The 71,851-nt window shown below is 47.7% G+C and overlaps 2 protein-coding genes across 4 annotated transcripts; one reads left to right on the forward strand and one right to left on the reverse strand.

Annotated features, from left to right (window-relative positions):
- Positions 1-20,986: 20,986 nt before the first annotated feature.
- Positions 20,987-22,433, forward strand: LOC115328394 (piggyBac transposable element-derived protein 2-like). Its single transcript, XM_040215668.2, has one exon. The coding sequence runs from the start codon at positions 20,987-20,989 to the stop codon at positions 22,286-22,288; it is 1,302 nt and encodes a 433-aa protein (XP_040071602.1). The 3' UTR covers positions 22,289-22,433.
- A 1,270-nt stretch (positions 22,434-23,703) lies between these two features.
- On the reverse strand, positions 23,704-38,373 carry LOC120844090. Of its 3 annotated transcripts, none has more exons than XM_040215696.3 (4): positions 38,159-38,373; positions 36,809-36,907; positions 33,976-34,085; positions 23,704-23,938 (listed from the first exon to the last, which is right to left on the reverse strand). In XM_040215696.3, exons 1-4 carry the CDS (start codon positions 38,184-38,186, stop codon positions 23,804-23,806), a joined length of 372 nt encoding a protein of 123 aa, XP_040071630.1. In that variant the 5' UTR covers positions 38,187-38,373; the 3' UTR covers positions 23,704-23,803. The 3 variants fall into 3 exon arrangements, 2 of the variants coding, with proteins under 2 accessions (XP_040071630.1, XP_040071631.1); XM_040215697.3 differs by having other exon boundaries at positions 33,965-34,085; XR_005716322.3 differs by lacking the exon at positions 36,809-36,907 and having other exon boundaries at positions 33,965-34,085.
- Between the last annotated feature and the right edge of the window lie 33,478 nt (positions 38,374-71,851).

Consider the following 71,851-nt stretch of genomic DNA (forward strand, 5'->3'; position numbering starts at 1 on the left):
CCGGGCTCTATGAGTTTAACGCTGTTCCCTCTGGATTGTGTAACGCGCCCGCAACCTTCCAAAGGATGATTAATAAGATCCTCAGTGGCCTCCTGTGGAAGATATGTCTTGCCTATCTTGACGACATTGTAATATTTTCCAAAACACTTTCTCACGTAGATGACCTTACCAGGGTTTTTGAGACCCTGCACAATGCCAACTTGAGGCTAAATCCTAAGAAGTGTATGTTCGCCAGCGCCGAGACAAAGTACCTTGGACCAGTGTTGCGGAGTTGCCACTCCGGAGTTGGAATGATTCCGGAATCATTCCGCATTTTCGCGACCCCGGAATGGAATGGGAATGGAATGGCGGCAACGTTCAGGGGAATGGAATGGGAATGGAATTAGATGCCTTTTGCCCGAAATGGAATGGGAATGGAATGGGCCAGGTTCTTTATATTTTATTTATTTATTTATTACGTTCAGCTATACCAGCCAGTCAGAGAGTCGGTTGTTCAGAAATAAAATGAGCGGGAAACTGTGAACCCGCGTAAGGCCCTAGCAGACTTATGAGCAAAAGAAAAAAATGTAAAACAAAAAACAAGCGTCAAAGCAAAGAGCAGAGGGGGGAGGGAGGGGAGGGGGGGGGGGCGGTGGCGCCTTTCACCGATGAAGTTCAACACACATCCGAATGCGTCTGCGCCTGTAATATTGCACGGCTGGTACGTCATCAGCCGACGTGAACGGGACCTGCTGCTCTGGTGATCCGATACCCAGGAAGGAGGCCAGACGTGGCCTCGCTGTGCGGACCCAGACTTCGTACATTTTCGAGTCGTCTCGAACGCGCTGTTTCTCGAAGAGCTCGCACCCGTGCCGGCAATCTCAGATCGCAATCCACGAGACGTTTGTTTGAATGATGCTAGGCGAAACTTGAAGACTGCCATTCATGCGTTGGAGGCAGAGAGTCGGCAGGAAGGACCGTCACAACAAGGATGCCAACGTATCGATTTTTCACTGCCGTAACAGAAGATAATACATGTATGTAGTTCAGGATGCTTCAGGTGGTCCACTTTTCTCGAAAATTCCAAATGCAACTGCCTGCATGGTCTTCAACGAGGTCAGCTACAACGAAAGTATGTATTGTCCATTCATACAGCAGCGTGGGTAAAGTTTCATGTTCAAGGCAACACCTACAGATTCAAGAATACTAGTTCATCCCACGGTGACGTCATGTGATCAGTGCTGACAGGGGCGCCCTTATTGGACAGGGAAGTGGTGATGTTTTGATGGAGTTTATTTTAGAGGTCGAAGTCTTTTCGCATCACTGGTCAGTAAGACAGGATGCTAGGGAAGGGACTGCAGTCAATCCTTGATGGAATGTTTTTTTAAATCCATTGAGGACTCTTCGTTTGGAAACACTACCTTCAAGGCGAAGTGCCAAGCCTGCAAAAAAGTAATTTCGGGACCTAAAAAAAAAAAGAAGACTTCCATTTCAAACTTAAAGCCTCATCTCAGTTGGCGTCTCAAAGAAATTTGAAAAATGTATTTTCAGTATTCATATTTCTGCCCTCCCAAAAATGTATTCTTGTATTTGTATTTCCAAAGACTTTTTGCCTCTTTTTAAAATGTATACGTATCACGATACATTTTTATAGATATATTTGAGACTTGAGTATCAGTATCTCAGCAACTATTTTCATCTATCCCAGTATTTGTATTTCCAATTACATTTCTGAACATTTCTGCCCAACCCTGCAACGTATAGCAGCTGTCAAGTGACACTTTTAACGTTTAGGAATTGGAGGAATGGAATGGAGCGACTCAGCCATTCCAGGAGTGGGAATGGGCACAGTGTCCCCATTCCTAGGAGTTGAAAGGAATGGAATCATCGAAAACTCTAATTCCCCGGAATGGGAATGGAATGGAATGGGGGTGCCCATTCCGCAACACTGCCTTGGACACATGCTTACTGGCTCTGACATACGGCCAGACAAACGAAAAAGTAGCCGCAGTTCACAATTTTCCGGCACCTCAGAGCGAAAAACAAGTTCAAAGCTTTCTGGGCATTTGTAACAATTACCGCGGGGTCGGCGCGGTGCTCGTTCAGAAGGATGGCTCACAGGAGAGAGTCGTGGCCTAATCAAGCCGACATCTCAACAAGGTGGAAATGAACTATAGCACAACGGAAAAAGAATGTCTTGCTGTAGTATACGCATGTCACCAATTTTGACCATACATTATTGGTGGCTTGTTCACCGATGTAACTGATTGTAGGGTTCTGGTATGGTCAGACCACCAAATAAGGCATTGAGACACACTGTCGATGTATCAAAAGAAAGTATATTAAATAAAGACTAGCCCTACTATTTACAAATGTACAGTTGCAATAAAGAGGTTCATCTCACAATCAGTCCCGTTGATGGTAGGTTTGAAGTCGACCTCAGCCTTCGGGTTCTTCGTCGATCATCGAAGATCGTCACTTCCGGACTTGGTCAGCTCACCGTCGAAGTCCGTCGCTTCGGGAATCGGTCAGCTCACTGTAGTAATCTTGATTAGCGATAGATGGCGCCAGTCGCCATCTTCTTGTGCTATTTTGTTTGTTTAAAAGATGGCGCCATGTTTCCTTTTATTTCTTATTACTGGCGCCACCTGGGTTTTCCTGTCAATAAACTGGGGCTCACGAGTTTTCGTGAGCAGTCGTTACCAGCCCACGCCCGGGATCAGACGTGTCTTTCTTTTGTCTGGCTCTTCTGGAACCTCCTGTCTCTGATGGCCACGCCGGCCCAGAGTCCAGCGACGATGGGGACAGCCGGGTCCTCCAAACCGTAAGCCGCTCGTCGGCGCGTCGGCCATCACGTCTTTCTTTGTAGTTTAGTTATAGCGCGGGCAGTTAATACTTTGCACTCGTTCCACCCAGCGTTCCACCTTCTGCGCTGTCTCGGGACTGGACCCCCGAGCACGCAGGAGGCTGTAGTCAGTATTCGTATTGAGCGTCCAAGTCAAGTCTTCTCTCTTTGTAAAATATTAAATGGCGACGAGGTAAACGTTTTTTGTTTTGTTTTTTCCTTTCTTCTTCGCTCTCGGGCGATGGTATGACTCCGCGTCCCGGTGCATTGGTCTGGAGCACCGGCGCGTTCCATCCTTTTCGTTTTGTTCCGTTCGATTTGGGCCTCGTCGAAATGCGCGGTTAGCTCGGCGGCGATGTAGCCGAGGTCTGTATTTTTCTTGTGCACGAACAGCTTTACCGGGAGTGGGGCCCCGGTGAGCATTAATTTTTTTATGAACTTTGTTCGTTGCATTGCTTTTTCCGCAAACGTAACCATACTTTTCTGTTTGAGTATGCTTCGTCGGTGACGTGTCACCGTGTCCCTCGTGCTCGAACGTTGGGTTGGGGCCCTAACGTTCGATTTCCGTTTCCTTTTGAAGCTTTTTGAGCCAACGTGCTACAATTCCTGGTTTTCGCGTGTTCCAACCACACCGTTGGTTCCGCATGTCTTAAACATAGTCCCTCTTGTAAAAATAACTTGTTCGTTGTCATAGTCACATCAATGTATTGGTGTCCCACATCTTGTTTCATAGATTCACACTGCTGTAGGGGTGTGCGGCCAAAAGCTCTAAGTTATGGAAACAAACAACAGCTCACGCTGTTAGAGTTTTGAGGCCGCAACCCGTGTTTTCGGGGACACCGTCATGTCGCAAACGAGTTCCGCCGTGGGTGTAGTGGGTCTGACGCACCCGCCTGCATTTTTGGCTGTCCCTGGGGAGCCGTATCAAGCTTGGTCAGCACGGAAAAAGTCATTTTTAGCATTCCTTGGTGCTACTGGTTTGGATACTGTCTCTGCCACTCGTAAGAAGCAGATTCTTTTCACGATGCTTGGGGTCGAGGCACAACGAATTGTCGATTTTTTCGTCTTGACGAGATGCCGGTTCCCGAAGGAGCCGACGAGTTTTCAGCGTTTCTCACTACTCTCGAGAAACATTTTGAATTCTCCGGGTCTGTTATGCTCGAACGTAAGAAGCTGTTCGACAAGGTTCAGCAACCGGGTGAATCGGTGACAGAGTTTCTCACGGCGTTACGCCGACAAGGTTCTCTTTGCGCGTTCGGGGACGCACTCGACGCGATCCTTTGCGACGTTTTCCTGAGAGGATTGACTTCGAAGCGAGTACATGAGCGTATGCTCCGCGACTCCGTGGATGGGCAGCTGCCCACATTAGACAGAGCTTTCCAGCTCGCGCGGCAGTATGAGCACCTCGGTGCAGCGTCGCGCGAGTATCACCAGGAGAACCCTGGAACTTCAACCCTCGGCGATGCCGGCAGAGGCCCGGCAGACATACGGAGAGTCCTGGCGTTCGAGCGCCGCAGACCCAAGAAGGCGGTCCCTGGCCACCATCCACCTCGAGCCCCGGCCAAGATGGCCACCCCGGCCTCCCGCCCGGGCCTGACCATGGCCCTTACCCATTGCTGCTCGACCCCGGTTCGTGGACACCGAGGTCTTCTGGCCACATGCCCAGATACCCGGCACGCATGCGCCACCCCACGAGTCGGGACCCTCCTCCTTCTCAGAGGGCCGAGAGAGCCAACGACGAGCCGCCGACGTGCTGGTTCTGCGGCAGGCGGAGCCACCCCCGTGAGCTGTGCCCTGCACGGCAGGGTTCGTGCTTCCTCTTCGGGAAGCCGGGCCACTTCGCGGTGGTCTGCCGCAGCCGTCGGCTTCGTTCGTTCGTGACCAGCGGCAAGCGGCGTTCCCGGTGCGCGGCCATGGAGCGCAGGGGATCGGGCGCTACCAGCGCCGAGCGTCCCGAGGCGGCGCAACGGTGGGCGCTGTCCAGCCAGAGACGTGGCCTGACGCCACCCTGAACCCCGATGACGTGGTGCCTGTCCAGGCTACAGGCCACACTACCGGCGACAGAGATCGCCGCTGCTCCTTCACGGCCGACGTCCAGGTGAATGGACACCCTTTAAGACTCCTTGTAGATACTGGGTCGTACGTTTGCGTTGTAAATGAAGCCACCTTTAACCAACTAAACAAGGATGGCAAGATACGGCTGTACAAGCCACGGAAGACTCTCGTACACTATCTACAAGAACCGATCCCTGTGCTTGGATGTTTCCTTGGCTAGGTGCATTTCAAAGATTGGCATACTTCACTAAAATTCTATGTAACCCGAAATGGACGTTCGCTGTTGGGAACAGATGCAGTCAAAAACCTCAGTATGACACTGTCAGGGGCTAACTATGAGTGCTCTACTGTACATCCACCTGACGGAGGAGCCCCTCCTCGAGGCCTGGGGACGGCTGGCAGCCAACAACGACGGCCATTCACTGTGTCGTCGCACCAGCCGGGCCAATGTCGCTATCCTGATGGTCTGGGCAGCCGGTTCCCTCCAGCCACTTTACCCACCTGCCTGTCCTCACAGTCCTCTGACTGCTGCGAGAAGACTATGCCAAAGGTCATCGAGAGGTCGGACTGCGAGGAGACCTTTCCAAAGGTCGTCGAAAGATCTGACTCCAGGTCGACCCCTGTTCCATAACGTCATCATGATACACAAGGTAACATCCACACAAGTATTTATATCAAAGACACATCCAAGTTGCCACCAGGCTTTGAAGATTTTGAACACCTATTTAGTCCTGGACTGGGTCTGGTTAGGAACCACACCCACAAAGTAAAGTTAAAGGAGCTGTGCAACAATTTTTGTACTGTGCACAAATACCGCTTAAAACGGATCCCTAACGTTAATGACCTATGAAACACACGTTCGTTTCTCACCCCACGCAATAGAAGTCTCAGAAAAATATTTAAGAAAAACGAGCAGCGTTCACCCCCTCAACTCGCAGCCAGAACAAGCGGCCACGTGATCTGGAGCAGATTATATGCCGCCAGTGTTGATCATAGCCACGCGCTGGGGTTGGCAAAGCGCAGGACACGCGCTGAGTTCCAGATATTGTTATGGCTCGGCTGTTGTCGTCGTTGCAGCGATTGGACACGGGTCACAACCCGAATGCTTCTCGAGCTAGCAATTGTCACGAGCCCTAGTCGAGTGCCCACGCAATGCTCGGGTCCAATCTATGAACCGCATTCAAATATCGTCACTTGGGTGTACTGCGATCCCCGAGTTACGTCATCAAATTTTGCAAAGGAGAGATTGAATGAAAATGATCGCTTTTGTCCTTGAAATTACACCGCAACAAAGGAGTTTCTTGGCCAATGGCGTTGCGTGTGAGTATCCTTGAGTCCCAGGTGTGCCAATAAGCTCGTGTAGAGAGAAAAACATTCCAATTGAATACCGTTGCACAGCTCCTTTAAGACACAACACGTCCCCTGTACATGCAAGGCTGCGTCGACTCCTGATGACCCTCAGAGACCAGGTTTCCGAGGATATTTTCAAGTTAGAGCGAGAGGGAGTCATTGAGCGTGTGGATGCGTCAGAATGGGTGTCACCCATCGTTGTCGTTAAGAAGCAAGACAGCAACATCCGGATGTGTATCGACCTTCGGGCACCAAACCAGGCCATGGTCATCGACTCCTTTCCTCTTCCACACATCGATGAGCTCTTAAACTCCTTGCGAGGTTCCTCCTACTTTTCCAAACTTGACTTGGCGTCCGTGTATCATCAAGTTCGCCTCGACCCGGTGAGCCGCGACCTCACCGCTTTCATTACCCATGAGGGGTTGTTCCGATTCAAGAGGGTTTACTTCGGGGTGGCTTCGGCACCCGCTGCATTTCAACAAATCATGTCCAAAATCCTGAAGGATTGTACAGGTGTTCAGTTTTATCTCGACGATGTCATTGTGTATGGGTCATCCCTACAGGAACATGATGCCAATCTCCGTCGAGTTTTGTCGCGTATTTCCCAGGCGGGAAGGAAGCTGAACTGTAAAGGTGTTTTTCAGGTCCAAGAGCTCTCATTTTTGGGACACCATCTCTCCATGAAAGAACTAGCACCCCTCTCATCCAAGGTAGATGCCGTCCTGAATTTCGAGACCCCTTCCGATTCTCACAAACTAAAGGCGTTTTTACGACTCGTTGAATATTATAGTAAGTTCATTCCTCAGTGCTCCACTCTCGTGGAACCCATGCGTCATCTCCTGAGAAAAGGAGTTCATTTCAACTGGTCCCCGGAAATCGAGGCCTGTTTCCAGGGAGTTAAGACTTCCTTGAAAAAAGCTCCAATTTTGTCCATGTTCAACCCAACGTTCCCCATTGTAGTAGCTACTGACGCGTCTCAGTACGGTCTGGGAGCTGTCTTGCAACAGCAGTACGGAAATCAGCTCTGTCCAGTAGCTTTTGCGTCTCGCTCGTTGACAAACATTGAGCGCAGATACTCCACTGGAGAAAAGGAAGCCTTGGCGTGCCTCTGGGCGTGCGAGAAGTGGGACGTTTACCTGTAGGGCCGTTCCTTTGTGATCCGCACAGACCACCAGGCGTTGGTTACTCTTCTTTCTAACAAAGGATCCCGGATTCGTCCGCTTAGAATCACCTGGTGGACATCAAGACTCCCCAACTACAACTTCAAGATGGAATTCCAGAGAGGCGCCACCAACGTCGTTGCCGACGCCTTTTCCAGACTGCCAGTGCCAGACACTGAAGAAGGCATGAAGTTTGATGAAAAGGTTGTCTCCGTGGTAACGGTCCCCTTGTCGAAGGGAGAGTTCCAAGAGGCGACAGCCAATGACACTTGTTACCGTCTGTCATCCGTTATACAACGTTGACCTGGCCAGAAGACATCTCCCCGGATCTGCGGCCCTACTTCCATGTGAGAGAGCAGCTCTCCATTTTCCAGGGCATGTTATACAAGGCTGAGAAGCTCGTCGTCCCTGCGCAGCTTCGGGACAACATACATATTGCACACGAGGTCCACCAGGGGATCTCCAGAACCACAAGTGTCATCCGGGAACACTACTGGTGGCCCCTGATGAACCAGGAGATCAAGATGAAGGTGGAGAACTGCGCAGTATGCCAGTCTACCGACAGGCCCGTGAAGACTGCACCTGCACCGTTGCAGCCTGTCAAGTTCCTGAGCAGCCCTGGGAGAAGCTGGGACTGGACATTGTGGGTCCAGTCGAACGTGCTCCACCAAGTCAAAAGTTTTTTATAGTTCTCCTGGACTATCACTCCAAGTGGCCCGAGGTCCAAGCAACGTCTTCAGTTACATCTACAACGGTGATAACCTTCTTGAAGAACATTTTTTCCCGAGAAGGTCTCCCCTGCGAGATAGTCACCGACAACGGTGTCCAGTTTGTTTCAAGAGAATTCCAGGAATTCCTGCGCCAGCAAGGAATCAAGCACCGGAGAACGGCGCTGTACCACCCCCAGAGCAATGGACAGGTTGAGCGATTCAACCGGGTACTGAAGTCCTGCCTCCAGCTGGCTGTGGTGCAGGGTCGCCCTCTTCCGGACGCTGTCCGAGACCACCTTGAAGCTTACCGTCGGACGGTGCATCCCGCAACAGGTTTCGCACCATCTCTTTTACTGCATGGACGTATTCACCGGTCCAGGCTTGACGTACAATACATGCCGACGAGAGAAGCCCCTGCCAATTTCTCGGAGCAGCGTGCTCAACTTCCAGAGAGGGTACAGGTGTACCAAGACAAAATGAAAAATTATTCTGATAGACGCAGGGCTGTGAGACGGCCACAGTTCCAGTCTGGTCAAGCCGTCCGAGTTTTCAAGCCTATACACCAGGACAAGCTGCACAGCAAATATACAGAACCACAGAGGATACAGACACAAATAGGACCTGCAACATATAGAATGGAAGATGGCAGGAGATGGAACGCAGCCAAGCTGACCAAGACTTCACAACCGCCTTTTGACCGATCTTCAGTATCTGACTGGGACGATGACGACGACCTGTCGACAGGCACAACTCGTGTGCCTTCTCAGGTCTTCGACCCAAGGATGGTTGCACCTTTTCCAACCGTAGTTGGACCTCCGACACATGGCTATTCGGTGAGTCTGACAGCACCTTGCCTGGCAGCGTCTGGCCCACCTGTGGAACCTGGTCTTCCTGCTGCACCGGCGCCTGCAGCGCTGGGTTCCCCTGTGGAGCCGGATCTTGCAGCTGCAACAACTTTTCCCGCTGTTGGCCCTGGTCCATCCGTGGATACAGGCCAGGCAGCAGATCCTGGCCACGCTGATGAGCCCGGGGTTACTGTTACTTCCGCTCGCCCTGGTCCATCCTTGGACCCAGGGCAGTCTACAGACCCTGGCCGCCCTGCCGTGCCCGGGTCCTCTTCTGTCGCTGGCCCCTCTGAGAGGCCTGTTGGAGAACTTCCAGCTCCTCCCCTGGCTAGGGAGCAGGCAGGGACACGAAACAACTTCGACTCGCCCGTGACGAGCACTCCGTTGGGGTCTCGCCCAAGTACGCCGTCTTCGATGCCCCCACCCGAAGACTCCGCAGACGAGACCCCAGGTGATCTTCAGGTGACCCCAGGTGAACTTCAGGTCCCACCTGCAGTGCCTGAGCCACAGGCTCCAAGTGGTCAAGCCCGCCGGAAGAAGGGACTTCCAGCTAGATTCAAAGACTATGTAATGTCTATGCTAGATAGTAGCCATGAATCGGACTAAAGTGAATAGACATACAAGTTAAACTCACCACATTTGATTTTGGAACTTTGGTAAATAATGTGTCGTTCATGAGTATACTTTTTTTTAAGTGCACAGGTGTCTTGAAACGCGAAACTGTTTTTGTTACTTGTTGGCAGCCCATGGTTGACACTGTTGGGCAGCCTCGAAGGCAGCAGTCAAAGTGACTCATGCTTATAGTTCTGATGCATCATCATATCTTCATAGTAAAAATCCTTGGCCAAGGTACTTAAAAAGACATGTCCATGACAAGTACAAGACACAAAACAACACTACTAACAAACTAATCAATACACTACAAGGGTGTCATGGACATGGACTTTTGCATAACACATAAATGCTCTTGATAAAATATGCTTTGAATTTCGTCTTGTCGCCGGCTTCCGACGAAACGTGCTAGTTGGCCAAGTTCCAAAATGAACTCTGGTGTCCGTGCAGACAGTTTTGCGACGTTTCGTTCTCCCTACCGAAGGGGGAAAAAGTATTGTGTTGATGTTGAACTTTCCACTGAGTATTTGGACAGTTGTTAAGTATAATGTGGCAGAGTTTTAAAATATTATTGTTATCCAGTATTTGATCATTGTTAAGAGTAGGCATGTCTTCCAGTACTTCCCTCCGTTTTTCTCCCAATTTCCATCCACTGGGTTGTGCTTTTTACGAAAGTCGCTGTCCGTGTGGACAGTCACATTTCGGCCGCCCTGTTCTCTCACTTGATACAGCACTCGAGTGGCAGCTTGGATCTCGGCACGGTTGTTGGTTTGACGCCCAGGCAGCGGCTCACTGACATTCATCGGATGGTTGGGGCCCCAGTAGACCCCGATGCCGGCCCAGGGGGTCCCGTTGTAGCCCCCGTTGTTGGAGCGTGCTCCGTCCGTATACACGTGGTATTCGCCTCAGCACCCCTACGAGCCATCTTAATACAGAAACCGGCCACTTCGAAGAGCGCGGGGTCAGCGTCAGAGCAGCCAGAGTTCGTGATTGTTTTTCTTAATTTTCTTAAGGAGGGAAGAATGTAGTAATCTTGATTAGCGATAGATGGCGCCAGTCCCCATCTTCTTGTGCTATTTTGTTTGTTTAAAAGATGGCACCATGTTTCCTTTTATTTCTTATTACTGGCGCCACCTGGGTTTTCCTGTCAATAAACTGGGGCTCACGAGTTTTCGTGAGCAGTCGTTAACAGCCCACGCCCCGGATCAGACGTGTCTTTCTTTCGTCTGGCTCTTCTGGAACCTCCTGTCTCTGATGGCCACGCCGGCCCAGAGTCCAGCGACGATGGGGACAGCCGGGTCCTCCGAACCGTAAGCCGCTCGCCGGTGCGTCGGCCATCATGTCTTTCTTTGTAGTTTAGTTATAGCGCAGGCAGTTAATACTCGGCACTCATTCCACCCAGCGTTCCACCTTCTGCGCTGTCTCGGGACTGGGCCCCCGAGCACGCAGGAGGCTGTAGTCAGTATTCGTACCCAGCGTCCAAGTAAAGTCTTCTCTCTTTGTAAAATATTAAACTCACCATCGAAGTCCGTTGCTTCGGGAAGTGGTCAGCTCACCGCTGAAACTGTGGTTCAGCCCGTCGGTGCCTACTCGGAGCATCGCCTAGCACAGCCGGTCGCTTGTTCGGATCGCAGTCGAATAGTGCTTGCCACGAGCTCTTCCCAGCCCGAGCCTCGCCGCTCTTCTTCCACCTCTTTTTCTTGAAGAGCTTACAGCATGACACCGATCAAGCCAGCCTTGCTTGGCTGATGAATGTACAAAGACTGAATGGACGTCTGATCTGCTGGTCGCTTTTGCTGCAGGAGTTCGACATCAGCCTCAGACATCGCCCTCGACTTAAGAACGGCAATGCAGACACGCTCTTGCGTTTGCCTCATGACCCGGCACCAGCTAGTGAAGAAACCTTCCTACCGCTACTGCTGTCGGATCGAGTAGATATCCGGAGGGAACAGAGGAATGATCGTTTTTGAGCGGAATAGTGCAGCATCTGGAATGCCCGGACGGTCTTGTAGTAAGAAAAATGAGAAGAACAGCACAGGTGTTTCAGATGGTAGCAGGGTGTTGTACCGTCGAGCGAGAGGGACAGAGGGACAAATTGCAAAGCAATTTGTTTATTAGATTTTGTGGCTGCTGCATGTACGTTTACAGAGTTATATGAACGTGCCATTTACAGCTGCCTTCATTTTTAGAAAACATGTTAGGAAAGGCACTACCACGAGATCCGGAAAACAGACCTGGTCCTACTTTGCCATACACAGGTTCATGGGATTGCTGTTGCTGAACAACAGCAGCCTGGTCGAAGAGAGCTGCTCGGACCGTGCTACGCCTGCAGTAGTGCAGGTCGGCTGGTGATATTAATCTTTCACAACAGAAAATTTGGTTCCTATCAAATTTTGCTACGCTTTGTTCGCTGTGATCTCTTGCCTCCTTGACTCGCAGCATCAATCGCCCCCCCCCCTCCCCTCAAAAGAAAATTAATACTTGTCAAAGTCTAGTCATAGATAACTTGATAATATCTGTTATTGTTTCAACCCACTATACGAAGAAAAAACATAGCATTCGGACATGCCAGACACCTTTCTAGAAGCTTTTTCTACAGTACAGCATTGTCAAGTGTCGACCAAAGATTACTTTTTAGACAAACTGGGTTGTTGAGGTCTTTCCAGTTATCAAAATTCTCACATTGCAGCTAACCAACTTTGGAGTGTCTAGCATTACAGTGCAATCCACTTATAACGATAATGAGAAAACCTGAAAATTCAATTGTTATAACCGATTATCATTTTGTCTGTACTATAGTCGGTGGCAGGTCAAGAATGAAGTGAAAGCTCCTCCCACCCCTTTCCACTTCAGCGGAGCGAACAGTGGGGAGGAAGTCGCCTTCTCTCCAGCGTTCGCACTACTAAAGTACAAAGAGGTGGGAGGAGCTTCCGCTTTGTTCTTGACCTGCCGCCGACTATAGAAACTTATCGTTTCTAGTCAAGAAACTCTAGAAACTGATTGCTTTAAGAGTACATCGTTATATCTGGTATTGTTGTAAGTAGATTGCATGGCACATCCAATGAAGTTTTTCCTTCCTTGGGCTTATGAAGAGAGAAAAGGAGGGAGGAGGATATTTAAATCGGAGGAGAGAGGAGCGAAGCAGGAGGATATTTTGGTTCAGGGAGACAGAAGAGGGAGGGAGGAGGCTATTTAGGATAATGTGTTTGGGTATTCTGTCAACACATATCACAAGCCACAGCAAACATACTGTCTTGCTCATCACACTAGCAAAACTAAACGGCCAGACACACACAAAAGACGTCTCACTAAATGCCAGAAAACCCTACTTTCCTGGTGTGCACTGCTATACACCGAGGTCACGATCCCACCTAACATCATTCAGATGCAACATAGAATGGTTTGGTTGTTTAGTGTCCCGCGAGATACCGCGAGAGTGGGAAGCAGTAAACGAAACATCTCGTATCAGATGAGGGCTGGAGTACTCTACCGCCCTTACAAAGATCGTAAAGGAAGGGTCCTCGACAAATTGGTCGTGCCTCAGAAATACCGCTCGGATCTCTTGGAGTTGTGTCATGGGAGCTCTTGGTCGGGCCACCTTGGCACAAAGAAAACCAAGGACAGGCTGCTTCAGGAATACTACTGGCCAGGATGTTTTCGCAATACCAAAAACTTTGCAAGATCATGCAACACGTGCCAGTGGGTGGGGAAGCCACACAATAAGAAAAAAGCACTGATAAGGCTTGTCCCGCTGATCACTGGGCCTTCTCACCGCCTGGTCATAGACACGGTCGGTCCACTGCCCATGAGCAAGTCGGGGTACAGGTATGTGGAGCGTGGGCTCGGACCTCCGCTCCATGCTACAAAGCAAAGCGTCGTTGCCACCACGACCCAAAGCGAGGAGGAGGTGAGGAGCGGGAGAGAAGGGCGCCGGCGCGGGAAGAAAACGGTTTCTTCCCCGACTCACCAATCACCCTCTGCTCGAGCGCCACCAAGTTTTCCGAGAGAGGGTACACATCCAGAAAGCAACATCACACCGGACTCAGATTTTTGGTATTTCAAAAAGAGGGGCCGTAGTGTGTTTGCAATTGCATTAAAAAACATGTTTTACGATTCCCGTTATAAAATGTTATAGAAATGTCGCCTGTCAAGCTCCTGAATTGCATGATTTTTGACGTCACAAATCAAAAGAAGCAAGGAGGTAAACAGCGGGGGAAAAAAACGCCAAAAAAAAAAAAGGCGGTGCGCGCGCTAAAAATTTTTTTTTTTGCGCTGCGGTTCTTTTTTTGTGTTTATGACTACAACTTGCATCATTTTAAACAATAAAAAAAATACAAACTTTGGGGTGTCAGTGCCCCTTCAAGAACGCCCCATTTTGTTTTCTGAAACATGGTAGGAACACATTGCGCACTTACATCAAGTGTTTTGTAGGCTACACGACACGGGCCTTACGGTAAAAGCCGAAAAATGTCAGCTGGGGCGTGCAGAGGTGACCAACCTAGGTCACGTCATTGGACAAGGATGTCGACGACCCTCAGAGACGAAGGTAGCGGTCGTTGAAGGTTTCCCGAAACCCGAAACGAAAATGCAGATCCGCTCGTTTTTAGGCCTGACGGGATACTACCAGCGATATAGCGCAAATTATTCTCAGACAGCTACCCCCTCACGGATGCTCTCAGAAAGCATGAGCCCAACAAGGTCATCTGGGACAAGAAAATGAAGCAGGCTCTCCGGAGCCTGCTCCATCTCGCGGCAGCCGGTGCTAGGAGCACCTGACTATGCTCAGCCATTTTTCGTGCAGTGCAACACGAGCGACCGGGGACTGGGTGTGGTTCTGTGCCAGAAAATAAAGGACGAGGAACACCCCATCCTCAACGCGAGCCGCAGGCTAACCACACGGGAAGAGGCATATAGTGCCTCTGAAAAGGAGTGTGCTTGTTCGGTCTGGGCCGTGCAAAAGTTGTCATGTTACCTGGCAGGTGCTATGTTCACGTTCGAAACGGACCACTGTCCTCTGACATAGCTCCAGCAGATGTCACCCGAAAACAGACAGCTGCTGCAGTGGAGTTTAGCGTTGCAGGAGTTTAACTTGCACGTAACTTACAAACGAGGAAAGCTGAATTCACATGTACTAAAAGCGTTCTTAAAAGAGCTTGTACAGAGACAGTAAAGTTTATATCAGTTATAATATGTAAGATGTGTTTGGCTTTTTTTTTTCTAGGTAGCACCATTTTGTACAGCTTTAGAGCATTTTGTGTGCAAGTCAAGCTTTTTTGTAACACGGCTGCTGTTTTTCTTTTTTTTTCTTTTAATAGTTCATTTTAGGAGATTGCACTCAAGTTGAGAAATGGTACACTGAATACTCTGTTATTTTAGTAACGGTAGGTAGCTTTATTTTCACATGAGTTCGGTTTTATTATGTTTTGTTGTGCCTTAACGTGATATTTTATGGAGGCTGATTTCTCGTAATGAAGTTATAGTTCAGTACTGTCCTTCTTCGATTGTGACGCGCTCACATTTAAGAAATATATTATTTAGTGGCAATGTCTTTTTTTTACTTGCCAAATTTCCGGGCGAGGTGGAGGCTTGCTTGCTTCCCGTGTTTGGTGTTTTGTGATTCAGGGAGCCTCGAGCTAACCACATGGTGGAGAAGTGACCCAAGTTGCAGCGCAAAAGCTGGGATCTCAGGAGGCGGCACCAGATTTTCAGCTTTCGGCAGAGCAGTTGCAGACACGCTCAACCTTTAAACAGTCTCCCCATCGGTGGAGAGCTGTTATGAATGGCCCAGGACCATTTTCTGAAATGTCTGCACTTGGCCATTTGTTTTTGTCGAGCGCCTCTTGCAGGTTTAAGCTCGACTGACTCAGCAAGCCTGGCGCCATCATCACTTCGGAGGCATGTTTGCCCAGCGAACGCACCAGACGGGCACCGTGATATACCATCCGAACAATGAAAACAACGGCTAAAGTTTCACGACCCAAACACCAAGGCACTATCCAGGGCAATGAGATCATCCGGCTGCCTTCATTTTACGTCCAGACATGGACGGTCGGATGTCAGCACATCACGTCTACACCCCGGGTGATGCCTTGACACGCTGCATGGATTCCAACGAGCCGGTGTTTTGGTGGGAGTCTCGGTGCCATCTGGAACAGCAGTTTAGGGCGGCTGAACGTGCATGAGAATGGAATGTGGGCGATGTCTGAACGGGGCACCTTACTGGGATTGGCCGACTATCGGTCCCTACCTAGAGACCTAGGGAGAACGAAGAGTTTAAAAACAACGAACTTCGACATGCAAAGCGTTCTCTGATTTTGTACCATACTATTGTAAATATGTATTAAACAGTATACATATCGGGGCAACCCTCGCCTTTCCTTCGAGTTTCCCGACTCTGTCCTGCCCGAGCATAGGTCCGACGGACGGCTTCGCTACCGAGACAGGCTCCTGTACACAACAGTGTCCGAGATCTTCACCTGCTCGGGCAGATCTCACGGCCCTAGCCCCAGCAACGTCAGCATCCGAAAGTGCATTGTTTTGCGACGCGGACATGCTCACAACATTTGATCAGAAGGTTAGTTTTTTTGAGGCAGGAGAAAGTGGCGGGAGCGAGGAAGATGCCCAGGGAGCTTTACGGTGACAATGCAGCTGGCTACAGTTTGTTGGATCTGTCTTGTGTGCAAAGCCTGGTCGAAGGGCTTCTCTGTCCAACTTGTCGCGCTGGCGGTCTTTAAGAGCTCGTCTGAAGGTTTCTGTCGAGTGCTCTACATGCAGGGTCGTCATTTCGGTCCCACTCTCGTCGACCGTTGATGGCACGCCACAAACCGAACTCGCAGCACACCTCGGAATTGTTTTCCGGAACTGTGGCATTGATTTCACGAAACTAACAAACTTTTTTACCGGACTAAGTGCTCCGCCACCGATGCACCTCAAGACCTATCAAAACATTGCAACGAAAATGCACGAAGCGGCCATGCGAGTAGCTTGAATGTGATGTAGGAGGCCGTACGGATGGTGCGGAAGGCACAAGGGAACTAACCCCGACGGTGATGAAGCACTGCAAGATGTGTCCATCAGTTATGACAGAACCTGGAACAAGCGAGGCCACACATCACATTTCGGCGTTGGCGTCGCCATAGAGCTGGAAACAGGCCTCATTCTCGACTATGCTGCTGTCAGCAACTATTGCCATGGTTGCAGCATTAGGCCCCAAAGAGGGATCAAAAGGCTACAAAGAGTGGCTGGAAAAATGCCAATCTAGGTGGTAGAAAAACTGTGCTGTTCCAGTACTGTTCCAAGCCTCCTTGAACATTTTGGGACTTCCAGTGTTCAGTGCAAATGCTGAGCGGGCATTCTCAAAATTGGCGTCTACAGCTACCAGCCTGACCAACCAGAAATGCTATGACCATGCGAGGGAATTCCGCTAAGGATTCCCTTTTAAAAGCAGGAGGGAAAATGCGGTGTCTAATATGTAACCGAGATGGTGCCACATGCCCGCTCTCTCCCTACTGCGATCCCCAAAGGCAGGGGGCAAGACTGGGAATGAGGAAGAAGAGAAATGGCGAACATGCTACACAGACGTGAACCTCCTGCATTATAACAAATGAAATTATACAGTTCTCGTTGCACCTTTCTCAGCATTACTAAACGAGGCTAATATCAGTTCGAACACAGGTAAACATTGTCTGAGCAATAAGAAAAGCGAGTGTGATGACCTTGATGAGCTATAAATGTGATTACTATTATTATCTGTAAATGTGCGTACCGTGATTAGCTGTATATGTGATAAGCGGTGTGGGTGTGTACACCGCTGACGCAGCGGTTTCGGTGCCGCCGCAGTTTGGTGGAGACAATAAGGGCCCCGCCAGGCCCATCGCGGGGAGTTGTGGGCAACAGTAGCTGGTCTTTCTAATAGCTGTGGTTGTTGCAGTAGTTGTTGGACAAGGCATCTAGGAGTAAGATGGTAGTAAAGCCTTGTTACTTGAGCGCCTACTGGTCCGGCTGATACGTCGAGGCGGACGGCAGAAGCTGAATGCCACACAGTGATAACCTGTGATTCTGATGACCGTGACAAGAGGGTGAGTGTAAGTACTGTGATGACCTGTCAGTGTGATGACCGTGATAAGAGGGTGAGTGAGTCTTGGCTTCAGGTTTGATCGTGATGGTGAGCGTGTTTGATCTCCTTGTTCTGATCAATCGTGATTATGTGCTTAACTGTGAGGTGAGTATGTGTGATAACCCTGTTTTGAATAAATCGTGGCTACGAGCAGTAGCGAGTTTTGGTTTCGGGTTGCATCGTGATGTTGAGTATGTGTGATGAACCTGTTTTGAATAAATTGTGAGTGTGTTCTAATGAAGGAAACTGGGGTGACCGTAAGTGTGAATGAGGTTGGCTCAAAATGATGACCTATGCAGGTTGGCAACCTCGAATTTATGCATGTAACATAGGAAACCCCCGCACCACAGGCATGGACCAGAGGGAATCTTCAGCAGGACCTTCTAGCTGGAGGTTTGGCACCCATCTGAAGTCCTCTGAACGGGCTCCTTCTTCCTTCTCGTTTCCCTTTGTTTGTTGCCTAGGCACAGGCCCTTTCTGCGAGATCTCTTTGGGGCCTTTATCCCTCCCTACGCAGTCGGGGTTGTTTCATAGTGTAATAAACAACTCTTTTAATGGGGGCCCCTTTCGAGTCGCACGCATATACCGTATTTACTCGCGTAATGAACCCACTCGCATAATGAACCCACCCCCCACTTTTGTCCTTGAGGAAATACTTTTTTTTTTGTGTGTGCGTGTGGAGGGAGCACCCCAATTAAAAAGTTGGAGTGTAATATCTGTTCACTTTATTTTGGTGCAATTGTCAGTGCCGTAGACGACTGCAATAACATAACAGCACACCGTTATATATCAAGCACCGATGCTAAAAAGTCTAAGAACCATGCTAAACAGTCTCCCGCGACGCGAACAATGTAAGTAACAGTTTAAAAATCGCGCCTTTTTGTGGCGGAGCGCCGTCTGTCGATTGTTACAGAAAGCTCCTTGCTTATAGCGCCATGCAAGCACGGCGGTAGTAAAGAAAGTACCGTAACAAACAACATAAAATCGCCGCCATTTCATCGCTGCTTCTGTTTTTGTGTGGATTGTGTTTTGCGGAGAACTTGGACACCTGCTGCGAAAGCTACGATGAGCCGGTAGGCTAGCTATACGGCCGGTTTTAAGCTCAAAGCCGTTGAGCATGCGTTGGAGCATGGGAACCGCATGGCTGGACGGCATTTCAGCGTCGATCCGGTGCGTGTACGCTACTGGCGAAAACAAGAGGAAGAGCTTTGCGCTACAAAAAAGGATCACCGCGCATTTCGAGGGCCAAAACAAGGCAGGTTTCCTCTCGTGGAGAACGAAGTTCTGTATTACGTGAAGAGGCTCCGCAATGGAGGCTGTGCAGTGTCCCGCAAGCCGATTCAAAACCACGTGCGGGCCACAGCCAGAAATCACGGCATTCCTGCTTGCGATTTTAAAGCCAGCAGCGGTTGGATGTGATTCATGCGCCGAAATGGGCTGTGCCTTAGAAGGCGCACGACGTCATGCCAACGAGTGCCGGCGGACTGTGGAATCAAAATACAAGATTTCCATCGATTTGTCATTCGGATACGGCAGGAAAAGGAGTTCCTTCTCTCCCAGACTGGGAACACCGATCACTCTTCTCAACTTCGACATGCCGTGAAGCAGCACGGTGGAAGTGCGAGGTGCGAAAAGTGTGCTCGTGAAGACGACGGGCGCTGAAAAACAATGGTGCACAGTGATGTTGGCAATAACAGCTGATAGCAGGAAGCTGCCGCCGTTTGTCGTTTTCAAGAGGAAGACGCTTCCCAAGAACTCTCATCCCGCCGGCATTCATGTCCGTGCTCAGGAGAAGGGCTGGATGTCGGCGGAGCTGATGGTGGACTGGTTAAAGACAGTTTGGGAACAGCGCCCGGGGGCTCTTCTTTTGCCGTCGCTGCTTGTTGTCGACAGTTTCTGCGGCCATCTGGAGAAAGGTGTCTGGCGCCGAATGGGAGAAATGCGCACAGACATCGCCGTGATCCCGGGTGGCCTGACATCTGTGCTGCAGCCCCTTGATGTCTCTATAAACAAACCTTTCAAGGACAATGTGCGGCGGCTGTACACGGAATGGGTGGCTGACGGGAACCACAACCTTACTCCAACAGGGAAAATAAGGAGGTCATCCATTAATATGCTCTGCGGATGGATTCTGGAGGCGTGGAGCAAAATTCCCGGCGATATGATCATCCGCAGCTTCAAAAAGACTGGCATTTCAAACAGCCTAGACGGTACAGAAGAAGATGCACTGTGGGCCGACGATGACGACGAAGCAGCAAGCGACGTCAGGGAAGAGAGCGACAGTAGTTGCGAGTAGGAGCACCAACAAATGGCCGGCTAGTGACATAAATAAAAAAAATGGTTACATATATGTTGTGTATGCGCTATTACTTTTTGTAAAAGGTAAGGTTTTATTTAACCCTTTCGGCCCTAGCGGTGTCAATTGACGCCACAAGTTAAAATTCGTCCTGGCACTTTAAAAACGAAACCAGAACTGTCAATTTTTTTCCCGAGCCAGTCTTTAGGAATGCCTCCTGCCATCGCCATCAGTACTCACGTGATGGTATCGCGCTGGCGGCAAGAAAGAAAAAGAATCTCCATCGAAAGCATGGCGAGCCGCGCGCCAGGTGAGCTTGTTTTTTTATTTATTATAACTAAATAAATCCTAGAATAGATGCGTTCCAATTTATATATAGCACTTTTCATGTTTACCTGAGCGTACCAGCGCTTGAACTGGTGTGATGTTGCGCATAGTTTTTTCCTAGTGCCTTTTTTTCACCATGTGCGATTTTGACGCCATCAGGGCTCAGTGGTTGCAGATGGCTGCCACTAAGTTCACAACGGGCGCGGAGTTTCTGGTTAGCTGTTTCTTTTTTCTCGCAGGTGCGCCCATACCAACGCCGTTGTTTTACTCGCACCAGCGGCTCTAAGCAGCCACAGACGCGCTTTTTGAGGACCTTGATAATGGAAATTTGTCCGATGTAGAGGGCGAATGCGATGAAGAAGGCGATGCTGTCGAGCTTCATGGGACCGATCCAGCACAACCAGACAGTGAGAGCGAGAGCTCTGATGATGAGTGCGGACTCGGAACATCCGGTGGATGGAAAAGGAGACCATTTCAGAAACCAGACTCAACATTTCAAGGAGGCTTCCATGAAGTGCCCGAATTGGAAGAGGAAATACCGTCCCCGTATCAATATTTTAGACGTTATGTTCCAAAAAGTGTGTTCCTTGAACTCGTGGATAAAACAAACCAGTACTCGGTGCTACAGGAGGGAAGCTCAGTCAAAACCGATGAAGAAGAAATAAGGCGTCTTGTAGCACTTCACCTCACCATGGGTGTTCTGCGCTATCCGAGGATGAGACTGTACTGGAGGCCAAGCATGAAATCGGCTCTTGTAGCGTCAACTGGACTGTCACGCAACCGCTTTGAGAAGCTGCGGAACAACCTGCACATCGTTGATGTCAATAACCCCAGCACGACTGACCGCCTTTGGAAGGTTAGGCCGCTAATGGATGCTTTTCAAAAACGGTGCAATGAGCTCGATGTAGAGGAGCGCCTTTCCCTTGATGAGCAGATTGTGCCATTCAAAGGCCGTCTTGACATCAAACAATACATCAGGGGAAAGCCAAACCCATGGGGAGTGAAAATATTTATGCTTTGTGGCGAATCTGGCCTTATCTACGACTTTCTTCCATACCAAGGATCGACAACTAGCTTAGCTGAGGACCTAAAGTGCAACTTTGGTATCACAGGTGCAATAGTTCTGCAACTGGCTCAGCGCATACCATCTGGTTTGGGACATAAGCTGTTCTTTGACAACTATTTTACGTCTGTGCCTTTGCTTCGTGAAATGCTGAAGAAGAAAATATTTGCTGCCGGAACAGTAAGGTCCAACCGATGTGAAAAATGTCCCTTGATGAGCGAAAAGGACCTCAAGAAGAAAGGACGTGGCTCATCTGATTGCCTCGTGAGTGGGGATGGACAGGTGGTCGTGACGAGGTGGATGGACAACAGGGTGGTGACCTTGGCATCCAACTTTGTTGCTGTGGAGAACGAAGACACCGCTCGCCGGTGGAGCAAAGCAGACAAGTGTTTTCTCGACATCAAACGACCAGCTGTAGTCGGTGCATACAACCGCAGCATGGGTGGCGTCGACAAAGTGGATTTTCTTGTAGCTCTTTATCGCACGACCATCCGATCGAGGAAGTGGACACTCAGGATGATATTTCATTTCATGAACCTGGCAGTTGTGAACGCCTGGCTCGAGTACAGGAAAGACGCTGACAAGCAGCTTATCTTGCCCACTAAACAGCTCGACCTACTTGACTTTACCTTAGGTGTCATTGAGGCACTTTCAGCAGCTGAGAGCAAACCTGTGTCGCGGAAGAGAGGGAGGCCCTCGGATTCTCCTCTGCAGCCTTCCAAGCAACTGAGGTTCGCAGAAAACAGGCCTGTTCAAGATGTCAGGTTCGATCAAATGGGTCATTGGCCTGTTCACAAAGACTCAAGGGAGCAACGATGCAAGATGGAGCGCTGCACTGGGAAAACTCGAGTCATGTGTGACAAATGCAACGTTCACTTGTGCTTGACCAAGTCCAGAAACTGCTTTAAGGCGTTTCACCTGCGGAACTAAGACAATTTCTGCCTCGTTAGCTCTCCTGCGGACTTTGTAAATAAAGCACCGACAACTTTCATTTTACAACCCTTGAGCCCTGATGTCCTGTTTTGACGCCATATCGCTAACTCGGTTATTAGATCGACTACAAGGCTCAAATTTTGGGTGGGTATTATTCAACCCATAAAAACATAATAAAACACACTAACAAAAATCTGCACTCAAAATAAAAAATTCAGGGCCGAAAGGGTTAATAGCGAGTTTCCTATCTGCATCACGATATGAAATTTCATTTCTTATAAATCTGTGACAACTTTTTTTTTTTCCCTCATCCCGCGTATAAAGACAAGGAGTCCCTTCAGTAGTTTTCTGTGAAATTACCGAGACCCTTGAATGAATACGCTCATACACTAACGCATCTCAAAATAAAACACAATAAGGTCGTGTTTCAAAATTTACTCCATCTCACTTTAAGGTAAAGGTTCTGTATCTTGGCGTTCAAAAACCTACCTACATCCAGCACTGCTTTATCTGTGTTGTCACATGACATGCTCCGCCGGAGTAACTCGGTAAGATTTGGAACACGGCCGATGATTTGACTCGATATGTGAACTTGCATGCTTCTACCACCTTTCAGAATTTTTTCTACTTCGTCTTTATCATACTTCTTAACAAATGTGTATATATGCAGTGACACAAAATGTGTATCCATATTTCACTACACAATAAACAAACTGTTTACATGCCCACCCGTACGCAAATTTACTTCATTGCTTATTATTATTGCGCAGGGTCCCACACTGCAGTGTCTCCTCGATCAATAATCTGATTAGCCAGCCTTGCTGCAGATAGAATGCAACAAGACCATTACTCTAAGAGGCAGCAAAGTAGAAAAATAAAATGCAGCAACGAGGACCCACTTCGTACCCTGTTCCGTCCCACAAAGGTTCCAGCAATGTCCAAATGAGATATTCGTTCGCAGGAGGACAGGGTAATCTGGTATCCCCTTGTAAAATTCCTCATCATGTTCCTTAGAGCTACTAAATAGGTTAAAAAGCTTCAGAGTATCGACACTACGTCCCCCGAATGTCTCGTGCACACTGCCATTTTGTTGCCTAGTAGCTCAGAAGGTGTGATGCGCAACTGGCGGTACTTACAATTATAAAATGTGACTTCCCCAGCTATACATTCTGTGTTGAGAAATTCAAGCAATGTCGTTTCACACAGTCACTGGCCTTTAAAATGTTTCTGTAAGACGGGAAAACTTCCTCTGGCAACAGTGATCTTCAGCAACAAGACGGCTGAAGTGTCGTTACTCTTAATTACAGCTTATCTAGCGACTCCAGCATTCCTCTTAGGGGACCGACGCGACGGCCCTGCGGGAGAACAACCGCCGACAGCGGTTGTTACCAAAAAGTGGGTACTCACCAACTGCTCCCTCCACCGCTTACCACTGACGTAGCCGACGATGAAGCCATGGTTTATTCCCACAAAGCAGACTCCCGAAGAAAACGGGTTGCAGTGGCAAGAATCCTATCCACCAGTACGACGTCGGTCGGAGCACAATGGAACTCTTCTTGATGTACTTTGCAGAGTTGCTCGTAACGGTTGGCACACCACATCTGATTCACGAGCACTGCACACCGCTATTCGTGCTGGATGCAAAACCTGCAGAAAAATGAATGAATGAATACGGGGGTTTATGGCACAGCAGCAACATGGGCCACAGTGCACCAAACACAAGATTGATGAATAGGCTTTGGGTATGAGGTTAAAATCAGGATTAATCGAGCTTCTCCAATAGAATTGCTGTCTACAGGCAGTGTAAAACATCTCTGCTTTCTAGAAAGTTAAAACCTGTCTGTAAGAGACAAGAGGTTCATCGCTGAGCAAAAGTGTTGCAATGTGAAATGGTATATGCTCATTAGAAAACTTGGGGAAGTGGATGCGGCGTTGTTCATGCAACTTCAAAGCACTCAAACATGCTGTGGTGAGTCCGAAAGCAACTTCAACTCAAAATGTTTGAACATTCGCGCTGAAGATTACGACGTTCTTTTTCGCGACAGAGTCAGCATTTACAAGTGCAGTGCATGCACTAGGCGCCCGTGCTCGAAGGTAAGCCCCGTCAACGAAAAAGCGGTGCCAACGTGTTGGACTACGCCTACTGTTCTCGATTCGAATGAAGAGTCATTAGATATGGCTATCCCTCTAAATAAACTACTATTGAAAGTTGACCGACTAGAAGCTGAAGTGGCCTCCCTCAAGGTCAAAAATGCTACGATGAAGCTGGCATTTGAAAAGAACCATGCGTTGGGGCTAAAACGCTTGGACTTCGTGAATGTCAACGTTGCAAAGGTGCTCGACACTCTAAGAACGATTCCACCAACCGGGCCAAGTTGTGCCAACACGACGAGGAGTGTAGCGAAAAAAGCAGTTGAAGAAGCACCCCCGGTTCTCCTGACGAACTCAAGAAACAAACGGCAACCAACAAGGCCCAAACAACTTCCGGTGAGCCCGCTTTGGCAGCTCCCTTGAGCTTGGACAATGCGAGTCTGAGTTCTGCTGCCCAAACTGCGTCCGAAGATGGCTGGACTACAGTTTGTAAACAACGAAGTTTGCACTGGTGCCAGCAAGTCAACGTCACTGACCACCATTCCTCGGGGCCCTGCGCAGTAAGCACTCTTCGTCACAAGGTGGCACCCCGTTACATCCACAGGAGATATCGTAAAATTTGTGTCCGACGTGGCGATGGACGATGCGCTCGTCTCTACAAGGCTCAAAAGCAAGTTTCCTTCATATTCATTGTTTCATGTCTTAGTGAGTGCAAACAAGTTTGATCTTATTAACGACACATTAGTTTGGCCTGAGGGTTGTCTTTTTCGTCGATTTCGGGGCGCACTAAAAACTGACGAACTCGAAAATGCGGCCACGTGAATCACACAAAACATTATCGGTTTACTATCAAAATGTGAAAGGTCTCCCCACAAAAGCCGACAAGTTTTTCGAAGGGGCTGTGCTTTCAGATCACGATGTGTTTTGCATTTCGGAAACCTGGCTCACGTGCGATATCTCACCATCAGAATACTTTTCTCACAACTACTGCACATTTCATAGCGATCGGAACTATAGAACTACCGGTCAGAAATACGATGGAGGAGTACTGATAGCTATACGCAAAAATATTACGGCATTTCGACGTTCGGATTTTGAAAATTACGAAGAATGCGTATGGCATGAGTTAAGAACAGGAGGGCCAAAAAATCTTTTAATCGGAAATTATTATTTACCACCGTTTCTCAATTTTCAAGAATTCAGGCAAGTTTTGGATACCTTATCGGACAAACTAGACCCTACAGAGTGTAATATTGTTCTTTTCGGCGATTCCAACGTGCCTGGCAACTGGTGGAGCAGCAATTCCTTAACCGCCAGCTGTCAAAAAGGCAATCAGCTTTTAAATTTTTTTTAATTACAACGATCTATATTGTGGTGAAGTTCCTCTAGACGAATGTGGTAATGATTCAGACGTCTTTTTCACTAATCTTGAAACTTATAATATTGCTGGCATCAGCAGTCCAGACGTTCCAGTTGATCTGTGGTATGTCCCATTTTCTCTTAATCTTGAAGTGCAAGTTGTACCTGTCAACAACATAAACATTTCTAGGCTTGATTATGCCAATGGCTCTTATCTCGACCTGCACCGTTTTTATGCTACGCACGCTTGGGTTGACGTGCTTCGCCTAGATTCCGTCGACAAAGCCATCGCTGCTTTAACGGAGATAGTGCTGAACGGAATGAAAAGCTTTATAACAAAAAAACAAACTCATTGATCCAACAGATACCCCTTTTGGTTTTCTTGCGAAATGAAATGTTTCATGCACAAGAAATTGTACTTGCATCGTCTATACTGATCTACGAATAACGACAAAGTTTTTATGACAGGTTCAAGATGTGCAGAGCTATTGTTAAGACTCTGTACAACCGTGATAAAAAAATCTTATTGAAACCACGTTGAGACAATGTTTCTAAGCCTCCCCAGGATTTCTGGCATTTAGTTAAAAAGCGCATGTCCAATAGGCAGGTACTGACGTCGCTGAAGATAGATGGAAGATATTCCACCGACCCTAAAACTGTGTACAACTTTGCTGATTCTTTTTCTTCTACCTACTCATCGGCCACTGTTGATAGCTCAGACGCCTAACATGCTGTTCAAGACCACGTTCTACTTCCTCTTATCAATCTTGACAACGTTATAAGGGAAATTCGTCAGCTCCCATCTAAAAAGTCATGCAGCCTTGATGGCATACCCAACTTTATTGTTAAGGGGTGCGTCGACATTCTAGCTCCGGTACTTCAACACATATTTAATTTGTCACTGAAGCAATCAGTTTTCCTGCTTGCCTGGAAAAACGGCTTAGTAATTCCACTTTTCAAATCTGGTAGCACAACAAATGTTCAGAACTACAGGGGGGATATCTTTGCAATCCGTTTTTTCGAAAGTGTTCGAAAAGATAATTCATAAGGATTTGACACATTATTTCATGCGCGTAATACCTGACACGCAACACGGTTTCATGAGTGGTCGCTCTATTGAGACGAACCTTGAGTGTTTCTTAAATGATATTGCACCCACTGTTTTTTTCTCGAGGACAAAGTGATGCAGCGTACTTTGAATGTAGTAAGGCATTCTATCGCGTGAATAAAACTATTGTTATATAAACTTTCTGTGTACGGTCTCAGTGATGATTATTGTTCTTGGTTTGACAGTCATCTTTCTGGAAGAGCGAATAGTGTCAGCTATGCTCGTGCAAAGTCACGCTTCTTTTCTGTGCCATCTGAAGGGCTCCAACCTTGGATCTCTTCTTTTTAACGTATTCGTCAAGGACATCTAAGACGTTGTTCATCAATCATGTCTCTTGCAGTCTGCGGACAATCTCAAAATCTACAAAGACTTATTGACATTAAGTGACTGTATTCTACTTCAAAAAGACGTTAACGCCATGTCAGTGGTGTCTAAACATTGGTCTTACACTCAACTTTGAGGGAAAAAAAGGTTATACCTTTCACGCACAAGACTAATCCTACTTTTTTTGTGTACCGCTCAGAAAGAGCATCCATTAACCGTGTCCTGTGTGTAAAAGACCTTGGAGTATTGCTCGACTCCAAACTTATTTTCAACTCGCAAGGGTCGCATGTTGTGAGCTCTTGTTTTAGACTTCTCGGTGTAATCTCACGATTTAGCTAAAGTTTTTCGAGTGTATATCTTTTATTTGTGCTTTACCGGAGCATAGTTCTCCCAAAACATGATTTTTGTTCAGGAATCTGGAACAGTCTTAGTATGACTGCTTCGAAAAATTTAGAACGCATACAGAAAAGGTTTGCTAGAATTTATCATTTTACATGTTCACATGACTCATACGTATACCATATTTTCCGGACTATAAGTCGCACATCCGTATATTGAGCCGTTTTCGTGGAAAAGTTGGTATATAAGTCGCACCTCTGTGTAAGTCGCACCTCTTTGCATGGATCACGTGGTGAGTTCTTTGGTTTACGAGCATTGGTATCACGAAATCGGAGTTTTGCACTATTTCTAGATCGCACATACAGTTTGACGTGCATTTCGACTCGCAAGAAATGCCCTGGTATGGTGCTGTCTGGCGGGGGAAATACAGTGTTTCGCAGCAAAAGGACGTACCTAAAATGTGCAAAATGAGAGGGTGGTCAACTTTATTCGAGCGAAAGCATTCCGAGCGAATGAAAGTTTAAAGATCTAGACACTTGCGAATCAAGCTTTGAAGCACTAGGCCTAGCCTAGGCCAAGTCCCGGAGACGGTGCAAGCATCGATGCGCAGGCAAAAATATAAAGCTTGACATACTTTTTTTGGTACCTCTAAAAGATTGGCTATACACAATCCTTCCTTTTACATGTTGCAACACGGCTGGAGCATGGCACAAAAAACTGCTCATCAAACGGAAACTAAGAGAGACGTGAGAAAATACTCTGCAATGTGTGTATACCAACCCACTTACTTTTCAGTGTTACTGGACAGACGCAAAAAAATATGGAACCATGGCTGAATTAGGCAACATCAATAACATGCGGTAAAAGCTTTAAGCTTTATTCTCACTGTCTTTCCTATTCACACTGAGCCGTTTTGGGGAAACCATAATAATTAAAATATCTCGCATTCCGAGTCAAAATAGTGCGGCGACAGCAGTGCCTCCTGGAGGGGGAACACCACCTATGGCTACGTAGTTATGGTGCTCTACAAAAAATGGCGCTCGGCATATAAAAATATGGTGTCGCACCTTGAAAAAAAATTTCAAAAATCTTATATAAGTTCCACCAAGAAAAATGTTTGAAAAAAAAAAAACGCATCTTGTACACCGAAAAATACGGTACCTTGAAGCGCTGAAATCATTACAGATATCTGAACTTGCAACTAGATGGTGTTCGCACGACCTTGTGTTTTTGTTTGAATGTATACCAGGGGTGGAACTCATGAAACGTACTTGGGAGCAGCCACGGGAGCAGCTGAAACAGCTGTTTTGGAGCAGGTTGGGAGCAGCTAAAACTACGTTCTGGGGCAGGCTAGGAGCAGCCAGATCAGTTTTCATTGCACTTCAGCTTGTGTCTTAGACAAGAATGGGAGCAATTTCAATCGCGCTTAGCAGCACAGATGACCATGAGTGGTTAGAGACCTAGGTAGATGGGATGAGTGTAACAGATGCGAAAACTTGAAACTTTGCGAGCCTTAATGAGAATCAAAAAGCAAGTACCCTATGTTTCTAAAGATAGCGTCCTTCATATTTTCTCAGTGGCTTTCAGCTGCTCAAAATGCGAACTAGAACTGCTTATCGCACAACCCACACGTGCTCGACATAGGAATTATATGTGCGAACCACGTGACGTGCGTAAGCAACGGACGTGCAGTTGCGCGGAGGAACAGGGCAACGAATTTCGAGTTTATCCTATTGTGCAACTCGATATCGAAGCAGCAGACTATGATTAACGAAGTTATCGTATTTGAAGCGATAAGCAGGAGCAAGGTTAAAGTACGCCGAGTAGATCTACCACTCGCGTAAGAGGTGCTCGTCGGCAAGGTTTCGGATCGGACCGCGTTTCAGTTCTACCAAATCACGATTTATCTTGCGAAAATAAAATTCTAACTTCTAACGATGAAGTACTAAAGAGGAATATTTTGCTCATTTGTTTTCAACTGGCTGACCTCCGGATCTCGGATCCCGGGCCGCAGATCCTCAGGCAATATGACTCTTAACGACTCGACCTCACCTCAGTCGACAAGCTTAACAGCTTATGGTTGAAGAATAACAATCCAGTGGCAGGTGGTGTAGCGCTTAGAATCCGATTTTTTTTATCGCGTTTCCGACTCGGGATACACAGGGAGAATAAACGGAACAAAGGATTGCAAGGCTGACCAGGCTAAACGCGCTCATTGCTGCCCCATTCGAGTAATAAAACAGAAAACCAAGACAAACTAAAAACTTTTTTTGACGCACGTTATGCGATTTGGCGCATAATGGCGCGAGGTATTGGCTGTGGCGCAGTTTCTGCAACATGGCGCAGGATGGCGCAGTCATATGCGTCTGGCACAAAATGGCGCAAATGGCGCAGCCGTTCCACCCCTGGTATACACTGTTACTTCGATATTAGCTCATTAGTCTCATCTGTGCACTATCATATACTGGAAGAAATGTTCAAAATCACCGCACGTATGTTGACCCCACAAACTTTATGTCACCATAGGGTCGCATTCAAAACTATTTAAACCAGGCAGACTCATGTGATATTGACATTTTCAAGAGAGATTTGTGTCAATTTAAAAAGTGCTTGCGCCATGTTTGCGGCTGATGTATGTATGTAGTCACTACTAAGTATTTTGTTCTATTTTGTTGTTTGCATTTCTTAGCTTTCTTATTTTTTGTTTGTATTCTTGTTTTGCTACTAAAGAGTGCACCAGTGCTTAGGCTCTGGCTGTTACTGGGCACAATAAGTAAAAGTATCATTATTATTACACTAAAAAAATGTAAACTATTGCTATCGGCTCCGAGCAGTGGTCGCACATAGGTTGAATCTCTCCATTTAGAAGATAGCCATAGGTGAGTTGCGTGTGGCCAATTCGCAGTCGATACACGACAACTGCCTAAAATCGTTCTTGGTGCCTGGCGCTACGTTATTCACTCAACGTGGGTTTAACAAAATGGAGCTTGTTATAGGGATCAGAGCCCCATTCAGCTTGCCATGAATGTTTTATTTGTTTCTGTAGAATTGCTCTATAGTCCGTGACTGGAATGCTGTCGAAGTCAACTGCTCTTTCTATGCAGGTGCTTGCAGCCTGGTCGGCTTCTTCATTACCGCCTATTCCAATGTGGTTAGGGACTCAACAGAACTCAATGACGGGTTTACTTTTTAGAGCATAGATTACCTTGTCTTGTGGTTGAGAAACAAGAGGGTACTTTTGCGACGTCACGGAGTAAGGGGCAAGAAGTGAACTGAGTGAGTCAGAAAAAATAATGGGATCTTTATAGTTACGCTTTGTTAGTTTGTTCATAGCCATTATCAACCCAAAAAAGCTCACCTGTAAATATAAAAGCGTAAGAGTTTATTTGTCTTACGGATTTGAAAGACTGCCCTACTGCTGCATAGCCAACATAACCAATGACCTTTGCTCCATCTGTAAAAAGTTTCATGTAGGTTGCAGGCTGTATAACACTGGGAGTAATCATTTTCTTATACTTTGTTAGTGGGAGCTAGTATGATATATCTGTGTCATACCAAGAAGCAATTCCAAGCTCAATTTCAAGGACTGGTAAGAAGAAATCGATAATGTAATCTTGCGCAGTGCTTTTTATGCGGAGTGCAAAAGGAGGAGCGACTGAAGGCGTATTTATGACGGTGCGCTCATACTTAGTACAGTAAACTCTCACTTGAACAAACGTCAGTTTAACAAATATTTTAGAATAACAAACCTTAAATAAATCCTCGGTGGTTTTCCCACGCATTTTATGCAAAAATGTTTCAGTTAAACAGAAAACGAATTTCAGAATAGTGAATATTCAAGTACAACGAACTTGATCAATGGACCTAGGATTATTTTTCCAATCAGTTCAACAAAGTTTTGTGCTCTGCAGTGCTGGCGTGGCGAATGCCCGCTTCCCCACCGCAGCGTATCTTCGCCGAAAAAACGAACCGCATGATGTGTGTTTTTTCTTTGTCATTGGTTCCGTTCAGCCATCTTAGTTTTAAATAGCAGCGGCAGGACGGCAGTTGGTGCGCCCACTTTCGTAATAAATACAACGATACGGAAGCAGTTCTCTCCATCAGACAAGCTCAAAAGCCTTCAGCATCTGGACAATGGTCAAAGGCAAGTAGACGTTGTGAAGGACAATAGGATTCCACCGTCGAAGTTGTCCATGGGCGCGTTAAGTCGGCGCTCCTTTACTCCTACTCCGACGCTCCGAGTTTCATACTCTGAGCGCAGCAACTCAACGGTGCATAGCGTACAGGAGTGCGACACACCGAGGCTGCGTTCAAACCTACTCGAATGGATCCGAGTTACCCTGGCGGATTAAGTCAAGTGACAACAAGAACAGAGAAAACTTGGACGCGGGTAGGTTTTCGATAACCACCTTTACCACAGATTTAGATCGAGCAAGTTTTGGAACACAGCCAGGACGGCCAGAAACTATCGACGGGCCACACAAGCTCCTTCCGACCATGGATACGGGTGCCACAAGCCGAAAATATTTCGAAGATAAATAATTAGGCCCACGTGGAGCGCCAAAGTCGAAAGCAAAAGAGACAGCGACGTTATGAAGTTTCTCTGAACATTTTAATATTCCTGAAAGGTTTGAAGACTAGCTTCGTGCACATATATGGAAGGTTACCTTGGCCGATCTATTTATTGATCATGCATGCTGTTCTGATTTAAATTAAAGACAATATTCCTGAACCCGCTCGTCGACGAAAGAAACTCAAATTTCTCGGAGATTCCCTGGTTCTGTCGGATTCCCTGGTTCCGCTACGAGACGGAAGCTATGCCGATAACGGCACACTGTCGTTCAATAGCACGTCAATTCGTTTGTAGACGGTATTCATGAACAAACCTTTCCCACAACACTAACTGTTGTTTCGGCTTTCCAATCAAAGTATCTTTATTCGCTGCGGCTGGGCGAAGCATTCTAAACAGGGCAGCGGTCTGACTGTCTTTTCATCACAACTGATTTGTCGCCGAGCTATCGGCACGCTCGTTCGATAGATCAATTTGTTTTCAGGCAAGATGCACGAACAAACCTTTTCCTCAACACTCACTGATGTTTCGGCTTTCAAATCGAAGTATCTTTATTCGCTGGGCTAAGCATTATTAAAGAGACAGAGTGGTCCAAATGTCTCCTCATCTCGGCAACTTTTCTGTCGATGTGCTTCGGCACGCTACCGTTTGATAAATGAATTTTTTTTCAGGCGAGATGTACGAACAAACCTTTTTTCGAAACACTAATTGCTGCCTTGGCTTTCAAATCAAATTGTTTTTACTTGCTGGATTAAGCACAAATCAACTAAAAAGGGGCAGCGGTCCGGCTATGCCTTTCGTCTCGACGGACTCAACAGCAGCGCAGCCATCTTGCTTGTTTACGTGACGTCACGGAGCGCCAAGAAGTCACTCGCGCTCCAAGAAATTCTCCGTGTACGAAGAGCGCGCTTGAGTGTCAGTCTCCGGTGGCACTCCTGCCCATTTAGTGAAAGGAGCGCCAAACTCTCGCGCTCCGGAGCACGGACTTAACGTGCCCATTGATAGTGAAGCAAAAGTCAAAGCTTGAAGGAGAATCTGTGCTCAATCCCAATAGGAAATGATTCTGCTTGGGATATTTCAAGCCAGTGGTCGATGCCGTTGCGGTATGGCTTCGTCACAGCAACAAGCTGTGCAAGAGGAAGTGCAAAAAAACATTCACTATCTGGACACCTTTTGTTACTTCATGCACTTTAAGAGTGCATGAGTGCATTCTTTCCAAAATGAAAAAGGTAGCAACATAACCATTATGCATTTTGTATATATCAATGTACATGGCTTCATAAATTGCATTCCCCACTTTTGACTCTATGTACGCTGTGCCCTATGTTGTTCCATGTTCTAGTGAATATATTCAGTTCAATGAACCTTCAGTTAAGTGAACTATTTCCTTGGGTCCCTTGAAGTTCGCTCAATTGAGGGTTTACTGTATTGTAAGTCAAAGAATAAGTAAAATATTGAGGATCCTTCAGGACATCATGATGTCCCGAAGGATGCCATACTGCCAAGCTGTGTCATAGGCTTTGTCAAGGTCAGAAAATACAGAAAGACAGAACTATCTATTTATGAATGTCTCATGAAAGGCTCTTTCAAAGCATATGAGACAGCCTACGGTACATCTATATGTGCACAAACCACATTGAAAGCTACTTAAAAAGCCCCTGAAAAGAAAGAAAAAAAAATTTTTTAAACAGTCTAGTTGGGACACGCGTCAAAAAATCAATTTAACGAAAAAAAAAAAAATAATTCTTAGAGCAATATTGACGGCGCGAGACAGAATTTAGTCGGCAGTCACCTTTCCCCGAACACGGGCTAAACCACGCACAGCCAAGCGTGGGTGGGTGGGTGAACCCCCATGGCTAGAATTCATAGTGACGCCACTCACCAAACACTTACTAAGCAGGTGCCCCCTGCATGTGGGTATGGGGGCCCACGTGGCTGGGGTCCGTGGTGACGCCAAGCACCAAGCGCCAAAGACCTAAGGTGTAGGCGCCCCCTGCAGAGACCTGCAGGAAGAGAACATTGCAATACTTTAGTATGCCTCTAACAAAATTACCGTAATATCCAGAGTCTTCACCCACCCCCCCTGCCACATTAAGTTTATAAAAAAAAGTGGGGTGGGCGGGCGGGTAAGGACAAAAAGTTTAGAAAAAGCTAAAAAAAAATGTCCATTTTTCTCGATGTATCTAGCGCAGCTGCACAAGAGATATATTAAACTCAAAACTCGAATTAGTTTCATTGTTTTATGCGAGAAATGTTCATGAAAGAATGCTTTACTATCACAAAGTTCATTGCTTGTATGACAGAAGAACACCACCGATCGGAATACAGCACAAACATTTGTTCAGTTAAAGCCTGTCTCTAACACCGCCGCAAGTTGTCTTCGTTTGTAAAAAAAAAAGTCAACAAGAAAATAGAAATTAAACCAGGCACAACACGCGAGCGAAAGAAGAGACGAAGAGCGATGCTGGGGAAGCGGGAAAACCAGCAATCGCGTTGGCAAATACTTTGGAATTGGGCTAAGTTGGGTGCCTTGTCAGTTGCGAGGAGCAGGCTCTTGCGCAACTTTCTTGTTTGGTGCATACATGCATGAGTCCGTGCACGGCGTGCAACCAATGCAGGATGATGCGCGTCGCTGCGTGGCGTGGCCGGCAACACAAACACGAAGCTTGAAATGGGACGCTTTACAAACGTCTGTGTGCGGCATTACAGCAAATCTTCATTTACCTGTTTGATTTCTTTAAACCATTGCCCAACCTTACCAACTGCGGTCGCAACGTTCCGAAAAAAGCGGGTTCGCGGTGACCTTACTTCAGTGGAGACAGACTTCATTCAACCTTACACCCCGCGGTTACATTCCAGGATATGGGGCATTCACTGACATTGCGATCCCGAATCGGTTAAGCTTGTATTGATCTTTGCTGTTTTGTTCCGCTTGTTGCTCGCCACCTTGTCTTCTCTTTTGGGCTATGGCTGGGATACAGGATCGGCCAAAAATCTGACTCCTCCAAAAGCTCGCCACGCCTCGAAGGTGAGACGTCATAGCGATGTCGAGCGGCCATTGGCAGTGTCCGCGGTTCTTCCTGCAGGTGATTGACCGGCCATGGTGAGGTTTCAGCAAAATATAGCTCTAGAAGCGAGGAACGTGCGCAACCTTTTTCAGTCGTGTTCACACATGGCATCTTCTCTACAAATCCAGAGTCGCCGCAACTTTTTTCGGTCGTGTTCACACATGGCATCTGTTTCGACAAAGGAAGTGTCTAGAGTTCCGTCCAGACGAAACGATAGTCGCCACTAAAGTTCCGTCTATGTTAGGTCTCGTATATACAAATGGTGAAAGCTGGTTTCTGAAGTAGTGGTGTAGTGTAGCGGAAAGGTGTCTGCTTTACACGCAGCGGGCCCGGGTTCAAACCGCAATGGGACACCCAATTTTTTTTTTTTTTTTTTCAATATTTTGAATTTTTTTTTTTTTACAATTATTATTGAAAAAAATGAATGCATGTTGTCGACGAAACCTCGCTGAACTTAATGGTATTAGACTCCCTTTCCGGAGGTGCAATGGGGCATTGGGGAGGAGATTGAACAATGGCACTGGCTAGCGGCCGCCGTCAGAACTATTCTGCGGGAATAACATTCCCGCTGCTAGTATTCGTTCAGCCATGGAGGACGAGGACTTGAGGCTCGTGAAAGGTATGTGGATAATATATATCTGCTCGAAAAGCATCTGAGTAGGGGTAGCATAGTTCCTGATTGTCTCACCTTGCTTTAAATGTCGCCGCATTCTCTTTGGAAGCAAAAACCAACCCACGTGTAGACGCTCGCGATCGGCCGCGTCACTCCGGCTGCGCACGCCAGGTCGTACGTGACTGACGCGGTGTGGCGATGTTTGTGCGCTTCCTAGGTTGAAGAAACCGTATTCACGAAACACACACATTGCTTTTAAGTGTCCTTGTCCCTTGCAACGATCACCAGCCACATCGGCGATAGCAAGAAGTGCCTCATTGAAGGCGAGAACGTGCTGAAATGTGATCATGTAATCGAGCGCAGCGTCACCCCGGGGAAATTTTTACCAAAACATCAACCAAAATAGTCATTACATTAAGTTTTTCTTGAAATTGCAAAATAAAAAACACACTGGTGAACATTATAGCGTAGAATGTTGCTAATTTTGTATATTGGCGTTAAACGTTACAAGTTGCCTTTTTCAGTTTAATTTATCGGTTATTCAACGATGCATGGTTCACGATTAAATATCAACGAGTTCTACACGACGAGGACTTGGTGAAACACCCATTTGCATTGCTCAATCGAAATTATAGGAATCGCAAAATGATTCACGCAGTTGCGTAAACATCACAATATCGAACTGATACTTGTACCATTCCGCCTGCGGGGCGCTAAAGATATGAAAGACTCATCGGACGGAGGTGCCGGTGCTCCATGGCCGAGCCGGAGAAGCCGTCTTCCCGAGTGAACCCTGTCTGGTTTACCCGGTGGCGAAAGGAAAGACAACCGTCCTGTTCGAGTGTTGGCAAACGTCTGACCAAGCGCTGGCCTCGAGGCCGCCAGCGCGTGGCACCTTCTTTTATTACAGAACTGATGTCCGTTGTTATGCCATCTTTGACAAACTAAAAAGACAAACAAATGTAAATACTACAATACTGCTACCTAATATGTCCCAGTGTAAAAGCTAGCCTGGAATAAAATAGTAATCAAATGATAGCAGTACCTCTCGGTGGCTTCGGAAGCCTCACAACCCAGTCGTGTGATCCCTTCGGAAGATTCTCCGACGGAACGGCGTTGCGTATCAAGAACCTCCTCGTGTGCACTGTTATGAAATAAGGTGGGGATATTTTGCCGGCAGCCGGCACAACCACTCAAAAAAAATAAAAAATTGCCGGGAGCTTAGGACGGCAATGATTATTCTAAAAAATAAATAAATAAAACTCGTCAAACGTTTCACGAAAAAAAAAAAAAAAAGTTTGCCTTCTTTGATTTGAAACTGGGACCCACGGCACGTGTAACAGACACCTTTCCGCTGAGCTACTCACACAACTAGAAGTTCCCGTTTTAACTATTCCTTTTACACGAAACCCAATGGAAAGAACTACCGGCAATTTTTTTTTTGCTGTTTGTTGTGCCGGTTGCCGGCAGAATATCTACTACCTATAAAATACAATGTACAGTTTGAACGGATGCTAATGCGTGATTTACATGCATACATGACTCGTCTATTAGCTATAGTTTGCTTGGAAGGCATCGCTTGAAAAGTGACGACCACACGCCACGTCGTACGCAGTCAACTTCTTCCCTACTCTTACTTATCCAATGCGATTTGAGTTTTTTTTTCGATAGGAAAGCGATGAAAACTGATTCCAGGCTCGAAAGCATGCGCTGAGCTCTGCGGTACGCAATAAGAGCGTACTATATTCTAACCAACCTGCAGGGAACGCGGCAACAACACGGCAGCCTACTGGAACACCGGAGTTGTTTTCCACGCAGGTGGTATTTGTTATGGTGAACGCAGCGCCCCCTATAGTTCGATCTCCTCGCCAATAGCGGGTTTCGGTTGCTGGCTGGACACCGCGAAGCAGCGTGTACAGAGGGCTAAGTGGGTTAATAGGTTTGTCATTAGCAGCCGCATACTGTCGCCGCGAAGCGGCGTGAACGCAGGCGGGCGGGGCGGGGGGCGGGGGGGGGGGTTAACGAGATCCCCAGTGATACACGCGCCGTCCGAAAAGGGTGAACCAAATGGCACGAGCTCTCCGCATTCCAGACGGAACTCTAGTGGCGACTATCGTTCCGTCTGGACGGAACGCTAGCCACACCGCTCTACAAATCCAGTTTCGCGACACAAGATTCGCCAACGCGCACCAGTGATACACACGTGACGAAACGTCCCTACAGCGCGCCATTCGCGTAACGAGTGCCGATGAAACGTTCGTGTCGACGGAACGCGTGTCCATGAGATGTCCACGAAACGTAATTCTACGGAACGAGTTTCGACGGAACGATAGGAACCCGACACAAATGGCGCGAAACAAGGCAGCATGCGAGCCCTTTGTCGCTGATAACTTACACGAGGCTCGCGGAACTTTCGGTGTCATTTGCACGACTGTGGATGGAAGGCAGCACGCGGTGTGTCACGAACAACTCCAACTAGCCACCACACGAAGGGTTAGAAATAAGCACGAACAGCTGAACGTCGACAAAAACTGACATACTGGGGTATCAAACTTTCAAAACCAAGCCGGCGACAAAATCAGAGATCAGTGTTGAAATTTGAAAATAGTTGAAAAGACATCACGAAATGAATGGATAAATAAATCGATCTCTGATAAATTTTAATAGCTATACTTTTTGTAAAGGGAGGTAGCTTGCGCCACCTAGCGTACGCTGACATATCTAAAAAGGCGAATCATGGCTTCCGAGATCTCGAAGCGCGCGAACGGTGAAGCCACCGGGCTTCACTCGCTTGGGATACGATTTGCCGTTTTTGCTAGCCTTTGCTGCGGTTTTCCAGCGTGCTGACGACACGTTTTCTACTCGTTCGTCGTCATTCGCCGAAGAAGTTTTTTGAAGACTCTGTGTATTGTTGAGACTTGCCGTTGTGAACACGTGGAAAATTTTACGAAAGTGCAGTGTCGCAGGAAAAAGGCACAACGCGTCGAAAGGAAGGGCTGGCGGCGTGTTCAAAGCATCCTTGGCACGCCGAAGTGCCGTGTCTCTGTGCCTTCGCACGCTTGGATACCGACCAAGAACCGACGCCGTGTGTATGTGTTCAGCGAGTGCAATGTGCGTGAAGCTGTTCGTGCCTCTGGATCAGCGTCTTTTCCTCTCGCGGTTTAGGAACGAGCTTAATCCAGCGTCCACTAGCGACGGAAGATGGGGGGAAGGTACGTCTTTTTTTCGTCCTTAGACGATTTCCACAATACCGTGCACAACAGCTCCTCATCACTGATCAGTGCTGGCTTATTATCAACCTACTTAATTGCACTTGACGTTTGAGCGCGGCTCGCCTAATTGTAATTGGTCAACAGATTGCACACGACCATATCGGCCGCGCTTCAAAGATTTTCATTCTCGCCGTCTTGTACTTTTGCTTTCGAAAACCCCCCTGGCTCCACAACGTTGCCCTATTCGTGCTCCCACGGAATCTATTAGAGTAGATTTGGGACATAGCCATGGTTAATATAGTACATAAGAACACGTACAGATCTCCCCCTTTTATTGATAGCAACTCACCGGAACAGCTGGACGATCCAGAACTCCGTGGCCGATATATATAAATGATCTAAAGGCATCTACGCGCGACACACGTTCAGAACTTTGGCGCGGCGTCAATTCTTGACCGGTATCCAAGCGTGCGAAGGCACAAAGATGCATCGCTCGGCGTGCCAAGGAAGCTTTGATCACGTTTTCGACGAGTTGTACCTTTTGATACGGCTTCACGCACATTGCACTCGCTAAACACATTCACACGGCGTCGGTTCTTGGTCGGTATCCAAGCGCGCGAAGGCACAGAGACACGGCACTTCGGCGTGCCAAGGATGCTTTGAACACGCCGCCAGCCCTTCCTTTCGACGCGTTGTGCCTTTTTCCTGCGACACTGCACTTTCGTAAACTTTTCCACGTGTTCACAACGGCAAGTCTCAACAATACACAGAGTCTTCAAAAAACTTCTTCGGCGAATGACGACGAACGAGTAGAAAACGTGTCGTCAGCACGCTGGAAAACCGCAGCAAAGGCTAGCGAAAACGGCAAATCGTATCCCAAGCGAGTGAGGCCCGGTGGCTTCACTAGCGGGAGCGGCAAGCGCGATCCAGTGTCATTGAGATCAGTGCGCGAACGCTTCTCCGGCCGGGACCGGGAGACGGCGTCTCTCCGCGGGGAGGCGCTCCCACCCATGACGTCATTTCCGATGCCCTTCAGAGAAAAGGGAAAGAAGGAGCTCCCCTCTTATTCTTCTTATCAGGATCCTCCTTTGCGCCTCCCGGATTTGCACAGGCGTCGCTATTCTCCTCCCAGAAGATTATAGAAGATTACCCTGTCACTTGAAATTCTTACAAAAGCAGCTTCCCTTTCCACCTTTTACTTGGTGTTCAAAAGTATGCGATGTGACGTCAGTACAAGGCATGGCGCGAGGCAGAAGAGTTCAAGAAAAAGTCTTGTTACGTTGAGTTACTGCAACTTCTACTTACAAAGTTCAGGGCGCTGCCATCTTGCCTGTCTGGGGTGCGCTTGGACCAGTCATAATCCGATTACGAAGCCTTGCTAAGGCGTCGTAATCGGCTTATGGCCGCTCCCGAGAGCGCACCCCACTGAGGAGGATGGCGGCGCCCTGAGACCGGACTTGCAAACGTGTATTAGGGTAGAATGGCGAACAGATGCTCTGGGGACGTAGATAGACAAGTTGTGATGCTTATTGAATTATTTTATTTGAGATATTCATCTGGACATGTTGCGGCTAGCGCTACAAGCGCGCCTTTTGGTATATTTGACTGCAACATGTAACACGTATACAACTCGAGAAAAATATATTAGCTCCGTGGATAAACAATTTGGATTCCCCATAAAAAAAAAAACAATCATGCCGCACTTCTTTTTTTTTTTTTTTTTTTTTTTTGCACTTTGCTTGGTTTAGTTTTTTTTTAGCCTGAGCACGAGGTTTGATTCTATGTAGGGCAGTCCATGCTGTCCTTCTTTTGATACTTTTATATTTATTACGCAATTTTTGCGGGTCGTGTTGCGGTGCTTGTTTCTGCTAGAGGTACCAGTAAACTTTGTGCATGAACACACAGCGCTTCAATGTGCCTTAAATGGTAATAGCGCTATTCAAATGTATGTCGTGTCTACAAGCACGTTCCTGACATTTAGCCATCGAGTAAACGCAAAAATCAACCTTACGGCTCTTCGACTCTCAAAGGGCAAATATAAATTCGTCTACAAGATAAAACGCAACGAAGCGTGCGTCTACGGTTTTGGCATTCGACGAGAGCCAATGTTTGGCCTGAATCTCCATCTTTTCTGCTCACAGAACAACAACCACTCACGTTCATTTAAATGTTTTTAAACAATTAGTGGTACTGAATTCATTCACGGTGTAATTACAAAGAAACTATCGCCAATGCAATAATAATATAAATAATAATTATTATTATTATCTGCAATGATCTGCTCAGAGAGTGACACAATCCATAACTCTAAAATTACCCAGAAAAATGATGTCACGCGACTAGTCGCGTAGACACGTGATATCATAACGTCATGTTACACCTTGATGTCATGCGAGATTGCGACGTCACAATACATTCTGAAGTCACGTGACTTTGACATCACGATGTCAAGTGACAAAGCGGAGAGACCATAGCAGCTATCCCTGTAACAACGCACAACCCGTCAAATTAGATTTGTAGAAAGCTGTTTAGAAGGATGAAGGAAAAGCCGCTCGGCAGTCTCAACAAAACAATCTATTCTTTCTTCCTCACGACCCCCACCCTCCTACCCATATCGGCAGATCTCCTTTCCGTATCGCGTGTTGCCAGAGTGGGCTATATATAGCCAAATTGGGCTACAGTTTTTTTTTAGTTGGCGTCAAAATTTTGTGGTTTGCTATGTGGATTTTGGGCTATTTCTAAGAATGCGGCGAACCTTTGTCGAACCTCAGGTTCGACGCCGATCTTTAACGTTCGGCTAGTTAATTTTCGAACTTTTAATCAGTTTCGGGGGAAAAAAATTGTTTCTCTTTTGGCTAGTCGAGCGGAGAGAGAGGAAGCAGAAAGGCTTCAAACTTATGCAAACTTTGGGGTTTTCACATTACGCGGTGAAGCAATGCTTGCAGAGTTCATGCGGTCTCCCTACAGCGCAGTGGAGCAAACCAAACACATTGCACTATTACCACAGGCCCGGTAGCGCGCCTTCAACCCGGACGCATATGGTTCTGCCCGGACGTAGACTGAACTCTCCAAATGCTGCTTTGGTGCCCATTGCGAGAATCCTTAGGCACCCAGGTTTGTAAAAATGAGAAGTCCGCAGTTTCACCGCTAAACAATTTACTACCTCCCCTTCCAGTCGTTGCCCACCCCAAGAAAGGACAACACAGTCAGAAATAGCGTGAACATGAATGGGTCACACTAATATCCTTCACAAAGAAAAGGAGACGGGGAGATATTAATAAGGGTCTGGGACACCCAGTGTTATGACTGTTCTGCTTCTGTATTTTGTTCTTTTATCGTATGATCATATCTCCCGGGCTTCAAAATAAAGCTGTCTTTGTGTGTTTTGTACTTCTGAAAACCTACGAAGGAAGGGCCAGTTTTGTACGGATATTCATCCTTCCGAAGCTTTTCTTGAAAAATTCACAAGTAAAATAATGTACACAAGAGGTGGTGCATCTGAGGGTTGAAACAGAGATTGTAACATATATTGTATGAGCGTGAGAAACTGTCAATATAATGCTTAAAATTCATTGTTTTAATCTTGGCTATTTTGGGCTATATTTTTTTTTCACGGCCCTGGCTATATTTGGGCTATACCTCCCAGACGTTTGGCGGTTTTTTGGTGGGACCAGCGCGTGTGTTTAGAGTTTTAGAACATACCTTAATTTCAATCCATATCCAGAAGCTTCCTCAGACAAAACAGTCCGGAAAGCCCGGGTGAACGCAAGATGAAGCACGACGACGCGACTGACACCACCCACCCGCGATGCCTACGACTAGAGGTCTGCACGGCCCGGTAAACATCTCCGAGAGCCCGCCCGGACCGGCCCGAAGCTAATTTTCATGGGGCCCAGTATGAATAGCTCACAAATGGCGCGGTATGGCAGCTCGCTTGCCACTGCTACACATAAGGTGATTACGGTACCCAATAGTGAATACTGTAAGCAATTTTTTTTTGCTGCTATTATTAGTTGGACCGATCTGCAGGCCTAGGCAGCTTGTTAAGAAAATCACCCCGACCTTCTTTTTCTGCGACCAAACCCGCGCGGAAAGGACGAAAAAACAAAAATGACAAGCAGCAGTAAACAAAACCACGTGTCACAGTTGAAAGGAAGAGATGCGTCGCGACGGGTGCGGACAAAAGGACAAAAATCTAGATTGACCGCTCTCGCTGCGCACAACCGAAAAAAAAAATGTGTGTGTTTTTTTGCGGTGGTCTGCGAGAAATTGTTTAGGAAAAGTGCCCCCCCAGGGGAACCTCTTCACCCATATTGGGGTGCAAGCACTCATACGTACAGATGGTTTACGCCGGCGAAGGTGCGCATTGTGTAGGCGTGTGTGCGTGCGTGGTGGTACCCGGAGAGAGCCATTGTCCCACTAGAAGATTAGCCCGTCGCTCAAAACTTAGACAAAAGTTTCTTTCCCTAGCCCGTTTACCCATAAGCTGACAGTGCTGTGGAAGCTACGTGCTCCTTGGGCTAGCCACACTTTTGCCACGTAAACGTGGCAAATGTGGCTGCAGAGAATGAAGTCAGGTGATGAAACGGAGGCGGCTGATTGGTCCGCCTCCGTTTGTGGTGGAAGCTACGGCAAGCGCGTAGCTTCCACCACAATGTCAGCTTAGGGGTGAAGAGACTAAATGAGGTCCGGTTTTGTGTGACGTCAGTTTGGACCCGATGACACGCTTTTGGGACCGCGGATGTATCCCAGTGAAAAGGCAGAGCGGTAACGAAGGGGAGGAGGAACGAAATAGTCCGCTGTGTTTTCAAATTTTCGCACTGAATGTCAGGCTTTTGACTTTCTACATTTTTTCTTTTGGCCCACTGAACGATGTTCTATTAGTAAGATCCCAATCTAAAATGATTTATGCCAACCCAAAAATCGTTTCATGGGCCCTTTAAAGGAGTCATAAAACGCTTTTCCAACTTTTTCCTGTTTAGCTTTCCTCCTCAACTCATAAATTGCGCATTGTACCATACAGTTCAAGAAGACGGAAAAGGGGAGTCCCCTATTGCTGGGAATCTCGCTTGTGTAGCCGGACACAGCCGTTGTCACCCTAGAAGATTAGCCCGTCACTCAAAATTCAGACAAGTTGCTTTCCCTACCCTGTTCACCCCAAAGCTGACAGTGCTGTGGAAGCTATGTGCTCGTTGGGCCCGGCCACACTTTTGCCACGTGATCACGCTCTCTCGCGCATACCGACCCGCAGAGAATGAGGTCTGGTGATGAAAGGAAAGCGGCTGATTGGTGCGGCAAGCGCGCAGCTTCCACCACAATGTCAGCTTAGGGGTGAAGGGATTACGTGAGGTCCGGTGCCGTGCGACGTGCGTTTGGGCCCGATGACGCGCTGCGGGTGCCCGGTGACGCGCTACGGGGTCCGCGGATGTATCACAGTGAAAAGGCAGACAGCTTACGAAGGGAAGGAGGTACGAAATAGTCCGCTGTGTTTTCAAAATTTTCGTACCAAAATTCAGGCTTCTGACTTTCTACCTTTGTTCTTTTGGCCCACTGAACGATGCGCTATTAGTAAAATCCCAATATAGATTGATTTATTCCATTCCCAAATTCGTTTCATGGGCCCTTTAAAGGGATGGTGAACCAAAATTTAGATTTCAAAAAAACAATGCTGGAGATGTGGGCGGGACGCTACAATCCCTAGAACGCTGCTAGTAGGGCGATATCTCAAATGGACGGCCGTATTTTTCGAAAAAGAAGTCGAGATTGACCCAGGCCGACGATGCGCGTGACCGTGAAGATACCTAGTTTCCTCTTCTCTTCGCTTCGCTCCCTCAAGGCCGCAAGGCGAAGAAGACGCGAGGCCGTTCCCTCTCCTTCTCGGAGAAACATGACGTCAACATTCCTGCCAAATGCTCCTCTTTTTTTTTAAAAAATACGGTCATCCGTTCAAGATATCGCTGTACGAGTGATGTTTTGGTGTTTGTTTTGGCCCCGTTTGTAGACTTGAATGCAAGGCCCGTACCCGGCCCGGGCCCTTCATGAATGTAGCTTGAAGCCCAAGCCCGGCCCGCGGTCGTGCAAAGAAACTGCACTAGCTTGTTCAGCTTTTTGTGCTGATTTCATATATCTGGTCATTTTCCCAGTCAGTAGAATTGTCCTCAAGATAATTAAAACTTGCCTGCCTTTGTTTTGAGGAACGATAGCGAAGAACTGGCCCGTTGGCGCGAACGTGGGGATTGATCTCATTGATCATTTGCACGCGTTCTCGCGCAAACAAATCCATAAATGAAGATACGCGCTCGCGCCAGTAGCTTTGACAGCGTTGCACGCTAAGTATGAAACAAAGTATACCTGCGACGCTCACGACTCGCCCCTCTGTTATGACTTAAAGTCCCTCGATGTTTTTTTCACTTATCCAGGGACGTAAAACCACAAAACTTCCAAGAGCGTTGGGGGGGGGGGGGGGGGGGGGGGGGGCAGGGGGGGGGGGGGAGGTTAAGCGCAGACCATAGAGTTATTATAATGTACGCTAGAGGTTCAAGTGGCGCTAGTGTGCTGACGGAAATTGAAGCAGACAGCAACCAGTTCAAAACTGACTTCCGGTAATGCATTCCTATGCGAAAAAGTGAGTGTATTTTCTCCCTGCGCTCGATCATAAGAGCAAATATACCAAATAATTCGTACGTACTAGGTAGCTTAGAACATTTCTCAGTCAGGCCGACGAAAAAAGTGGGCTGTTACGGCGTTTTTCTTTCAAATTCATCGCATTAAAAACGGTGCTAAAATGGCTTCGTACGTGTATTTATATGCACTGTCGGACACTGTTAGCGCGAACACGACGTCGGCGCTTTTCAGCATGAGGGATACACGTGCCAAACGAACGAAGGACATCTGGAAATTAAGGGAGACGGCAAGAACTACGCAGTAACACTGGATCAGTAACTACTTGTGCATGTACGATCAAAATAAATTGAACGCCACGTAATCTTTTCCGATTTTAAATAAGTAAGTGCCCTTTATTCTTTCTGCTCTGAGCGAAGATGTCTGTTCTACGTTCAAAATATCACCCGCACGCTCGAAATCTTCGAGCCCAAGTGCCCGATAAAAGCTGCCCGGCAGAGAAAACAATACGAAGAGACACCTTTTATAGCCCACGGACTTTATTCTCTACGGTTTGAATGTTTTTATCCGCTAATGCACGACGGGGTCATTTTCATATAGTGACAGGACTGGCATGTTATCAATATATAAGCGTCACCGGAATGCTGGTGAACCTTGATTACACTCTATATTTCATTCGATTGCAATTTTGCTTTGAATCGTCGCTTGTTTTTACACACCTGCTGCGGAACACACGTTTTGGACTAAAATGTTTAAAGGGATACTACAACGAAATTTCGGCGCTCATTTTTTGGTCTATATGTGTTCAAAAGAGCAGTATCACATAGAACATACCAATATCTTGTTAAAAAAGTCTCGAAAAGGAATTTTAAAACGAATTAAACGATTGGCAAAGAGCACCTGGTGGATGTCGCTAACGCCTCGTTTGTAATGCTCGTCTAGGAACCTTGACAGCTAGTGACGGAGGTTGTTTCGTCTCCGGCCACGACGAGAAAAGGGGGGAAGGAGGAACTCCCCTCTTCCCGAGAATCCCTTTTGTGTGTCGCAGAAGTCGCTATTGTCCCCCTAGAAGATTATAGAAGATTAACCCGTCACTCAAAATTCGTACAAAAGCAGCCGCTTCGGTGGCTGGGACGACTAGGCCATCCTCTCGACGTCAGACTCGCCGTAGCTTTGCTCGTCTTGAGACGACCTACGTCACGATTGCGTTGGATGTCACGTGCTCTAAGCTGGGCCTTCTCCGAGCGCTTGCCAGAAAGGGCCGTTTATAACGAAAAATACAGCCACCAGGATCAAAATACAAACGTGCGATTGTCATTTACGGATATTGGGGATCATATTCAACCTATTTTTGAACACGACGGGAATATTTCAAATTTCGTTGAAGTATTTCTTTAAGCATCGTTCACTGATGAAGAAAAATGCGCTAACTAAAGCAATTACACTTTTACAGTGTTAACTAAGGTGTATAGGAAGCGAGCAAGCCAGCCGTGTCGCGGCGGTCGCCTATTGTTCGCCGCGACCTGGCGGTAGCCGCCGCAGGAGCATCGGGCAGCAATGGCGACGAACAGCACGGCGGACAGTGCCCCCGTCGTGATTACGACGGAATTTTAAGGCAGTTACGAGTTCGGAAAGTTCCTTCGGAAGCCGGTGCCGCCGGCTCAGAATCATCGCGAAGTAATAGCAACGAACAGCACAGAGGACAGTGGGCGACTAAGAATTCGGAAAGCTTCTTCGGTAGCCGGTGCAGAATCATCGGGGGGAAGCAGTGGCGATTAGCAGCACAGCGGACAGTGTTCCCGGGGTGATTACGACGGGGTTTAAGGCGGTTACGAATCCAGAAAGCTTCTTCCGTGGTGCCAATATGACGAAGAGAAAACTGTTTCATGAATCTGGCCGCGTGTGCGACGTGAAGGAGATCCGTTTCGACGGACAAGTGGATGTCACGGAGCGCCGTACTCTGCAAACAAAATTAAGCGCGCCCGCAAAAAAATTTTGTTGGCGTTGAGTGGACTGCGGTAATTGTGTAAGTTTATTTCTGAATCAGCTTGACAATAACTGGTCGACTTTTTTCGCGCCGTTCCGCGATTCTCTTTACTATCTTCCTGTAGGCTGATGGAAACATCCAACGGTAGGCTTAGGACGGCGACCGCATTCCGTTTCTCGATTCCGGTGAAGTATTTGCTGCATACTTGAGTTTGCCGTCGGTGTCGATGCTATTCCATCGTCGCTAGAAGAGAAAAAAAGTTAATTGTATTATTCGTCAGCAGCTTAAACAAAGCGCGAACTGGAAGGTAAGAAACACCACTAACCTGTATGGCGGTGTGTTATTGTTACAGTACCTTGCGCTAAAAGCGAGGCCAGATTCACGAAGCGATCTTACGCCAAAAATGTAGGTATGACAACAGCTCCGGAGCCGGCTTTCTACGATTAAATCAACATGACCGACAACGTCGCTCAGTTACTTGATCGCGACAACCAACGGACATTTATTTTTCTACGTGCTCTTCTGGCAGGTCCCGATTTTAAGCAGCAAGAAAAAAGAAGGAAGTACTCGAAACCGGCCACGACCAACACGAACGCTGGATCCACAAACTCCCGGGAAAAGCGACAACGCCAACAATGACACCGACCGAGCGAGCTCGGCAGAATTTGGGCCTAGCAGGCACTCCGACGGTCCTTGGTCAAGACCGTGTGCCCACTACCGGCTGGCTTGCTGAATGAAATACCCACCCACGCGACCCTTGTGGACCCTTCCCGTATTACAGTTTGATCGCTGACCTCAATTTTATATTAAGAGGTCAATCTCTTCCCCTTGTCATCTCCTTGTTTTCTGTCGCCGAAAAGGGACTCTCATCGCATCTATCTTTTTGTTTTGTGTGATATGGAGCTAAAATAAACGACGTATGGATTACCTTTGCAACACGGTATGTATATTTATTCTGACACGACTGTACGTTCGAGCTATAACAGTTCGTGGGAGCTACGCAATGCCGGTCCCACCTTTCTTTGCCGAGTGTCACGTCAGTAGCGAGTGGTAATCGTAAAAGATCGGTCCCAAAGCACTTCGATCAATCGCGCCCGTCCGCCCCGAGTGTGCACAGGTATTTACGTGGCTCTTGCTGCCACTCTCGTAGTCGAAACATATCTTTTTTTAACGTCGGATCGCTCCTGCATCTCCGAGTCCGCGAAAAACGCCGCGGCGATTTGTTTCCATCTACGACACTTTGCAAACGACTGGTACGGGCCGTCTTTTACAACTATGACAGTTTGGTTGACTTCGGAGGAACGAGCTGGGAGCATACTCTGCTCTGGAGGAGTGCGCGAAGGGGTGAAGATGTCACGAAAACCGGACATGACGTCACAGACGTCAAACAACTACTCTGCCCCCTTGCTCTGTTCCGTATCGACCTCCGAAAAAGGCGTCCCTTCCAAGTCAGAGCCGTGGCCAGTTTATGATCTCGTCGACGTAACGCGCCCCTCCCCAGTGAGCCAATCAGCCCTCGGCGCAGAGCGAGAGGCATGAGCGCATCCACAACGCTTAGAAGAGAAGCGCGTGAACTCCCGGCTGCTCCCAGCTGAGCGGGAGGGACGCCATTTTCATTCATTCGCCTGGCGGAATGCATGGGAGCGACATCCAAATTTCGGTTATCTCCTTTTATGTGGCAGGCTCTGAAAAGAAAATGATATAGTCTTATTCCTCAGTTTATTAACAAAACTACCGAATGAAGTTTCTCCACGTTTGAATGCAAACTTTTATTCAGACGAAAAAAAAAAAAGCCAATAGCAGACGACGCGTAGCCTCAACAGTGCTATATCCGCGCCGACAGCGTTGCATCAAAATGGCGGTCGTCTCCTCTTTGCTCCCTTCTTTCTCTCTCGCTCCTTCGGCGTTCTTCTCCCTTTCCATCACTTGTCTCCTCTCCGGCGCCTTTGTCGCCACACCCACTGGCCATACTCTCCCCATATATGGCTCTGTTCCAAATCACTCAGTTCTAAGATGTCACAGGTGTGTAAACGGGCCACTAACGTGTGTTCATGAAACATGTGCAAAAATATTCCAAAAGCAGGGAATCATAATGATAAAAAAAACTGCTCCGACTTTACTCAACAAGATTAACAATTTAATCAAACGTTTCGTCTCCCATGCAGGAAACATCGTCAGTGAAACCTACAAGCAGGAATGAGAGAAAAAACTTCAGCAGTCCTATTTAAGCAAGTCCGCGTACACATCGGGGAGGGGGCCGCGGTTCGAGTTGCAAGCTGATGAGTCACATCGGATGAACCATGATTCCACGAACCTGCGTGGACCCCACCTTTGTTCGCGCGCCGGAGTGGACGCATTCTCAAAGTCGAAACAGTGACCCGTATTCCAACAATGGTCTACGAGTTCCGTCTTCGCTCCTGTCGCATGCGTGGCCTTCGCCACGTCCCTTTTGTGTTCGTTTAAGCGAGTGCAGCGCTTCCGGCCTGTCTCCCCAATGTAGGATGCGTCACAGTCTAGACAATTCACTTTATACACAACACCGCACTGGGACTCTGGGGGGGTGTAATCTTTAGGTTTAGAAATGAGGTCACGTAGTTTACGACGGGGTTTGAAAGCAGTACGGATATTCAAAGGGGCGAGGGCCCTGCGAATAGACTCAGAAACACCTCTCAAATAGGGTATTGTTACTTGCCCTGTCCTAAGTCGTCCATTATCCTGACTTCTTCTTTGCCCCATCTGTTTGCGCGTGTTATCAATAAAACGTTTCGGATAATTCCGCTTCATCAACAGGTCAACAATAACGGCATCTTCAGAAGCGCGCAATTGAGGATTAGAAGAAATGCGTTCGGACCGATGTAGTAAGGTTTTTACGACAGCCCTTTTATGTTCGACAGAATGGTGCGAGTTAAAGTTTAAGAGGTTGCCTGTATCGCAAGATTTGCGGTACACTGTTGTATCTAAGCGACCGTTACTATGTCGGAACACATTAACATCCAGAAAAGGCAGCGCACCGTTCTGTTCAACTTCATGTGTGAATTGGATTGATGATTCAACATTGTTTAAAGCTAAATGAAAATCAGCAACATGGTCCTTGTTTAAAATTACAAAAGTGTCGTCCACATAACGTTTGTAAAAACCTATCGGGAGCATACCCTGTTCAAGGACAGTTTCCTCCACATACTCCATAACCAGATTTGCCATTGTAACAGAAATTGGGCTACCCATTGGACATCCTTCAATTTGGTGATAAATTTGTCCGCGAAACGTAAAATGCGATTGTTTAAGACAAAAACGCAGCAAAATTACAATATCATCCACCGTTAACGATGTGCGTGATGGAAGGCTGTCATCCCTACGTAGGCGTGTTTCGGCTATCTCAACAGCCCGAGAGGTGGGGACATTCGTGAACAAGGACACAACATCAAATGAAACCATTATGTCGTCTTCGTCTAGGACGTGATCCCGAACCAGGCCCACGAATTCTTGGGAATTCCGTACTGTTAAACCATTTTTACCTGTGACCGGAGTGATGAGTTCGACTAGATATTTTGACAGATTGTACGTCGGAGACCCAATAAATGAAACAATAGGACGCAACGGGCACTCGGGTTTGTGAATTTTGGGGAGACCGTACAATTTAGGTGTAGACCCGTCAGAAGAAAAAAGACGACGGTACATGGCATCGTCTAGGCGTTTCTTCATTTTTAGATCGCGGAGGTGATCAACAAGGGATCTCTCAGATTTAGGAGTGGGGTCCCGCGGTAACTTCACAAAATGCGCTGTGTCGTCAAGAATTACCTGCATTTTTTCATAATAACTTTCTTTATCGAGGATAACAGTGCCTTTCCCCTTGTCAGCTGTAAGAATAATAATTGATTGATCCGATTTAAGATCCCGTAGTGCCGACTGCTCCACCTTGCTCAGATTCGATGGCGTTACTTTAGCATTATTAAGCATAGTCGATATGCGGCTGCGGGCCAGATTGATCCCGGTCGTATCCTGTAGGTGACGAAGTGCCTCCTCAATTTCAATTATAAAGTCTCTTTTGGGAACTACACGTGGGGCTAGAGCGAAATCAAGTCCTTTCGAAAGAAGACTTACATGACCGGCGGAGAGCTCTTTCGATGACAAGTTGTAGACCGCTGATGCCGGTGGTGTGGGGACCTTTGGAATTAGTTGGGACAGTTTCTTGTCATGGGTATCCGTGCATTTGACCCTTTCCATTTCTTCTGCTTGCTTCCGTGCACCGAACACGTGGTGCATATCGTCAGGTTGGAGAGTCCGTCGCAGGAACTTCTCAGCTGTAACAAGCCGGTGCCGACAGTCGATGAGTTTCTGCTTGTTGTCCAGGATCCGTGCCTTGAGGCAGTCACGGCTGAAGTTCTGGGCCAGTTTTCTTCCATAGGGTGTGTCGACCCGGGGGCGACATCGTAGACCATGTGGAATCACGTTGTGGTTCAGGCACTCACGGTTGAAGCGTTGATGGCATTCCAGGCGGACGATCTTTGTGGACTGGTTGAAGTATTCTCTCAAGTTGCCCAAGGCAGCAGAGCCGTACAAGGTGCGAATGAATGCAAAAATATTCCAAAAGCCGGGAATCATAATGATAAAAAAAACTGCTCCGACTTTACTCAACAAGATTAACAATTTAATCAAACGTTTCGTCTCCCATGCAGGAAACATCGTCAGTGAAACCTACAAGCAGGAATGAGAGAAAAAACTTCAGCAGTCCTATTTAAGCAAGTCCGCGTACACATCGGGGAGGGGGCCGCGGTTCGAGTTGCAAGCTGATGAGTCACTTCGGATGAACCATGATTCCACGAACCTGCGTGGACCCCACCTTTGTTCGCGCGCCAGAGTGGACGCATTCTCAAAGTCGAAACAGTGACCCGTATAGGAACCGTGCGCATCTAATTCAAGCCCCGACCAGGGCGCCCCTAGCGGCAAACGGGTCCATCGCATCGGGGAGCTGCTGCCAGTCGCTGCGTTGGTTGTGCGTTGTAGTGGGTTAGCGTTGTAATTTCTGAGATGGCTATTCCGCACCAAGAAAGCCGCAACAATTGCTGCGTGGTCGGCTGCAACAGTACGTCGAAGATCGCACACGGCACAAAGTACTACATCGTCCCTTCGAAGCCGTACGGCCGTACGAGGCGGAGTACTGCGCGACCTGCAGGTGCGACTTGTGCGTCCATACAGGTTAGTGGCGTTTCTTACCTTTCTGTTCGCGCTTTGTTTAAGCTGCTGACGAATAATACAATTAACTTTTTTCTATTTTAGCGACGATGGAACAGCATCGACACCGACGGCAGACTCTAAAGTATGCGGCAAATACTTCACCGGAATCGAGAAGCGGAGTGCGGTCGCCCCCCTAAGCCTACACTTGGATGTTTCCATCAGCCTACAGGAAGATAGTAGTGGGAATCGCGGAACGGCGCGAACAAAAACGCCCAGTTATTGTCAAGCTGATTCAGAAATAAACGTACATAATTACCACGGTCCACTCAACGCCAACTACATTTTTTTGCGGGCACGCTTAATTTTGTTAGCGGAGTACGGCGCTCCGTGACATCCACTTGTCCGTCGAAACGGACCTCCTTCATGTCGTACACGCGGCCAGATTCACGAAGGAGTTTTCCCTACTTCATATTGGTACCACGGAAGAAGCTTTCTAGATTCGTAACCGCCTTAAACCCCGTCGTAACCACGCCGGGAACACTATCCGCTGTGCTAGCTGTGCTGCTCATCGCCATTGCTTCCCCCGATGATTCTGCACCGGCTACCGAAGAAGTTTTCCGGATTCGTAATCGCCCACTGTCCTCTGTGGTGTTCGTTGCTATTACTTCCCGATGATTCTGCGCCGACGGCACCGGCTACCGAAGGAACTTTCCGAACTCGTAACTGCCTTAAATTCCTCCGTAATCACGACGGGGACACTGTCTGCCGTGCTGTTCGTCGCCATTGCTCCCCGATGCTCCTGCGGCGGCTACCGGTAGGGTCGCGGCGAACAATAGGCGACCGCCGCGACACGGCCGGCATGCTCGCTTCCTATTCCAACAATGGTCTACGAGTTCCGTCTTCGCTCTTGTCGCATGCGAAGTGACTCATCAGCTTGCAACTCGAACCGCGGCCCCCTCCCCGATGTGTACGCAAACTTGCTTAAATAGGACAGCTGAAGTTTTTTCTCTCATTCCTGCTTGTAGGTTTCACTGACGATGTTTCCTGCATGGGAGACGAAACGTTTGATTAAATTGTTAATCTTGTTGAGTAAAGTCGGAGCAGTTTTTTTGATCATCATGAAACATGTGTTCATAAAAAGTTGTCCACGAAACGTAATTCTACGAAATGATAGAGCGCCGATGGGTGCATATTTTCGGCTCCGACTTGATGTCCAGGGGGCGCGGCCAATGACGTCCCGGACGTCTAAGCTTTATTTGGTGTTCTTTGATGTAAACACGTTTTATTTTGAATGCCGCCGACTGCATTTTGAAACGTCGGTCGGTCGGCGAGTGTGTGCGCGTGGTCGGGTGCTCGGCGGCTTGGTGTACTCGCTGGTGTGTGTTGTCGATGTGCCGCCTGTGCTGGTCGCGTATCAGTTGCCGACATCCACAAATAGTGTCTTCCAATTTCGTTCATCCGGTGCCATCGGTCACTCTTGTTGCAAAAGAAGATTCGTGGTGACTACAGTACCGTCCGATGGCACTTTTGCAGAGCGTTCAAGTGTCGTCCGACAGTACTCCACCGACAATACTCCGCGTTAAGTGCCATCCGAAAGTCTCGTATAAAACAAATTGTCAAATCAAAATTTCCGGAGCTATGTCTGCGTCATGCGCGAGCGGTTGTGGGTTCGATCCACAGTGGAAACTTTTTTTTTTTTTTTTGTTTTTCTTTCGGAACATTTTGTTTTGTTGGGGCATTTAGCGATATTTACGACATATCGTTTTTACGATTAAAGGGCAACTCCGCTCAATTCCGAAAAATTTCGGCTTACATGGGATTCAAATTCACAAAGCACTACTAAACAGTTCTACGTCTTCGGGTTCGCGAAATGTGTAATATTATTTGCGTAATCCTAATTTAAACATCAGCTGATACCGAAACGGAAACTTCGTTTGCGTCAGGCAACATTGGTCTCGGGGCTTCAGAGTCATGGCCACGTCATGTCGAACCACGTGGTCTTGTGACGTGTGGGAGGGAGCGAGAAACAGGACACGCGACGCGGGCAGATCGCTTCGCATGGCGCGGACGGTGATAGCCCGGGGGAGAGGGGGAAGGGGAGAAGACGAAAGAGGAGAAGGGGAGCGGAGAAACAGACCGATAAGCGCGTAGGGCAGCGCAAACTAGCGCATCCGCGTTACGGTGATCACGTGAACGCCGGTCAGCCAACACCGGGAGAAGAAACTCATGACGTCATCGTTCAATTTTCCTCTGAGAAGTAAAAACAAACAAAACGTGAGAATGACGTAGTCATGCCTCTGACGTAATGGCTCAATGTCGGCTGCTTCAACTCCGTGGCATTGACTGCGCTGATGATTGCGCCTCGCGCCGCACGCTAGAGTTGGCAGATTTCGGCGACTTGGCTCGCTTGAAGGTTTGCTGGCCAGTTTATTAAATATATAGACGGAATTTGATCGTAATATTTGACTTGGGGTTTTCCTATATGATACTGAAAAGGGCTACATAGTTTCCTAAATATAAAAAATGAAGCGGAGTTTCCCTTTACCACTGCAAAAACACACACACACACACACACACAAAAAAAAAAAACCGTTGTCGACGACAGTGCTAATAGCGCGAGCTAGTTGCTTTGGATCACGCGGCACGAGCGCTCCTGCAGCGGGTGCAGTCTTGCCAGTCAAGGCTAGTCAAGGCTACTCGCTCGCCGCTTGCAAGGGTGCTGATCCATCGTATTACACACAAGTACAGCTCCAGAAAAATGCGTACAAAATGACTGCGGCTGGGCTCTGTCGCCTCCGGTACACGTAATCTTCATTTGGAACAGGAGTGACGGACGGCACCGGGCAAAGTTTGAAAATGGACAACGCTTATTTCGATGTTGCTGAGAACGCGACGAGTACAGGCGGCAACGTCGACACGCGGACACCGCCGAGCCGCCGAGCACCCGACCACGCGCACGCCGAGCGACTGACATTTCAAAATGCAATCAACGGCATCCCCCCCAAAAAAAGGTGTTGTTGACGTCAAAATAACTAAGACGTTAAAATAAAAAATTTTATTTTGACGTCCGTGACGTCAGAGACAACGCCCCCTGGACTTCAAATCGGTGTCGAAAATACGCAGCCGGACCCGATACGAAAACAAAAAAGGTGATCATGATATCATTGGCAATGCCAACGTTGCGCTGAGTTTGGAACTCGGATGAGTGATCCGAAAGATCCAGCAAGGTAAAGGTCAGATCGCTGTTTGGGGCACTGACCTCTATGACAATAGACTACTTCCATAAATCCCTGCATCCAACTCTGTGTGAGCTACGCTTTGAGAACTAGTTGGCCAGGGAGGAGAGTGACATGGTTTCGGTTTCAATCGGGACGTCTCGTTATCTCATGTTTCCTCACCGCCCACCTCTCCCGAACTCTACGGAAAAGCAGGTACCATCACCTTTGGAACAACTGTGCGCCCTGGTGCCCGCCCGCACATATCGATAGCTGGTGCCCAGCAGATAAATACAAATTTATCCACCCACCAGCTCTGGTCACTAAGTGACCACAGCTGTTGAGGGGATAATATTTTCTAACTATTCGTGCAGTCCTGTTCAAAAACCCTACGTAGTATTCGCAAATACGATTGAGTTGCGAATGGCAACAGTGGCACCTGTAGCGGCCCTGCAGCCTGCGAATACGTTTCGTAAGCCCCATTTTGTTCCCAGAAACGTTGAAACTGTTCATTATGGACAGTGCGCTTGAACCACGAAATTCACTTGTCACAACTGCAATGACAGCTAAATTATAGGGTCATAAAAGCTGACATTTGTTTAGGTATATCATGCCGTCAACATGCTTATCCTACGTTATCCAGGGGATTACACACGCTTGAGACGTCTTTTTCAAGGGGGAAATAATTTAAGCGTTTCAAACAACAGTTCAGGGGGTTTCTCTTGATGTTCTCGGCACAACGCGATAATCTTGTCATGATGTCTTGGCTGAATGCGAATGAGGAATATTACCGGTTGCCAGAGGCTGTCCAGCGGATCATCTTAGAGCAGTCGAAGTAACGAGAAAAAGGAACGTGCAAACAATTCACAAAAATTAAAGAAGAGGCTTTTTTTTTTTTGGGGGGGGGGGGGGGGTCAGTTTTGTTCGTTCCCAGTGCTTGTTTGAATTAATTTATATATTGATTTACCTGAGTTTATATCATTCTGTTCTTGTTTAATTGGCCAGAAAGATAAATACAAAACTTTTGCAGGTAGTCAAAGTATAGTAATAGTAATAGTTTATTTTCGCTTCATTTTACAAACATATAAGTCCGTCTCACGAAAGCACTTTTGTGCTTGTGTGTGATTACGGGCAGTACACCTGAGTACAATTACCCCCCGCCCCCCCCCCCCCCCCAAAAAAAAAAAAAAAAACACAAAAAAACAAAGAAAAAAAACAATTAGAACAACAAGAGTAAGATACAATACACAAAACGGGGCAGCTGCGTCGTTGAAGTTATACAATCATTGAAACTGAACGGGGCAAACTATTTCGGAGCAAAACCATGAACATATTCAAAAAAGAACATGATAAAAGCAGAACGAGTTAATGTTACAGCAAATCATAAATGAATCAGCAACACATACTTGGTATTTATGTGCGCGCACATTGACACCATTTAATTATCTCCCTTTTTGCAATTTTAAACGACGGCAGGTTCTGCAGATTACCCAGTGGTTCATTGAAAATACATGGTATATAATATTTCCTTAGCCTCTTTCCATAATTTATGTATATTCTCGGAACAATACATTTTTCAGTTTTCCTGAGTTGCTTTTGTCTCATTGCCTCTGGCTTAAAATCCGCTGTGAAGTAATATTTCGTCAGAATAACAAACATGAAACTATAGTCTATTGGCAATAAGTTCAGGTCGGAGAGCTGTTCTTCAAATGCAATATGCTCAAGCCGCATTCCGTAGACAATATTCTTTACCATCCTTTTTATATTATTTATTTTTTGCTTCTTAAAATCGGAACAGGAAGCATATATGGTTATTCCGTATCTCAATTTCGACTCACCTAGCAACTGCTAGACAGTCCGCCTCGGATTCGGATCCGCGTAACTTCGCATAAGACCGACACGCGGGCTTGACGTCACGGAGCTGCGGCGGCGCTGCGATCGCGCCGGAGCCGGGGGGTGTGGGCAAAAGCGCGCACGTTTTGCATGGGCGTCATAGCATTTCAGCATGCCGCGAAGCTGTGTTGCCGTTAATTGCGCCAAAATGTACAAGAAAAGCAGCTGAGTGAGTTTCCACAAGTTCCCGGCAGACTCTGAAAGGCATAGAAGGTGGATAATATTCGTGGATCGAAAAGTATGGTCGCCTCGCGCGAACGACCGTTTGTGCGGCAAACACTTTCCTGAAGGCAAGTGCGGCTTCCATTTCAATCTCCGTCCCGAGGCTTGCTTATGCGCAGGGAAACCGTTGTCTGATCGAGACCATCCGGATTCTGTTCCCATGGTGTTCGCGCACAAAGCACCGGCCAAGCGCTCGTTGGAGGCTCGTTACGCCCGTGCTACCCAGCAGAAGGGGAACGGCGACAGAACGGCAGTGTTTCAAGGCGTTACCGGAAAAAAGTAACGAAATACGTTCCTCGTTACTTGCAAACAAAAGGTACGCGTTACTGAGCTAAGTTACCTAAAAATAAAAGGAACGCATTACCGCTACCCATAAAAAGTAACGCATGTTACTTCTGATTTTGCGTTACTTTTTTAAATTATAATTTAACACATTTTACGGTTTTGACGATACAGGTAATATATCAAGAAACATTATGTTCATGCAGAAACTGAACATAATTACTTTATCTCTTTTTACGGTTTCACCTAAATACTTACGAGAAAAAACGCACAGAAAATCATGGCTTGACGCCTGAAACACGTAAAAAATTGAAGTGCAATTTCTTTAAGACTTAGGAAGTAGTAACGAGTAACGTAACTACGTTACTTGAAATAGTAACACAAGTACGTTACCCGTTACTGTGTCGAGAACGTAACGAGTGGGTTACTACGTTACTGAAAAAAGTAACGCGTTACCAACAACGCCGTTACTTGTAACCTGTTACCGCCAAGACTGCAGAACGGACAAAGCGTTACTGCTTGTCATGCCTTGCGGTCATGAGGGTAGGAAAAGCATCGCACCTTGACTTGAGGACGCTGTGTGCATTTAATCAATTAATAAATACACACACTTCCGCGGACCCACAGGCAGTGCGGAAACCAACTCGAAGTAATCGTAGACCTCGAGAGACGTGTACGTCTGCACCGTGTCGGCCGTGAACTGGCTTGGCGAAAAAACTAAATAAACGACGACGTGAGCCATCGACGTCGGTGGCAGCAACTTTACGTCGGAAGTTTAGCAGGTCTTGTTTATACGGCGTACGGATCCTCATAGTCAACGCCGTCCACGCACAGTTTGTTCCGATACCGCTGCCGTTCAGGCTCGGGCAACGAGCTCAAATAGTCGGGCATAGCATACGACATACGTTGTGAGGAAATACGACGCAAAAATAAAGATACACGCGTCCCTACAACGTCAACAACAAGCGCACGCCATAGAGCGCAATGGCGAAAACACGGAGAGCCGGGCTGCTTTTGCCCACATAGCTACCGCGCATGCGCGGCCTTCCGGCCGTGTTAGTAAACAGAGCCGCTCCGCGTGTCGGTCTATAGGTATGATGCGATTACCCTTAATTGGCTCATGAAGTTCTCTATGTGTACATTCCAATTCAAATATTCGTCGAGATGTAAGCCCAGGTATTTGGCTTCTGTAGCGAGCAATAAAAATACCTACAATCTGCTGTATGTAAAAAAATCAGTTCCCTAAAATTAATACGTTTTTGGTGGGCCCTGAAGCACATTAGAGTATTTTTGTTTTCTGCGTTTACGGAAATACAATTGCTTGAAAACCAGGTCATGACTTGGTTGATATCCTGTCGTAGAGAGGACACTGCAATACTGTAATTTTCGCTTGCCAATGTTAGCGCCGTGTCATCAGCGTACTGATAAATGTTCGAGTTCAAATGCACCAAAGCGAGGTCGTTCACATATATATTAAATAGCATAGGACCTAATACCGACCCCTGTGGAACACCGTAGTTAAGGTGTACGGCCCACTTACATTGTTTCCAATATTAACCCTTTGAGTACGGTTGTTAAAGTAATTATTAAAGAACCTAAAATACGGCCCTCTGAATCCCAGATTTTCGAGTTTATCAAGTAATATGGAATGAGCAATCGTATCGAATGCTTTCGTTAGGTCTAAAATTATTGCCAGTATTATTTGACTTTTTATCTAGTTTCTCATCCATAAATTCCGTCACGTCTTCCAGCAAGAGCGTCGTACTTTTCTGCTGTCGGAAGCCGTATTGACAGCTGTTTATCAATGAGAACCTGTCGCAAAACGAGGTCATGGTTTTTAAAACAAACTTTTTCATTATCTGGGAGATCACTGGCAACAACGCAATGGGCCTGTAATTTGATATCTTTTTTTTCCCTGTTTATAAATTGGTCTAACTATTGAAATTTTCACCTTGTCCGTTATTTTCCCGGTATCAAATATTCCATTTAGAATTGCAAGGATGATGTGCCGGTGTATTGCTTTATTTTATATTATTACTTCTACTCATAAATTACGCCGTCGTGAAATGCGAAAGGATGATCCATATTGGGGCTCAGAAATTGTGATATCTTCTGCAATTTGTGTATATATATGATATGTAATTTTGTGACTTTAATCTTTCTCCGAAAAGGTTCCATGGTCTGTATTTTATATATGGGTAGTGAAATCTTCACTTCACCATACATCCGAAGTAATGGTGCGTTGGTTAGAGTTAATTTTCCCTCCTCTCTCTCTCTCTCTGGTGTCGTTGAGAGAGGTTGAGGTTCTTTGTTGGGTTGCCGCCGATGTGATGATGGCAACCTCCCATTCCGCCTTAGCCAATGGAGGTGTAGTGGCAGAAGGACACCCAGAGAGAGAGGAGAGAGAAAATTAACTGGCGCAGCCGGCAAGGATTCCGCCACCGCCCTTCGGATGAGAAAGCTGTCTTCATCATAAGGGACACCGAGAGCTTCGCGGTGAAGATGACGAATGACTGGGACTCGTCACCGTTAGAGTGACGAAGTGAAGCTGCGACTCTAGAAGGACGTCGAGTGTCTGGCTGTCGCCGAAGGTGTGACAGTGGGCCGCAGGAGCTCCTTTGGAGCAGACACCTCAACGTCCGACCGTCGCCGTGAGTGCGGCGTGGGGTCAAGAACACCAGACGACGTGAAGTGCCCGGCAGTCACCGGAGCTGTGATCAGGAGCCACAGGAGCTCGCCGGACACAAGACGTCAGGCCGTCGCCAGGGTTGCGAAGAAGGCCAACGAGATCGTCGGAGAGTGCTGAGTGTCCGTGTGTCGCCGGTGGTGCGACAGGGAGCTGGAAGAGCACCACGGATACGGAAGCAAGCCATCCAATCGTCGTGCAACTGCGACGCGAGGTCAACGAGACCATCGGAGAGCGTCGACTGTCCGGCTGTCGCCGCAGGTGCGACGAGGAGCCGTGGGAGCTCTCCGGAAAAGAGACGCTCGACCGTCGCCGTAGGTGTGACGAGAAAGCAGCTGGTGATTGCTGCAGACGCTGCTCCTCAAGACATCTGATCTGCACAGTTCCACAAGTCGGCAGCGGCCAAGCCTGGTACAGCTATCCGGGACAAACAGCGGCCCGTGATCGTGGCGGACACGACAACCAGGTGGGAGGTCCCTTTGTTGTTCTCCTCTGGGCGTCATGTTGAGTACGCGAGCAAACGTCAAGGCCAGTCATCTGAAAGCAGTGGTGAATCGGGGGCAGAAGTGGAGCCTGATATGGACAGTAACGCTTTGCAGCTCCGAAAGGAACTAGTCGAGATGGAGATAGAAAGCTGAAACTAGAGCTGGAAGTGGCTAGACTTGCCAGGGCATGTAGGGAGCCAGCGCTGCCCGAACGGAAGGGGACGAGGTACTTAGGTACTCGCGGATTGTAGGGAGTTTTAGCGAGTCGTTTTTCAAGCACACGGTTCCGAAATCACGAACGGTACAGCTGGTCCGTTCCGTGAAACCGTACGTCCAATTTGACATACTTTAGCGAATCGTGAAAGTGGCGCGACCGTGTAAACGATGATGATGATCTTGCTTAACGGTGGCGCCATCTTCTAGTAAACATGTGAAGCATTCTGCAACGTGCAAATCAGTGGCGAAGGTGGCGGACACCGTGGTGGCGGCTCGTGTTTCCGGCGTACGACTGATGTAAACAAGACAGCCGACGTAACATTTGCCGGTCGGAATTTCAAGAACTGCGAAGCTAGATAGAGTAAAAAATGTCTGAACGACCGTAAAGGTATGTGGTGTGTCTCCGTCATCTTGAACTTGAACGATCGTGAACGTTGTGTGCCATCGAACCAAATCATTTCGTCTGCTCGCGGTCGCCACGGCAGCTAGTCTGCCCGCAGATCGCTAAACTTTACTAGCATGCGCAGTTTACAGAATTCACAATCGCTTACGATTGTGAGCAGTTCTCGAAATGATTTGGTTCAACCTCTCAAATGAAGCAGACTAACAGGACGGCAAATCGACTCCCGCTGTCCCTAGGCCTAACGCTCGGCTGGGTCGGCAAAGGCGGTCGCCGAACCGCAACGTTGGCGGACACCGTGGTGGCGGCTCGTGTTTCCGGCGTACGACTGATGTAAACAAGACAGCCGACGTAACATTTGCCGGTCGGAATTTCAAGAACTGCGAAGCTAGATAGAGTAAAAAATGTCTGAACGACCGTAAAGGTATGTGGTGTGTCTCCGTCATCTTGAACTTGAACGATCGTGAACGTTGTGTGCCATCGAACCAAATCATTTCGTCTGCTCGCGGTCGCCACGGCAGCTAGTCTGCCCGCAGATCGCTAAACTTTACTAGCATGCGCAGTTTACAGAATTCACAATCGCTTACGATTGTGAGCAGTTCTCGAAATGATTTGGTTCAACCTCTCAAATGAAGCAGACTAACAGGACGGCAAATCGACTCCCGCTGTCCCTAGGCCTAACGCTCGGCTGGGTCGGCAAAGGCGGTCGCCGAACCGACCGCCATCTTTTTTTTACCCGAGTCGTGAACGGTGCTGGCTGCGTTCCGGTGACGACTCCAGCGGCCGGAATGGGAGAAACGAACGAGAAGAGCCTTCCGACTTCCCGAACGACTCGCGCGCGCATGCGCAGTGGCGTCGCGGATGCTTTCGAGGGCGAACCGTTCGTGTGGAAACGACCTGCTAAAACTCCCTTGTAAGGGGCGTATTTTCCAATATGCCAGAGTCCGAACCGTTGGTTCCTTCGTGGTTCTCCGAGGTGGACAGTATGTTCAACAGCCCTCACGTGCGGGAAAGCATCAGGGGCGCAATGATCCTCCCCTTCCTCACGGAGAGAATGAGATCGGTCTCAAACCGAATCGCTGCTGACGCGATGCCGTCGTACGACGACTTAAAGGGCCCATGAAACGATTTTTCGGTTGGGATAAATCATTTTAGATTGGGATTTTACTAATAGCACATCGTTCAGTGGACCAAAAGAAAAAAGGTAGAAAGTCAAAAGCCTGACTTTCAGTGCGAAAATTTGAAAACAGAGCGGACTATTTCGTACCTCCTCCCCTTCGCAACCTCTCTGCCTTTTCACTGTGATACATCCGCGGTCCCAAAAGCGCGTCATCGGGTCCAAACTGACGTCACACACAACCGGACCTCACTTATTCCCTTCACCCCTAAGCTAACATTGTGGTGGAAGCTACGCGCTTGCCGGACCAATCAGCCGCCTCCCTTTCATCACCTGACTTCATTCTCTGCAGCCACATTTGCCACGCTCACGTGGCAAGTGTGACTGGCCCAACGAGCACGTAGCTTCAACAGCACTGTCAGCTTCGGAATGAACGGGGTGGGGAAAGCAACTTTTGTCTGAATTTTGAGCGACGGGCTAATCTTCTAGGGGGAGAATGGATGTGTCCGGGATTACACGAACGCGAGTGCGAGCAAGAGGGGACTCCCCCTTTTCGTCTTCTTCAACTGTTTGGTGGAATGCGCGATTTATGAGTTGAGGAGGAAAGCGAAACAGGAAAAAGTTGGAAAAGCGTTTCATGACCCCTTTAAAAGGAGCGATGATTGAGGAGCTTCAGCTTGCTCCGGCGGAGTATCGGGACCTGTTTCGAAAAGGAGTCCTGGGGTAAGGATGTTCGCATCAGACATAGAGCGCTTCCGTAGGCGTGTAAGTTTTAGATCTGACAAGCCAAAGCCTATAATCGTGGATTTTTTGTCATTTAAAGGGCCCATGAAACGAACTTTGGGTAGGTATAAATCAATAGTACTAATAGCACATCGGGGGGGTTCAGTGGGCCAAAAGAAAAAAGGTAGAAAGTTAAAAGTCTGACTCTCAGTGCGAAAATCTGAAAACACAACGGACTATTTCGTACCCCCTCCCCTTCGTAAGCTTTCTGCCTCTTCACTGTGATACATCCGTGGTTCCCAAAGCGCGTCACCGGGCCCAAACACGTCACACGATACCGGACCTCTCTTATTCCCTTTACCCCTAACCTGACATTGTGGTGGAAGCTACGCGCTTGCCCGACCAATCAGCCGCCTCCCTTTCATCACCTGACCTCATTTTGTGCGCGTGGGTATGCGCGAGTGAGCGTGATCACGTGGCAAAAGTGTGGCTGGCCCAACGAGCACATTGCTTCCACAGCACTGTCAGCTTCGGGGTGAATGGGGTAAGGAAAGCAACTTTTGTCTGAATTTGGAGCGACGGGCTAATCTTCTAGGGGGACAATGGCTGTGCCCGGGTACATAAACGAGATTCCGAGCAAGAGGGGACTCCCCTCTTTTCGTCTTTTTGAACTGTTTGGTAGAATGCGCGATTTATGAGTTGAGGAGGAAAGCTAGACAGGAAAAAGTTAGAAAAGCGTTTCGTGATCTCTGGGATTCAAGCTGAAGGATTCTAGAATTTCCGACGTTCAGAGGCCAGATTCATAAAAAACCTCTTACCTACGACAACTTAGCTACGAAGTTCGTAAAGTTACGATCATCGTAAGATGAGGCGAGAACGGTATTCACAAACGCGTTCTTAAGTGAGAGGAGGAAAGTTACGACCTCTTACGGAGAAACGATGACTTCCGGTGCTGTTGCTATGGCAACGGCGTCTTCGGCAAAACGAACAGCCAATTAGAGAGCTAGGCATAGTTCGGAGCACGTGGATTTTTAATAACAAACACAGGCTAACCGCTTGTTGATAGACAGCTGTGTGTATGTCCTGTCCTGTCTGTGTGTAAATGTTTAGTGTTCAAGCTGATTCTCATAAACACGGGCGGCCTTTCCACCACCGCTTGTCTGGGGTTCGTGTCCGTGCAGTGGTATATCGACGCTAACACGACATAAAAGCTTCGTTGACTGCTACAAACTCGATCGCTACGAAGTCAACACAACTGTCATCGTTGGTAAAAGCCCCGTGCTAGTCGTTTGCAAAGCGACGTAGATGGAAACAAACCGCCGCGGCGTTTCTCACGGCCTCGGAAATGCAGGAGTGAGCCGACGTTAAAAAAGATACGTTTGAACTACGAGAGCGTCAGCAAGAGTCACGCAAATACCTGTTCACACTCGGAGCGGACGCGTGCGTTTGATCGAAGTGCTGGATTCAGACTGCGTTTCGGTAAGCGCTTCGGGACCGATCTTCTACGATTGCAACTCGATACTGACGTGACACTCGGCAAAGAAATGTTGGACCGGTATCGCGTAGCTCCCACAAGCTATAGCTCGACAGTTAAAAATCGCATACCAATAAAAAAGTGTACAGTACATACCGTACGTGTTGCGAAGGTAATCCATACGGCGTTTATTTGAGCTCTGTATCACACAAAACAAGGAGATAGAATCGAGGAGTCCCTTTTCGACGACAGCGTTCGTCACCGCTGCCTCGGAAAACAAGGTGATCGAGATGATAAGGGGAATCGGTTGACCTCTGAAATTTAGTTCAGCTGTCAAACTATTCATACGGGGAGGGTCCACAAGGGTCGCGCGGGCATATTCCATTCAGCAAGCCAGCCGGTCGTGGGCAGACGGTCTTGGCCAAGGACCGTCTGAGCAATGCTGCGCCGGAACGGGTCGGAGTGCCTGCTAGGCTTATATATTCTGCCGAGCTCGCTTGGTCGGTGGGATCGTCGCCTTTGTTGCCTTTTCCGGGTGTCTGTGGATCCACCGTTCATGTTCGTCGTGGTCGGTTTCAAGTACTTCTTCATTTTTTTCTTGCTGCTTGAAGTCGGGACGCGCAAGAAGAGCAGGTAGAAAAATAAATGTTCGCTGGGTCGTCGCGACCGAGCAACTGAGCGACGGTGTCGGCCATGTTAATTTGATCGTAGAAAGTGCGTAAGACAGCTTCGGAGCTGTCGTAGGATTTTGTCGTAACCTGCGCAAAATTTACGACAATTTCGTTTCGAGAATACGGATTTTCTCTCAAATTTGTCGTACGCATTTTTTTCGTCGTAAGTTCGCTTTGAGAATCCGGCCTCAGACTCATACTTTGGACAAACTAAAAAAAATATTTAAAGCAGTTAAAGGTTAAGCGCAGAGATCACAATCTGTCGCCTCTTCTCCCCTTAGAAGGTGTCCATGGGTGAGATGCGCAAGTCCAATCCGCAGTCGGCACAGTACAACATTGTAAAAACGCTCCCGATGCCTGCAGCTCTGCCATTCAGTTAAGGTACTTTTGATCACGTGTAGTTTATTGTATTTGTCAGCATCCCATTTTTCCTGACACTTTCTTGTTACAGTGACGTCTCGTTAATATGGACACCTCCGTTCCCGTAAAAAAAATAGTCAATAATGTGAGTTGAAGGTGAGAGTAGAAAAACATATTCCGTCCGAGCGCAGCCAAAGGCTGAAGTTCGCAACTTCGAGAACAGAATTCTTACGCACCACAAAGTAGTCCGCAAAAGTTATATTTTCTTTTTAATAATTGTTTTGTACGTAAACATTGCACAATGTTCCAGATGTGTACTGCTGAGAAGAATTTGCAACAAAAGGAATGAAATGTCTGAAGTTTAGGCTTTTATTAATATACCTAAGTGGATGTGGTTTTGGGAAAATGCGTACTTCTCCTGGCAACACGGCTGCAGCGCTCGGTTTTTCTGAGTGATTTCGTTCCCGTAATGGCCGATTCATGTGCTTCGCTGCTTCTCACAGAGTCGCTTCAAAACGTCCTTTCGCAAAGACACGTCTGGGCGTCAGGCGCGAGCGGTCATGATGAATGTGCACTTTCAAATTCGGCAGAAGACTCCGGCCGGGCCGCGTTGTATACGCGAATGCGTTGTAAACAAGAAAAGCGTCCGGGCCACTACAATTCACTGATACGCGGCGAAGTCAGGGCCCCCTTTACCTGCCGATCAGATTGAACGCCGAGAAGCTGGAAGAAAGTACTGCGCCACGAGCCCTGGTATATCCAGACAATACAAGGGAACATCAACGGCCGGGTCATCGCGGCTCTTGCAATATGTATTTACATCTTGAAACTATGCCTAACAGGTGGAGAGCTCAGACAGAGACGCCAGTGGCCAGCCTACGTGCTAACATGCCCTGTGACTATATTTCAGAACGTGAAAGGGCACTTCTTAAACCTGTAGCAGACGATACCGTTGGTACACCCGTAGCAGACGAAATACTCGACGAGCGCGGGCGGCTCGGACGACCAGCGGCGCAGCGGAGTGATACCAAAGTGCAGGCGAGATCGCGTGACCTATTGCCGGCGTGCGATTGGTTCCGGCCACACGTAGCTTTGGCTGCGCTCGGACGGAAGCTGAAACGAAGTATAGTTTTGTGGAACGTTTTGGTTTATTGTCTGATAATCAGTACGGCTTTATCGCGGAGCGGGGAACGCAGGCTTTGTTGGAAGATTTCAGTGACTGCTTGCACACGGGCTTCGATAAGAGTCTTTTCACTTCTGTTGTGTTCTTAGATGTATCGAAAGCGTTTGACAGCATTAATCATGATACTCTTTGTACTAAACTATACAAATTAGGATTTAGGGGTTCATTTTTTCACTTTAAAAATATTATCTTTCAGGAAGATCCCATGTAGTAGCATTTAAAGGGGTAGTGAAACGAAATTTTAGCGCCGATCTTGTTGCGTAAATATAGGCTAGGGACAGGCACCACCTCAGAAATATAAATATTGCGCTGTAAAACACAGGAGAACTAATTTTAAACATAATTAAACGATTTCAAATTCTCATCTGGTGGATGGGGGGAAGTTCTCGTGACATCACTTGTGCCAAAATAGCAGCGCCGTTCTGCGGAAATACGGCGTGCCGGCAGAATTCGCCTAGGCCTGAACGCGTTCGCAAAGCCCTGGCGGAGAAAGCCAAAGCGTAGTTGGCCACAGTGAGCTCGTTCTCGTCGCGGCTCTTTGCACGACACGGCCCGAGCATGCTTCTGGCACGGCCGGTATTAGTTGCTGCGAGTCGCGAGCTGCAAGCCGACGTTAAAAAGGATATGTTTGAACTACGAGGGTGTCAGCAAGAGCCACGCAATTGCCAAATACCTGTTCACACTCGGAGCGGACACGCGCGTTTGATCGAAGTGCTGGATTCGCTCTGTTAGACCGCGTTCCGGTAAGCGCTTCTGGACCGATCTTTTACGATTGCAACTCGATACTGACATGACACTCGGCAAAGAAAGGTTAGACCGACATCGCGTAGCTCCCACGAACTGCTATAGCTCGACACTGACGTAGCGTCGAGTCAGAATAAAAATGGCATACTAATAACAGAGTGTACATACCGAGTTGCCAAGGTAATCCGTATGGCGTTTATTTGAGCTCTATGTCACACAAAACAAGGAGATAGAATCAATGAGAGTCCCTTTTCGACGACAGCGTTCGTCACCGCTGTCTCGGAAAACAAGGAGATCGAGATGACAAGGGGGAAATATTGATTTCTGAAATTTAGTTCAGGGATCAAACTACTCATCCGGTAAGGGTCCACAAGGGTCGCGCGGGCATATTCCATTCAGCAGGCGAGCCGGTCATGGACAAACGGTCTTGGCCAAGGACCGCCGGAGCAACGGTGCGTCGAGTCGATGTTGCTGCTAGGCCTACTATATTCTGCCGAGCTCGCTCGGTCGGCAGAATCGTGGCTGTTGTAGCTCTTCTCGTGTGTTTGTGGATCCTGCGTTCTTGATCGTGGTCTGTTTTAAGTACTCCTTCCTTTTTTCTTGCTGGTTGAAGTCGGGACGCACGAGAAGAGCACGAAGAAAAATAAATGTCCGTTGGTGGCCGATACCAAGTAACTGAGCGACGCTGTCGGCCTTGTTGATTTGATCGTAAAAAGTGCGTAAGACAGCTTCGAAGCTGTCGTAGGATTCTGTCGTAACCTGCGCAAAGGTTACGACAATTTCGTTTCGAGAGCACCGGTTTTCTCTCAAATTTGTCGTACGCACTTTTTCCGTCGTGAATTCGCTTTGAGAATCCGGCCTCAGAGCTGGTTTTGTCAGTGCTGCCGTAGTTGCCGACTTGCCGTGGTCCCGTGGTGCAGCGTGCGTGCAGCCCTTGCACATCTCAAACGGCCACGTTGTCACAGGTCGTAAATCGTCGACGCGCCACCAAGTGGCAACGCTCGTAACCACAACATTCACGCCGTAGCCTTTCCCGACCGGCACAAGTGACGTCACGAATACGCCCAATATCCCAAGACGCATCGCGCTCTCCGATGGCCGATTTTTGAGCGCGCGCCCAATCGGGCCCATCAGGGTGAAAAATATAGCCATCCGTTCAAAATACAAAAGCGCGATTATGATTTATGAATATCATTGATCATATTGAACCTATTTCTGACCATAATAGGTGTATTTCAAGTTTCGCTTCAGTATCCCTTTAAGTCTCAAAAGAGTTCTAGAACACTCTTAACGGCCGGGGTACCGCAAGGCTCTGTGTTGTCGCCTTTGCTTTTTAATTTACTTGTAAACGACCTTCCAAGTGTTGTCTCAGTTAACAGAATATTTCAATATGCAGATTATACGGTTTTAGTCTCCTGTGATGCGGATTATCATGCCGCGATTCAAAAACTCCAAAATGATCTTGTTAACACTATGGACTGGTTTCAATCTAATCTTATAAAAGTGAATGCTGTAAACATTAAACTGGCATGTTTTAGAAACCCGCTTAAAGGGGTACGGAAACCAAATTCTGGAGCTCATTTCTTTGTTTCAACACGACGCAGGTAGCAGCACAACCACAGAAACATAAATATTGCGCTAGAAAACGCAAGAAAACATATTTTAAAGTGAATGAAACGATAATCAAAAACCACCTGGTAGTTGGTTATGAAGCTTCAATGGAATGTCGTGACGACAACATGCCTCTGAAAGCAGCGCCACAGCGGTATGTCCGCTCACTGGTATAGATTGCCTAGGCCTGACCGCAATACCGAGGCGTCTTGGTGGAAAGAGCCAAAACGAAGTGAGCCACCTTGGTTTCAGCTCTCGCGCGACGTGCAAACGCGTGCTTCGGTTGTTCTCAGGTTTGGTGCGCGTGCTGGCCCCGCGATATCTACAGCCCTTGGGTACTTCGACAAAGCGAGATTGTAACGCGTTGACGCCTCCAAGTGGCAAAACTCGTCACGACGGTACGCTTGGTCGTCCGAGGCATGATGACGTCAAGACGTCTGCCGGATCTCCCGAGATGCATCGCGCTCCTCCATGGCTGATTTTGAAGCGCTCGCCAAAATCGCGGCATTTAGAGCATAAAATATAGCCATCTGCTCAAAATACGACCGTGCGATTATTCATTACAGGCTTAGCTGATCATATTGAACTCATTTCTTGATGTTTTCTCTATATTTCAAGTTTCGATTCCGTATCCCTTTAAGCAAGTCGAACTTTCAGTTCCGATAGCACTACACAATGGGCCTTTTCCGGGGTTTCCACGGCGCATGCGCAGCAGTAGCAGACAGGAGTCCGCCATTTTTGGTGGCGTAGTGGCGTAGCGCGTCCGGCTCGGGACTGCTGGAGGTAGCGGTAGTCGCGCGTTTCCATGCTCTCCGACATACCCCAACGCTGTTTTGTTGTTGGCTGCAGCAACGACAGTAAACGTTGTCGCGGTTTAAGCTTCTTTAGGTTTCCTTCTACTAACCTGCACCCGTCGAAGCGGCAGCTCTTGATTCGGGCGATCCAGCGAAACAATGCTGACGGTGTGTAAATGCAGCCTCCAAAGCACTTTCGCGTTTGCAGTTGCCACTTCAAAGAAGGTTCATGTTTTTGTTCCTTTGTTTCTTTTTTTTGTGTAAATACAAGTCAGCAGATTGGTTAGGTATGCTGTCGTGTCGCTTATGTGCCACGCAGAGCGAGCGTCTCGGAGTTGGCGTTTCTGGGATGGTGCGTTTCACTGGCACACGTTTGTGTTTACTAATAAATTAATGTGACGGTCTCGCGTTGCTACGCAAACTGCCGGTGTGCATTTTTGGTTGTTGTAATCATTGGAATCGCCCCCAGCTTTCAAATATTTATAAAGCATTGAGGTAAAGTGGCTATGCTGCACAGTTTGTTGATACGTGTACACCCAGAACGTGAAATTGGAGCTGCTCTTTCACTGCCACGACCGCTTCTGCTAGTCTTGTGGTTAAATAAGAGAAAACAATCGTCTTCATGTGTTGTCCTTAAGCATGTATCGAGTAAAAAAAAATTTTGCAACATTCTCTACAGGCGCGAGACTAAAAAAAAAGAAAAGTACAGGTGTGGCCGATTTCGTGTTTCTCTAGGACCTAGTCCCACACAGCTGTAGCCTGAAGTGGGGTAACATTAATGACGAGGCTCGCTCAGAATTCGACGGCTGCACGTGTGCATCTTAGATATTTATTAAACATGCGCTTTAGTGGTGAATTTGACCTTGTGAAATTTCGAATTGCTGCTTGCTTACAGTAAAAAAACGTGAGACCAACCAACTCGCCAGGGGCAGCGCTGGGCACTGAACGCGTCCGCCGTTGACCCGGCCAAGTTTGTTGGTCTCCTTTTTTATAGGAATGGAGCTACGCGATAAAATT

Source organism: Ixodes scapularis, unplaced genomic scaffold (genome assembly GCF_016920785.2).
Source record: "Ixodes scapularis isolate PalLabHiFi unplaced genomic scaffold, ASM1692078v2 PGA_scaffold2__306_contigs__length_199485367, whole genome shotgun sequence".
Lineage (NCBI taxonomy): Eukaryota > Metazoa > Arthropoda > Arachnida > Ixodida > Ixodidae > Ixodes > Ixodes scapularis.

Excerpts from the sequence above, each read along its gene's own strand:
- LOC115328394 (XM_040215668.2), top strand. The coding sequence starts at position 20,987 with ATGGGTGTTCTGCGCTATCCGAGGATGAGACTGTACTGGAGGCCAAGC.
- LOC120844090 (XM_040215696.3), bottom strand. The coding sequence starts at position 38,186 with ATGACACCGAAAGTTCCGCGAGCCTCGT. Across the intron at positions 36,908-38,158 it reads GAAAGTTCCGCGAGCCTCGT|TGCACACGAGGAGGTTCTTG; the intron begins GTAAGTTATCAG and ends ATTTCATAACAG. Across the intron at positions 23,939-33,975 it reads ATGCAGGGGGCACCTGCTTA|GTTTTGCATCCAGCACGAAT; the intron begins GTAAGTGTTTGG and ends ATTTTTCTGCAG.